Raw genomic sequence first — 60,965 nt, forward strand, 5'->3', positions numbered from 1 at the left:
AACTCCCTAACTCTTACCTTGCACTAACCCGCTGACATTTATCCCCTAACACTGTGTGTTCGCTTGTTACCGACGATCGAACACGTGGTGTGCGAGGACGAACAGCAAGCCTAGGATGATCCGCGAGCCGATCGTCGACGCCCGTCGACCACGCACGGTGTGCCGCTACTCGGCTGCCGCAGTGTGAGCATCTGCTCCTTCCCTTCCTTGCCCTCCTTCCCATTGTCGTCCCTTAGTGTTGTCGATCGCCTTCTCTCTGTTTTTCCATTCGCTTGTCGCTGTCCCGGCGCGGTGCCACCATCGTGCGCTCCGTCGCCACCTCCTTGCGTGGCCGACGCGTAGCCGGTCCGCGCACCGTCCCCCATCCGACGCGCCCGGCCGCGCCGTCGCCAGGCCGTCGCCTGCGCCTACACGCCCGGCCGCTGCCCCACCGACGTCTTGGCCTCGCCCAGGACGCCGCCGAGTGGCCGCGCTGTCAGCCGCGCCATACGCGCGGCATCATCGTCGCGCCCACCATTCACGAGTCCGGCCGACGCCGCCTCCGTAGCGCGCGCCGACCCCGACATCCTCCCGCCCCGCCGCCGAGCTTCTTCCTCGGTCTCCTCTCCATTACCCACCGCTGCCGCCCTCTCAACCATCCCCACCGCTGCCGGTCTCCATCTCCCCACCGCCGGCCTTCCCTCCCTCCCTCACCACCGGCCAACCGTGCCAGGCCGCCGCCGTCACCCAGCCGCCGGCCCCTCCTCCCCCACTGCGCTAGGCCGCCGCCACACGCCGCCTCTTGGCCGCCGGCCCTCCCCACTTCCCCGCCGCCCAGCCGCCATGTCGCCTTCCCTCCGGGCGCCGCCGGACACCGTCGCCCACGGCCGCGCCGCCCCGTCGCCTAGCGCCCTAGCCAGGCCGCCTCCCCATCGCCGCCCTCGCTCCCTCTCTCTCAGTCGCGCGTGAGGAGAAAACGAGAGGAGAGATCGAGAAGGAGAGAAGAGAAACGGATAAGAGAGAGACAAAAAGAAGGAATAAGGGGAGATGACACTTACATATGGGACCCATGCGGGCCCCACCTCATATAATCCCTCATGCACAGTAATGACACTCCTAATCCCTCTCAAATAATCCCAGTGACACGTGGACCCATCCCGGATTAATTCCTGTTAAACCATCTTTTAGAGATATGAGTCACTTACATGTGGACCCCATGTTCTAGATCTTTCATTCCTCCATATAAGTCTACATTAGATCCCTCTACTCCCTCGGCCAAACCCAGAGAACCCATGTACCACAGAAGTCTATAAATTATCCCCCAGAGCCCACCATCGGCCTACTCATACACTAAAGTCCATAAGACATCCCATGTGCAACCCAGAGCCCTCTCTGAAAGTCTATAACCCGTCCCCAACCCGAGGAGCAACTCCCCTTCGGTTTATAAACTCTTCCAACTTCGAAAACCCATATCTTTCCAACCGTAACTCCGATTGACTCCATTCAACTTCCATAATCTCTCTAAAATTGAGATCTATTTAATGGAACCATTAGTTGCATTGAATGTTGCTTTATTTTACTTCTTTTAGGATTGTGTGTGGTTTCTTTGGCCGTTTATCGAGCGTGATTATTCTGGGTATTCTTCGGTCGTGGATATTCTAATTATCTAACTGTTGCGGATATCTTGAAGTCATTAGAACCAATAGCAAGGCAAGTCACTACGCTCCCATCCTTGAACATATCGATCCTATGTTTACAAATGTGTTGTTTTACAAATAAATTGCATGCTATTTATAAATTGCGTACCTATGCTTGATTATGCCTACCCTTGATATTGATTACCTTTATACATGTTGTATGCCTTTGATTACCTGAGTCATTTATTTATATGCGGTCAATTATTGATGATGCTTAGTAATGCTATGGTAGACATACGTACACTCCATATTTATGCTAGATGATTATGGATGTGAGATCACTCGATGTGAGTGATTGATGATTTGTGGGTGGAGACATGAGCACCACCCGCCATACACAAACCTTCTGCGAAAACCAAAACTTAATACAACAAAACTATTTCAACTGGGACGACACGAATAGAATATGGGTGGTTCTGGGAACGGTAAGCCGCTGACCCCGGTCAGTTAAGGACCAAGTCAAGAAGCTAAGCAGGAAACGAACCGAGTACGACCACACTTCTTGAGTGGGGTTAGACCCGGTGGACTAGGTTATTCTCGTGGGGTGGCACCCCAGACATGGTAGGTTCTGGACATTGGTATGGAAATGTGGAAGTATGTGGTTTAATGACGTCAAAACTATATATATGTATAATGTAATCTCTGATCTCGGGAGCGCCAGGACTCCCCTCACAACCGGCTCGAGGTAGGAATGTGGCACCGGGGGTGCAATGGGGATTCATAGTCCTTGGAGCGGGTGCCGCCATGCAAGGGTAACTGAAAAACCGGGCCGTGACAAGTCTCATGTGTTGGGTGCGTCACGGAGTGTGGGATTAAAAGCGTACATCCACTGCAGTGTGAGTAAATTAAACTATTCGAAAAGCCGTGCTCGTGGTTAATGAGCGCTAGGACCTGTACTACCCTTGACTAGACTCATAGATTTTAATACTACTTAGAGTAGATATGAGAGACATGAGAAACTTGCCCAAAGAGTGGGAAGGTTAGTATAGTAGAGTTGGTATAGGATGAAATGTGAGGGTAAACCGAACCAAGCGGGGCTTGGAGAGGTGGATGAACCCTGGATAATTACAACTTCAACAATAATGTTGTTTTTCAGTTAAAACTGCTAGGTCAATAGGTTTGTGAAATGAATTGTGAAAACTAGCTTTATGCAAATAAACCAAGCCATACTTGAACCTCTGTGTGCATTAGATTCATTTTGTAGTAGTGGCTTGCTGAGTACGTATGTACTCACCCTTGCTTAATTAAATCTTTTAGAAAGGAGTTGGAGTCGATTATATTCATGCCATGCTACTATCAAGTGCGTGTCGAAGATGATGGATTAGGGACCATAGGTTCACCAGTCGTTGCTTGTGGAGTTCGATGGACCACCGCTGCTTCGCTTCCGCTGTTCTATCTAGTACTTTGGTATTTTGTATTGTAAGTGACCATGTTTGGTCTATTTCGGGACCCAATGAGGTTACCCTTGTATTATTATTGTAGAAACACCTGTAAACGATGTCAGTTGTGATATTATACTATGCTATGTGTGTACCATCTACTGATACAAGGAGTGGTACTATATAACACATGGGATTACCGGTGTATATAACCGTACACGCGTACAAAGTACACGCGTACAGAAGTATACTGACGAGGAACAGGACGAAAGGCGAAGCGACAATGTGAATCTTCTCGAGGAACATCGTGAACGAGTTGCCATTCGAGCAGCCGCATACCAACAGGCCCTACGCCGATATCATGAGAAACGCATTAGAGCTCGCACACTCACCATCGGCGATTACGTCCTCCGACGAGTTCAAAACCAGGCAGGACGCAACAAACTCTTGCCTAAGTGGGAAGGACCATACACGGTGGTACAAGTACTGCGACCAGGCGCGTTCAAAATTGTAGATGGCGATGGCCGCGAGTTATCCAACTCCTGGAACATTGATCAGTTACGTAAATTCTATGTATAAAATCAATGTATCCCAAATATGTGCAAATCCATTACCCAAAGGTATTTTGATTTTCTCATGAAATATAGCAGTGCCTTACCCAGAGATCCCTTACCACGATAACACCTACTCTTGAAATCGAACCTACTGACCCTTTACGCCGTTTCGACAAGCCTCCGAGAAACCTACGGGAATTTTGGCTGGGGACGCCCAGAGCAGATAAGGTCTTGTCGGATTTGAAGAGCCGAACGACCATGTAAGACCTGGTCATGTAAGAGTGCTCAAAAGGTGTATTAGCTAAGCCGTGTAATCGGAAATTGGTTTTTCCAACTTCACAGCTAGGGCCTAGGCAAAATCGCAATTTTAGATAGGCAAGTTACGAGTCATCGAGCCTTCCCCTCCGAGAGCAGACCTCACCGAGGACAAGGCTAGGGGCTAGGGAGAGTACCTTACTCAATAATGGGCAAAAGGCAGCCTATAAAAAGAGTAGTACTCGTTCACAGCATAACCTGTTTAAGCATTTTCACTAGATAGGTTTCTGCTTTAATTACAAAACCTTAATAAAGATAACAGTATATTACAAATTCTTGCTAGATGTTTCTTTTACAGGGACTAAAGCCTACCACGACGGCTATTGCCAGTTGATGGAAGCAAAAACCTCCTCGGCTAGAGGAGCAAGGGATCGTGCCAGTCGGTCGACCTCGTCCGCCGATAACCGCGAACGGCGAAAACCCCCACGCAGGAACCCGAGATCCATCTGCGAGCGGCGATCTTGAATACAGGTGAGGACATGACCTCCAGCGTAACGGCTGGCGCGACGACATTCCTCTTAGAGGCTGATGTCGATCTGCTGTCCTATGCCCTCAAGCTGAGCACATGCCCCCCTCATCCAGGACAAGTAGCCCGCCGTACTCTCCTCGGGCTCCGCGCGATTAACCTTTAGCTGACGACAAACGTCGGCCATGGCACTGTAGCAGCTCTTAAGGTACGAGTTCAGCCAAACCTCGCAGCCTCGGAGAGCCTCCACGGCCTGGTCCTTCTTCACGACCACGAGCGACCGCTCGAGTTCGGCGACCTCGAACTTCGTCCTCCAGTACGCGATACGCCTATCTCGTTCAGCGAGGACGTCGTCGAGATCTACAAAGGGGAGAGGATGTAAGGGATGCTGCCTTTTAAACAAAACAACAAGTTTAAAAGATGAACTTCTCTATGACATCGCACCCGAGTTCTCGCGAGGGAATGCGACCACACCCGGGTTAGACGGGCCAGAGGTCATACCCACCTCCCCATCGTTAACAATGGCAGGGGCAGGCGCATCGCTCGAGGAAGGTAGGTCGATCCTCGCGACATCAGGACATCCGCCTTGCTGGACGTCCTCAGAATCTACGCAGCTACGAAAGACAAAGAAACGCGGCAAATCAACAAATGGTGCGAAGTAAAGGAAGTCGCTCTGCCCATAAGACAACAAAAGTGTTTGTACAAAAATCACAATACAAGACGGAGAAAGTTTACTCCTTGTAAAGGGGAGGATGCTTTCCCCGAGATCCGACACGCTGGACATCACGTTCTCCCGCGTGGCATCGACAGCCCCCTTCGACAAGATCTCCTTGAGGTCGACGCCAGGGAGAGCTAGCTTCACGCACGCGAGGACGTAACATGCCCCCGTGTGGATTCCATTGGAGATCTCCTCCGCAACATGGGCAGCGTGCCGCGATGGGATGGCCTCCATCTCGCCCGCCAGCTCCGACAACGCCGATGTCAGGGACGTCTCGTCGGGATGTGTCGGGATGGAGGACTCCATGCCGCACGACAACGCCAGTTGATGCAGGCTGGTGAAGCTCCTGCGGAGGGAGTCACGGAGGGAGAAGAGGATGTCATGTGTATCGTTCATCTTCTTCTCTAGGCCCTGGCGTTGCATCTCGTTGCCGGCCACGATTTCCTTCATCTTCTGAAGATCTTCATGGGCAACCTCGAGTTGCGCCTCCAGTTGAACCACCCTTCCGTCCGCTGCCGTCCCGCGGGCCACCACATGGTCCATCTGGGCTCCCACCGCCCGAGAAGTGCTCTCGAGAAGGCGGTGGCATTCGGCCACTATATCGGACCAATTGGCCACTCCGGGCGGCGACGCGGCCACAGGAGCGGTGGTAGGCCCCACGGACTCAACGACAACAGGGGCGACCTCCACGCGGGGAATGATAGCGGCTGGAGATCCACTCATCGCCGTCTCACTCCCGCTTTGCACGGAGACCGCCAATGCTTTCCTGTCAATGGAGTGGGTCAAGAGGATATAATCAGCAAAGATCAACAATGCGACAATGGAGTGGGTCAAGAGTTTCACTTACTTGCCGGCGGGCAGCTTTAACACCCTCCTCTTCAGAGGAGGAGCGAGGCTGCCCAAGTCCTGCGTAAGATGGCGAACTATGACCTCATTCTAGCATATCAAGAAAAAAGGGCGACAACGGTGCGCTTTACCTCGGAGCCGGCAAACTTCTGCCGAGAACTAGAAGGAGCGCTCGACCTCGCCCAGGGCTTTCGCTTGGTCCCGCTGCCTCCTGCGACGGCGGGAACAGAGGAAATGTTGGCAACCTCGTCGGCGACCTTGTCCTTGAGCGAGGCGAAGGCCTGGTGGTCAACAAGAAGACCGACAACATCCGTCAATGGCAAGGCCTACAGGAGTTGAAGTTACTTTGGCTCTTAAAAAGAATAAAAACACAAGGTCCCCCGGTTCTCGCTTACATTGATAGCGGCCGCCTTCTCGGCTGCCAACTTGTCGCAGAGCGGGGCCGGCGGTTCGTCGGCCGTGGAGGCAGCGCTGATCAAGACCTCCTTCACCCGCTGCATCACGAGAAAGACCTGAAATAAATATACAAGAGGATGAGTTAGGCTTCGGCCTCAAAGTCATCATCAAAAACAGGAGGAAGATCACAATATAAAGACGAATACCCCGCGAAGAGATTCGAGTTATATCCTCCGCTCCCGTGTAGTCGAATGCGGGGTGAGCACGGGCCTGCAGAGGCTAGATCCGACGGCTAACGAAATCTTTAACGACTTCGTAGCCGGTTAGCCCTTGTTCCCGAAGGTCACTCACGGCATCGACAAAGGCTTGGAGGGAGGGTGTAATTGGGGGTTTCGAGGTCCAGTCCTCGGAACGCTCCGGTTGGACCTCGGGCACGACAAGAACTGGGTCGAGTTCTTTTATCTCGAGGTAGAACCATCTCGATCTCCATTGGCTCCGAGATGAGTGGCATTGGAGAGGGATGTACTTCGCCTTCATGCCATCACGAAGGCGGAATCCGCAACATCCCGAAACCCGATTGGGCTCCATCCACCGGAGTTCATAGAAAAGCGGAAAAGGTCTAAGAAAGGCACTACCCCGATGTAGGCCTCGCAAAGATGAACGAATATGCTCAAGAAAGCGATGGAATTGGGGTTCAGGTGCAAGAAAGAAAGGCCGTAGAAGTTCAAGACCAACAAAAGAAATTCGGAAGGAGGAGGCAGAAAACCGCATCGGATGAAATCTTTTACAGCTACCATACGACCTAAGACAGGAGAAGGATTGGTACCTCCTGCCTCCCTCGCCATGATCTGTTTCGGAGGGACGGCCTCCTCGGTGTGCAGCTTCTTCAATGCAGCAGCGTCGGAGGAAGACTGGTAAAGGTCTGCCATTGGAAGAAGATCACCGGAAGAGGATCGCCGGTGAAGGGTGTTGAGGATTGGGGAAACGTAGAGTCTGAGGAAGCCGGGGAATAGTAAGGGTTTTCTGGCAAGCGGACTTGAAATGGATCTCAAAATTCCATTAAATAGGAGCACTACCTGGCGGTTCGTATTTCGAGGAAAGGGGAGAGATTGCCGCTGAAAATTCCTAAGGCCCGTTGGAGACCGTTGTTCAGACTTCAATTTAAATTCAAAATCCGCATCGATGGGTTCCCTGTAAGTGTTGTCGATAGCTCCGTGTCTCTACGGTTAAACAACCGAGATTGACCTAGCGAGTACGACAACGCACTATCGGGAGAAGTCGCATGCGATAACATGAATTCATTTAAGTTGAAGTCGGGGGCCACTGTCAAGGTTATGGATAAGGCATACCCTCTATCCTACAACTTATGAAATATACCGATAAGGTATACCTTCACGTATACGGATCGTTTCCATATACGCCGTTAGGAACTCGTCTCAAGTTATGGAAAATATCTCTATGAGTTAAGAAATTGCCGAAGTTCTACTCGGAAAGGGTAAAATCTTTGGTATATCATGTCGGTTTACATATCCCTAAGTCTTACTTGAGGGTCAAGGTATTACACGGTATAAAAGGGACCCCTAGGGGGAGGCGAAGGGCATCGCATCTCATCGACCACACACCCACCAAAGTTTACAAAGCCGGAATGCATGGAGCCAAGTCGTCGGGAGATCTTGTCGAATCCCTTGACTACGATCTCGTTGGTACCATCTGTTTCAAATACTCTCTTTGTAATATGTTCTTATCGTCATCAATCTCATATAAACTGGACTAGGGCTATTACCTGACAAGGGGCCTGAAGCAGTATAATCCGTATCTTTTGTTTGCTTGATGTCGTACTACGTAGACCCTCGTTCCAACGTACTTCAATACTTAACTCATCCGGTCCGCGAGTATCCATCGTCAACAATGCTAGGTTGCAATGGGAGAAGCATAGAAAGTCATAATTCATTGGTGTATGATAGGAATTATGCCAAAATGCTCGATACCTTTATATCATAATATAACTAGCATGGTGGCCCGCACAGATTGCGCGGCTAGCATCGTTATGTTTTTTCTCATATAACAGCTTAAATATTTTTCATATTTTTTTTATTAAAATATATTTAAAATAGCAACATAATTTTGAATTTTGTACTGTATTGACAGTGATTAATTATTTTCTAATTTCGAATTTTACTTATTTCTAAATTATATTCCTATATGGACTCTAGACTCTTCTCCTAATCATGCTTATTTTTAAAATTTTGAATTTTAGTTATTTATAAATTGTATTTATATATGGACTCTAAACTCTACTTTTATTATTTTTCTTAATTTTGACTTTCAATTTGTTCTAAATTCCTATATAAACTCTAGACTCATCTTTCAATATTCCTATTTTTTAATTCTGAATTTCCGTTGTTTTTAATTATATTTCTATATGGACTCTAAATTCATCTTTTAATATTCTTTATGTTTTAATTCCTAATTTCAATTTTTCTAAATTATAACCTGTATGGGGTATAGAATCTTCTTTCAATATTGCTTTTTTTTAATTCCAATTTTAGTTATTTTTAAATTGTATTTCTATAGGGACTCTGACTTCTAGGTTTAGTTTTCTTATTTTTTTTAATTCCAAATTTTAATTAGTTCTAAATTGTATACCGGTATGGACTTTAGTCTCCTTTTCCTATATTCCTTATTTATAATTCCGAATTTCATTTGTTTTAAAATTGTATTCCTATATGAACTCTATTTTTTTTCTTTTTTCCCGATTAATATGAGAATTTCTAGTAAGGTAGCCCGCGCAGATTGCGTGGCTTAGCATCTTTTTTATTTTCTTATTTTATTTTTAAAATATAGTAAAATGGGAACATGATTTAAAATTATGGTCTAACTTGACCAAACTAACCAATGTGTAATATTTTTATTGTGTTATATATACATGAAAATTATTAATCATTTTTTTAGTTTTATAGTTATTTGTAAATTATATTTTTATATGTACTCTATACTCGTCGTGTAATATTCGTTATTTTTTAAATTCCGAATTTACATTTTATGTTTTTTTACTTCTACATGGTTTCGAAAGAGAATTGTTAGGAACAGTTTTTAAATTAAAAAGAGATTCTTTTGATGATAGAAATGGTTGTCAGTTGTCACTGGCTTTTGCAGCCGATGTGTTTTAGGCCATTTTACATCTCGTCACCTCGAACGCTTGAACACCTGTATGAATTACTAAATATAGGTTAAAAAAATAACTAATTGTACATATTGCAACTAATCATCTCGTCACCTCGAACGCTTGAACACATGTATGAAGTATTAAATATAGGCTAAAAAAATAACTAATTGCACAGATTGCAACTAATTTGCGAGACGAATCTTTTAAGCCTAATTGCTCTATGATTCGATAATGTGGTGCTACAGTAAACATTTGTTAATGACGTATTAATTAGACTTATAAAAAAAGTCTGTGTCATTTGCTACAGTAAAAAGAAAAAAAAAACATCACAGCCACGCACCACACAATAAAAATCATGGGCATTTCATGGTTGTGTCGACTGTCGAGAGAGTCTCGAGACACAGAGACAGCGGAAAAAAAAAAAAGAGAAGGATGCGTAGCTACTCTGCCATAACCACTTGCTGCTCCTCACCCAGGTCGTCGGTCGCTGCTCTCCTCCCTCAGCTCGCCTCTCGTTGCTCGTGCTTGCCCCGCTCGTCTCTTGCTGGTCTTTGTTCGTGCTTGCCTCAGCTCGTGTCCATGGCGGCCCCCAGATCGGAGGATGGTGGGTGGAGAGAAAGAAGAGGAAGGATGGAGAGGAAGAAGAGGAAGATTGAGCACGTGGCCACGCCGTCAAATCGAAAATATCCTCTCTTTCTCCATCTAGCTCCCAGATCCGGCCGGCGTGGTGGGGGAAGGGAAGGAGGCCGGCGGCACGGTGGAAGATGGGGAGGAGGCCTCACCTTCGTCCGGCATGCCAGTGGCGAGGAGAGCGCCTCTCGTCACCGTCCGCCTCTCGTCGCCGTCCGCCTCTCGTTGCCGGGAGCCGGATCCGCCCCGCCCCGCCTCGGCGCCGTCCGGGCCAGGTGCGCCGAGGACCGCGGTGGCCGTGAGATTGTATAGTATGATTAGGGGTTTTTTTTTTTTTTTACCGATTGTCCGATTCCGTTTCCAGTGTATAGTATGATTAGGTTTTCCTTTTTTTTTTTACCGATTGTCTCATTTCGAGTTTCTTAATGCTTTTTTTCTTTCTTCAGTTTTTAACTAATCCTAATCTAGTTCTATTTTTTTTATTTTTTTAGATTAATGTGAGAATTTCTAGACCGTGAGAGCGAATGTGGATGCTCATTTTTCTAGGGAGTAACTATATTTATGGCGCCATATTTTTCACCAAAATATAGTCAGCATGTATTTACATTGCAAGTCTCTAAATTACATATATAATTTTAGTGTATTTGTAATGTAAGTTCTAAAATTACATGTGTAAGTCTATAAATTTCATATGTAATTTTAGTATATTTACAATGTAAGTCCTAAATTACATATGTAAGTCTTTAAATTACATATGTAATTTTTTCATGAAAACACATGCTGACGTGATGAGAAATTTAAATTTAATTGTTTGGCTTCACGCTGCAACACACAAAGACGTTCAATGCACTGGTATTTCAATCGTAGCACGAATCTCAAGGGAGATCAATTGGACAGAAATTCGACTGTGATTAGCTGGAAAATGTGTCGACATAATTATAGCAACACCGTTTTTCTATTACTTTATAATAGATTTTGTTTCGACTCTAGCCGATCAATTGCACGGGTCATCTTGTGCTAGATAGATGGAACAAAAGCCTCATGTACATATGCAATAAGCCCCTCAGCTTATTAAAAAAAAATGCATCATATCATGCTTTATTTACATTGAAGCAACTCAGATTTTATACAAGGAAGTCAATACAAAAGCACACGAAAATAACACATGCTCACACTCACACGCGGGGCCAAATCAATCAAACAAGCACTGTACCATGCATGCAATCCCCCATTACACACTTGGCCTTATTGCCCAGAGTTTTAGAGAGATACCGATCGATGCAGCAGCTGCAGATATATATATATACGTTGATCATTACTAGACATTGCTGTCGTCGACGGTGAGCTCGGCCGCCTGCTCGGAAGGCTGGCGCGTGATCCCGGCGTGCGTGCACAGCGTCCAGAGGCAGGTGAGGAGGTCGCCGCTGCCCCAGGAGGCCAGCGCCTTGGCGTGGCCCTGCACGTCGTTGGACGGCGCGAGGTAGACGACGAGGTGCACCCAGAAGCGCGCCAGCTCGTCCCACGCCTTGTCGAACGCCGGGCCCCGCCGCCGGAGCCGGTGGAACAGCCTGGCGCCGCGCCGCGCCGCCGGGTCGTCGTCGAACAGCTCCTCCCACCGGCTCGATCGGACGGCCACGGCTATCGCCTTCTTCCTCCTCCGGCTCGTCGGGCAGACGACCCGCCTGGACGCGAGGTGCAGGGCGCTCGCCGTGTCGCCGTACCTGTCGGACACCCACGTCTCGTCGTCGGGGAGCAGCTCCGGGATCTGCGCCACCAGGAACATGCAGTACCTCGACAACACCGACGCGATCTTGCGGTCGTCTTCTTTCTTCTCCTTCTTCTTCTTCTGCTGCTGCTGGTCGTCGTCGTTTTCGTCGGCGGCGGGGGGAGGGTGGTCGTCGTGTTCGTTGTCGAGAAGCTCCGTGGCGAGGTGGCACGCCAGGATGATCTCGGTGGTGGTCATGGTGCGGAAGTCGAGGCCATCGATGTCGGGGAGGCTGACGATCCCGGTGGTGCGGCTGACGACGGCGTCAGAACGCAAGGCGTCGATGATCCGTCCGGTGGCGATCGCCGGCAGCGCGACGTCGGCCGCCCTCACAGTTGCGTAGAGTTTTTGGAGTGGAGAGGCGGCGTCGAAGATGGACATCTGGTAGATGACCATCTCCGATTTGCCCACAGAAAACGTGAGGAACCTTACCCTGATGACAAGGAAGCAGAGCCACCGTAGCCACGGGCGATGGGCAGCACGGTGATAGGTGCAGACCATGCGAACAATGTTCCAGCTGGAGAACACATGCACGGTCCAGAACTCGTGGGTTTCAATGGCGATGACCGTGAGCACGAGCAGCACGGTTATGTAGAAGTAGACGTTGGAGATGGGGCCGTTTCCGGTGGTCGTCCAGACGATGATTTGGCAATACACCGGCTCACCTTGACTTGAGATGAAAAGTATGTAGACGACGGTGCCGAGCAGTAGACACAGGAGGAAGAGGGAGGAGACGAAGTTGACGACGAAAAGGATAGGTTGGGACATTACCACTGGGGCAGCCGCCTGCTGGTAGTAGTGCACCAAGAGATCAAGCTCAAGCTGGAGCACCTGGAAACCCCTCTGGATTTGACCTTGTACTCGGTTCAGCGTGAACTTGCTGCAGAGTTTCTGGGCTTTGCCCACAGGCTCACATCCCTCGAGCTTGAGGACGCCGTCGAGCATGACGCCGCGAGCCATGGCGGAGCCGACCTCCACCATCGGGTAGTGCTCGAAGCGGCGCCGGAACATCTTGAAGAGGGAGAAGGAGATGCACAGGTCCTCGAGGAGCTGACGCCTCCTGCCTTTGAACAGGTTGGCGTGCTGCTCGTGCATGTTCATCACGTCTTCCACGGTGATCAGCCGCCCCTTCTCCACGCAGTCGTGCTCCGTCAGGCGGAGATACTCGTCGGGGTCGGTGAGGAGGAGATGCACATGCTTGTGCTCGTTCTGGTCGCCGCCGACGCGCCTTGCCACGCCGTAGCCGTATCCATGGATCGTGACCGGCTCGAGCACCCCATTATCCCTCCTCCTCATTCTCCTCTTCCTCTTGTTGTTGTTGTTGTCGTCATCGTTGTTCACCTTGTTGTAGTGGAGGACAAGTCGATCCTCGCCCATGACAACGAATTTGCAGGTGGACAAGGTGATGGCGGGGGGGCTTGTGGCCGTCTGCTTCTCCATGAGTTTCTGCATGTAAGCTGCAACGACAAGAGGGTTCCTCGCCGTGTGCAAGGAGCAGCTCGCGAGCCTCCTGTTCAACAGGCTCAGCACCAGCTTCGCCAAGCACAGCGACCAGAGCACAGTGAAGATGTAGATCAACGTCAACCCTAACAAATAGTATCGGAATTCTAACGTCTCCGTCCTCGTCTGCCTCGCCAAGTTTGCGAAGATGAGGTAGCCGACCCACACCAGGTGGCTCACCTCGTAGGAGACATCCATGAGCGTGAGCCTCCCGATGCCCCTCGAGAAGGAGGAGCCGTCGGTCGGCAGCAGCATCCCCTGGACCTTCTTGCGGATGAGCTCCACGAGGATCAACCACAGGAGCGCCGCCAGGAGCTCCGATTCGTTCCGGAGGACGCCGTCGTTGTTGCCGCCGCTGTTGGCCTGGCTCTGGGAGATGGTCGCCGAGACGAGAGGGACAAACTGGAAGAAGGCGAAGTTGAGCAGGAAGCGCGCGATGATGGAGAGGCTGTACTTCTGGAACCCGATCTGGCGCACCCACGGGAAGAAGACCTGCACGAAGCCGTTGATGTAGAGCGTGCAGCCCACGATCGCCATGAGCACCACCATGAACAGCAGCTTCATATTCTCCGTCCCCGTCCCCGGTCGTGGGACGTTGCCGCCGCCGCTCACATCGTATAGACGATTACTGCACCATTTTCAGTGGCGAACCAGAAATAAAAAATATTTACTGCACCGTTTCTAGTGACGAACCCAGAATAAAAATTATCAGGGATACAATAAATACTAATCATCTAATTATTAAGTGATATACTCCATCCGTTTCAAAATGTTTGTCACCGTTGACTTTTTAGTATACGTTTGATCATTCGTCTTATTCAAAAAATTTTATGAAATATGTAAAATTATATGACTACATAAAAATATATTTAACAATGAATCAAATAATAGGAAAAGAATTATTAATTACTTAAATTTTTTGAATAAGACGAACGGTCAAACATGTTTAAAAAAATCAACGGTGTCAAACATTTCGAAACGGAGGGAGTACTGATTAACATAGTTCTATCCTGTGACCCCGGCTAGGACTGTATAGGATCGCCACTCACCATGCAGAGAGGTTGAATGCCGGCTCAATCGAATGAATCGTCCCAAAAGGCAACGAGAACGACCCCATATTAATTATATGCTGGTGAACGAGCACTACTGCAAACTAATGTCAATAGCTAATTAATTGCTATCGCATTTCATCTGCATGCAAACAAATGATCACATGCATACCTATATGTAGACGGCCCCCGGCGATACAGTACATTATATTCATCAACAAGATATATATACATCAATTCTTTGCTTAGTTTAACGGTGCACTCAACGTATGTTCATGCTGCCAGGCATCGCATGCCAGCCTTCTCTCTTTTCTCCACTGGCCAGCCAGGCGCGTGTGTGATCGATGCTTTATAATCCTTCCTCCCAAGCACTGCAAAAATTATGCATCTTAATTAAGAGGCCACAAGTAGTACTCCATGATTCCATGTAGGTTTTTTTTATTAAGGCTCATTTAATTTCATTTCATTTAGCAACAAAAAACAAGAACTATACTCCCAATTTGATTTTATTAAGAACTATTTGGTAGAGCTCCTACTTCTAAATTTAGCTAAAATGAGTTGGGTCTAAAATAAAGTTCTAGAGCAACCTAAACACAGCTCCACCTTTCTAGTTCTTTTTGTGAGAGCGCTACATCCAGCTCCGCTTTCATTATAGATGAAACTGAAATTGTTTAGTTGAGTTCAAGCTAAAGAGATGAAGCTGGAGCTGTGCTAAACAGATCCCAAGGCTCAAAAGTAGTAGCAAGTATTCATACCTTCAATTAGACACACATATATACATATTCCTCCTACAGGAAAATCAAATTACAACACAAGTGCACGTGTATATCTTCAATTACTCTAACACTATGCTTTTTTTTTCTTAGGGCGTGTCTTGATTTCATGCACCTCGAATTTTCAAAAAATATCAGTTACTTTTCCCATCCAAAAATTACAAACGATGGATCTCATTACTCTAATACAGTATTACTTAGAAGTCCTTTCTTTCAATGATAAAATTGTTGAACAATAAATTAGTCTAACCTAAACAAGAATACACCTACAATTCATACAAATGTAAGAAATTACATGCAAAAATAAATTCAAACTTGCATAAAAGATAAATGTAAAATCATAGAAAACTACAAAATTGTAGTTAAATAAACTAACATTACACACATTGTGTGTATATATATACTGCAAACTTTATACTTAACAATACCAATTTTAGTGACATTGACATGAAATCTTGGGAAAAAAAGACCTTATCCTTAATTGACCTGCATATTAGCGTATATAAATGGGAAAAAAGTGCAGCGTTTACTCAATGTGTAGCAGCAAAGGAGGATACATCTAATTCAACCTCGGAGGCAGATGCTTGGGCATGCTTGTGCATATTAGAATTAAATAGTTGTCTATCATCGTAAGCAACGAAAACAAAGCTGGCGGTGAACAAAGAAAAAGCTAGCTCTACTGCTTTAATTAATATGCGGAAGAGTTACTTTCGCTACTTAAAAACGACTTTTCCTAGAATAACCCCTTTTATTTTTCAGGCGGGTAAAATAAAAAACGCTCGTGAAACTGTAACCGAAGATCTGCAAGCGGTTATCTTTACATAACTGTTTGTAAAAATAAGTCTATTTTTATCAGCGATTGTTTGAGAAGGTCACTTATAAAAATAGATTTTTACAAACGGTCATCCATAAAAAATACTGGAATGAGATGAAGAAACAAAATTATATTTTTTTCTTATCTTTATCTATCCAATACCCACTCTCCCACCACCCACCACATCATTCTCTCTTTCACACCCTATCTCTTCTAGATCCAGTGGCGGGGCAGCAAACCGGCGGCCGCCGCACAGGCGCGAGCGGGCTTCGACGAGAGCTCTGTCGGTCGGTGTTCACGCAGGCTTCGGCGAGGGCTCCAGCGTGGGCGGGCTCCGGCGGTGGATTCGACTGTCGGCAGTCGCCCGGGCTTCAGCTGTGGGCGGGCTCCAGCGGTGGATCCTCTTGTCCATGGCGCCAACAAGGGGAGCTCATGCATGGTGGTGGTAGATGGGGCGGTGGCGAGAGCGACCTCTACCAGATCTGGTGGAGGGGAGGCAGGCGACGTCTCCTCCCTCATGGCGGCAGAGGGTGTGATGGTGGCGTCCTCTCTCCCATCGTGGCCAGAGGTGCGCGTGTGTTAAATATGTGATCCGAATTTTGGACCCACAATATATTCGGATTAGTTTCCTAGTAGGAGTCCTATTAGGTGTCTTTCTATTATCCCCTATATATACTCTTGTAAGCCGTACGGGAAGGGGTGACGTTCCCATTGTGATTCCCCTACGTTTGTAATCATCTCCTCTATAGTGATCATTGCCGGTCGGCGCCCGTGGTTTTTTCCCGCAAGGGTTTTCCACGTAAAAATTCGTGTCTCCGTTGTGCATCTATTTTTATAACAAGTGGTATCAGATCATTGGAGATTCGATCAACAACTATCCCACCATCGTTCTGCAATTCGGCGAGATTATCCACCGGCGCACGTTCATCATCGGCGACGGCAGGCGCGTGTCGTCGCTCGTCTCGTCGATTCGTCTCGTCTTCGTCGTGCTGCCTACGCACGCGAGAAAAAACAGGAGGAGCAGCAGCCGGTCTCCACACCACACGTCGGGGGAGGAGAAAAAGCAGCAGAAACCAATCTAATTGCGCACAGATCCCAAAGTGAAGAAAAAGTAGGGCAAGTCAGTCAGAGCCATCATCGCCCTGTTCTGTGAATTCAATTTCACGTTGAGAATTGCTACGGCCACCTAAGCTTGTGTACCAGGAGATTCCCTGATCTACGCTACGTGCACACAGAAAGTGCACCCAGAGGTTCGCGATTTTGCTAGGTTTACCCTAATTTCTTACTAGCAAATTTCAGGATTAATTCCTATGGCGAGTTTGAAGTATGATCTACCGCTCCTGGACCGAGACACAAGATTCTCACTTTGGCAAGTGAAGATGCGAGCCGTTCTTGCACAGCAAGACCTCGATGATGCGCTTTCTGGATTTGACAAGAGGACTCAGGATTGGTCCAACGATGAGAAGAAAAAGGATCGTAAGGCTATGTCATATATTCATCTTCATCTATCTAACAATATTTTGCAGGAGGTGCTTAAGGAGGAGACAGCCGCTGGGCTGTGGTTGAAGCTGGAACAGATATGCATGACTAAGGATCTAACCAGTAAGATGCACCTGAAGCAAAAGTTATTTTTGCATAAGTTGCAAGATGATGGGTCTGTAATGGACCATCTCTCCACTTTCAAGGAAATTGTTGCTGACCTTGAGTCTATAGAGGTAAAGTATGATGAAGAGGATTTAGGCCTTATTCTATTGTGTTCATTGCCTAGCTCATATGCAAACTTCAGGGATACTATACTTTATAGTCATGATACTCTAATTTTGAAAGAAGTTTATGATGCTTTGCATGCCAAAGAAAAGATGAAGAAGATGGTACCCTCTGAAGGTTCAAATTCACAAGCAGAAGGCTTGGTTGTTCGGGGCAGGCAACAGGAGAAGAACACAAAGAACCAATCAAGAGATAAAAGCTCAAGTAGCTACCGTGGGAGATCAAAGTCTAGAGGCAGGTATAAGTCATGCAAATACTGCAAGAGAGATGGACATGATATCTCTGAGTGTTGGAAGCTACAGGACAAAGACAAGAGAACTGGAAAGTATATACCAAAAGGTAAGAAAGAAGAGGAAGGTAAAGCCGCAGTTGTTACTGATGAGAAGTCTGATACAGAATTGCTTGTTGCTTATGCTGGTTGTGCACAAACTAGTGACCAGTGGATTCTTGATACTGCATGGACCTATCACATGTGCCCTAATAGGGATTGGTTTGCCACCTATGAAGCTTTGCAAGGTGGTACTGTTTTGATGGGTGATGATACACCATGCGAGGTTGCAGGTATTGGAACAGTTCAGATCAAGATGTTTGATGGCTATATCAGAACATTGTCAGATGTGCGGCATATTCCAAATTTGAAGAGAAGTCTCATCTCTTTATGTACTCTTGATCGCAAAGGGTACAAATATTCCGGTGGAGACGGAATTTTGAAGGTAACTAAAGGCTCTCTTGTTGTGATGAAAGCTGATATTAAATCTGCCAACCTGTACCATCTGCGAGGTACAACTATATTAGGTAATGTTGCAGCAGTTTCTGATTCATTATCTAATTCCGATGCTACTAATCTTTGGCATATGCGTCTTGGGCATATGAGTGAAATTGGTTTGGCAGAATTGAGCAAGCGAGAATTGCTAGATGGACAAAGCATCGGGAAGCTCAAATTTTGTGAGCATTGCATCTTTGGCAAGCATAAGAGGGTGAAGTTCAACACATCTACACATACCACTGAAGGTATTCTTGATTATGTGCATTCTGATTTATGGGGGCCTGCTTGTAAGACATCTTTTGGAGGTGCTCGTTACATGATGACTATCGTTGATGATTATTCGCGAAAAGTTTGGCCTTATTTCTTGAAGCACAAATATCAAGCTTTTGATGTGTTTAAAGAGTGGAAAACTATGGTTGAAAGACAAACTGAAAAAAAGGTGAAAATCCTTCGTACTGACAATGGGATGGAGTTCTGTTCTAAGATATTTAAATCATATTGCAAGTCTGAAGGCATTGTGCATCACTACACCGTTCCTCACACACCTCAACAAAACGGCGTAGCTGAGCGTATGAACATGGCAATTATATCAAAGGCCCGTTGTATGTTGTCTAATGCAGATTTGCCTAAACAGTTTTGGGCGGAAGCCGTTTCCACTACTTGTTATCTTATCAATCGATCACCTAGTTATGCCACTGATAAGAAGACTCCAATTGAGGTATGGTCTGGTTCCCCAGCTAATTATTCAGACTTAAGAGTATTTGGTTGTACTGCTTATGCTCATGTTGATAATGGTAAATTAGAGCCTAGAGCTATTAAGTGCATTTTTCTTGGTTATCCGTCTGGTGTGAAAGGCTATAAGTTATGGTGTCCTGAAACTAAAAAGGTTGTGATTAGTAGAAACGTTGTCTTCCATGAATCAGTTATTTTACATGACAAACCTTCTACTAATGTTCCTGTTGAGAGTCAGGAGAAAGCAAGTGTGCAGGTGGAGCACTTGATCAGTTCAGGGCATGCACCAGAAAAAGAAAATGTTGCTATTAACCAAGATGCACCTGTTATTGAAGATTCAGATTCTTCTATTGTTCAGCAGTCTTCAAAACGTTCTATTGCAAAAGATAAGCCCAAAAGAAATATTAAACCTCCTCGAAGATATATTGAAGAAGCGAACATAGTTGCTTATGCTTTGAGTGTGGCAGAAGAAATTGAAGGTAATGCAGAACCTTCTACATATTCTGAGGCTATTGTTTCTGATGATTGCAATAGATGGATAACTGCTATGCATGATGAGATGGAGTCACTTAAAAAGAATCATACTTGGGAATTTGTGAAGTTGCCAAAGGAGAAGAAACCTATCCGTTGCAAGTGGATCTTCAAAAGAAAGGAAGGTATGTCTCCAAGTGATGAGGCAAGATACAAAGCAAGGTTAGTTGCTAAAGGTTATAGCCAGATTCCAGGTATTGATTTCAATGATGTCTTTTCCCCTATTATGAAGCATAGTTCAATTCGCACTTTACTCGGTATTGTTGCAATGCATGATTATGAACTAGAGCAAATGGATGTTAAGACTGCATTTTTACATGGGGAGTTAGAAGAGGACATTTATATGGAGCAACCTGAAGGTTTTGTTGTTCTTGGAAAAGAGAACCTAGTCTGTAGGTTGAAGAAATCTCTTTATGGGTTGAAGCAGTCACCTAGACAGTGGTATAAGAGATTTGACTCTTTCATGCTTTCTCAGAAGTTTAGAAGATCCAATTATGATAGTTGTGTTTATCTCAAAGTTGTTGATGGTTCAGCTATATATTTGCTTCTTTATGTTGATGATATGTTGATTGCTGCAAAAGACAAATCAGAGATAGCAAAGTTGAAGGCACAATTGAGTAGTGAATTTGGGATGAAGGATTTGGGTGCAGCGAAGAAAATTCTCGGTATGGAAATTACTAGAGAAAGACATTCTGGCAAGTTATATCTTAGTCAGAAAGGTTATATTAAAAAAGTTCTTCGTCGTTTCAATATGCATGATGTAAAACCAGTGAGTACTCCTTTAGCTGCACATTTCAGATTATCTTCAGATTATCTTCAGATTATGTCCACAGTCAGATTATGATATTGAGTACATGTCTAGAGTTCCATATTCAAGTGCAGTTGGTTCACTTATGTATGCCATGGTATGTTCTCATCCTGACTTATCACATGCATTGAGTGTTGTCAGTAGATACATGGCTAATCCTGGCAAAGAGCATTGGAAAGCTGTTCAATGGATTTTCAGATACCTACGTGGTACATCTAGTGCTTGTTTGCAGTTTGGGAGATCTAGAGATGGATTTGTTGGTTATGTGGATTCAGATTTTGCTGGAGATTTGGATAGGCGAAGATCGCTCACAGGTTATGTTTTCACTATAGGAGGATGTGATGTTAGTTGGAAGGCAAGTTTGCAAGCAACGGTTGCCTTATCTACTACTGAAGCAGAGTATATGGCTATTTCTGAAGCTTGTAAAGAAGCTATTTGGCTTAGAGGTTTGTACACTGAGCTTTGTGGAGTTACGTCTTGCATTAATATATTTTGTGATAGTCAAAGTGCAATATGCCTTACAAAAGATCAGATGTTCCATGAGAGAACAAAGCACATTGATGTGAGATATCACATTATTCGAGGTGTGATTGTTGAAGGTGATGTCAAGGTATGCAAGATAAGTACTCATGATAACCCAGCTGATATGATGACAAAGCCAGTTTCTGCTACTAAGTTTGAGCTTTGCTCAAGCTTGGTGGGTGTTACAGTATAGTCCTAGAGACTATTTGGCGCGCGATAATTTTACCTACATGAGGTATCTTTGGTGATTGATGTTTTTATGCTACAAGAGGAAATTCGTCTCAAGGTGGAAATTGTTAAATATGTGATCCGAATTTTGGGCCCACAATATATTCGGATTAGTTTCCTAGTAGGAGTCCTATTAGGTGTCTTTCTATTATCCCCTATATATACTCTTGTAAGCCGTACTGGAAGGGGTGACGTTCCCATTGTGATTCCCCTACGTTTGTAATCATCTCCTTTATAGTGATCATTGCCGGTCGGCGCCCGTGCTTTTTTTCCCGTAAGGGTTTTCCACGTAAAAATTCGTGTCTCTGTTGTGCATCTATTTTCATAACAGCGTGCGGCATTGTGGGCGGAGGATTCGGCTGCTGGAGGTGTGCGGGTGGCAGATTCGGCCGTCGGAGGTGCGCAGGCGGCATGAGGCGTCGTGGGCAGAGGATCCGGCCACCGGAGGTGCGCGGGTGGCTAGAGGCGTCGTGGGCCGTGGATCCGGCCATCGGAGGTGCACGGGCAGCAGGCGGCAGCGACCAATGATGGCGAGAGGAGCTTCGGGCGGGAGGCAGCCATTAAGTGCGGCGAGTTGGGGCCACACTCCCGCTAGTTCCCAAAGAAGGAGACAGTGTACCAGTCGGAGCAGGCCTTCCTCTTGCGGCTCCACCACAAGCACCTCGATGAGTTTGATGAGTAGCTGCTCGTCTAAGAGTATACGAAGAACGGCGCGCTCTACGGCCACATCCACAATGGCAGTTCGACGACGGTAACTCAGCTCCCTCCCACGCCGACAGCAACCAGTGATGCCTACGTTGATTTGGACAATGATTTAGGATTTTGATTGGGGATTTGGAACAATGATTTGGGATTTGGGGACAATGATTTGTAATTTGTGAAACTATTTTGGGCCTGGATTTTCAAAATTCTTTTTGCTCCAAAAAAGATTTCGCTTGAGGGTCTCTTAATATTGCCGCCAGCGAAAACCGATTTTCATGTCTAAATTCGATCTACACATGAAGAAAAAATAATAAATTATATTTGCTCTTTACAAGTATTATTCATTGTCTGATTTTATTATTTTGGTTTCGTTAGTTGTAAAGACTTATATAATCTCAATTAATGTTTTCAATAATCTCAATTAATGTTTTCATTTTTTATAATAACTATTTAAGTCGCATATAAATAATGGGTGCCATGACATCTAAATGTAAAAAATCATTGTGTTTTACTCATGGACTCCACATGGGGTAAAATGGACATCTCGTCCCCGCGTTCCACATTAGCACATCAATGTGTTACGCCACGTAGTTAAAAGGGTCAAAGTGGTAAAATACAAGGACAAAAATCTGAAATATAGTGACATTTGAAGAGTACAAGTCATCTCCTATAGTGGCAATTTGTTAAATCCCCCTGATGACTGCAGGAACGGCGGCAGCATGTCGTACACGTCGGCCGCCGCCACCTGCTGCACCGCGCCTGCGCTGCTAGCACCGGCGTTGGCGCCGCCGGCGCCGCTCCTGATGCTGATCTTGGGCTGGATGCCGCTCATCGCGCTGGCGTTGACGCGCGCGACCTCCTCGTACACGCCGCCGTCGATCATGAGGCTGTCCCGGAGCGCGCCGTGGTCGCCGCCGAGCTCCTGGAGCATGGACGCCACGAGCTCCGCCTTGGCCCTGCCCACCCCGGCCAGCGCCTCCGCCTCCCGCTGCCTCGCGTACAGCCTCGCGTCCTCGGCCAGCTTCTGCTCGAAGAACTTGGCGCCGGCCTGCGCCTTGCGCGCCTCCGCCGACTTCACCTGCTCGAACAGCGTCGCGTCCGCTGCCATCTGCCTGTCGTACAGCGCCGCGTTTGAATCTTGCACCTACGTACGCCAGCAGATAGAATAAGTAAAACTTCTCTTAATTAGATGATTTGACATGAGCAAACTCGATCCAAGTTTGAATCATGTTTGTGTGGCTGTGTGTATGTAACCATATAAATAGGGAGATGGACTTTTATCCCTTGGAGAACATCCCTTGTTTTATTCATGTTGTTTAAAAAGTCACTAAAAGTAAAAAAATATTGATAAAATAAATTAATATATGATTTGTCATTTTACAAACATATAAGTTCAAATTCAACCTATACAATTAAAAAAAATAAATAAATTCGACTATGCGAATTACACCGTTCTATTTTTGTTATTTTTGTTTTTACTTGTATAAATTAAATTTGAACCTACATATTTGTAAAGTGATATATTAATTTTTTTACTATTTCTTTAGGAAAATTATGGTTTTTTTAGTGATATGAAAAAACAAGAGAACATCTTCTTGAGAAATAAATAAAGTTTCCCTATAAATACCTGTGTCTCGTACTGGACGGTGGCCTTGCTGAGCTTCTCGGCCTTGAGCTTCTCGGTGAGGCGCAGCGCGTTCTTGCGCTCCACCTCCAGCTGCAGCTCGGCCTCGCGAACGACGACGGCCTTGACCGCCTCGACCTCGGCAACCTTGGACTGCTTGTCCAGCCCGGCCTTCTTCACCGCTAGCGCCGCCCGCGCCGCCGCGATGTCCGCCTCCCTCTCGTTCTCGTACACCTCCACATCGGCCTTCACCTTGATCTCCTCCCTGCAGCCCACACCCTGCTGCCGCGCGGACAGCACCTTCGTCTCGGCATCCACCTTCGCCGCGTTCTGAAGCGTGAGCCCCTCCCTCTCCTTGGCGCCGATCTCCCCCTTCATCCGCGCCTCCGCCTCGGCCACCTTCGCCTTGCCCTCCACCTCCGCCTGCCTCTTCTGCCCCAGGAAGGAGAAGTAGTCGTTGCCGGGTGAATCCGGGTCATCGACGAGCTGCTTGACGTTGGCGCTGTAGATGTAGAGGCCAAGCTCGTTGAGGGCAAGCTGCACCTGGTCGAACACTTGTTGCTTGAACTTCTTTGTGCCCTGGAAGATCTCCTCCATGGTCATGGACGAGGCGAGCACGCGGGTCTCGCCCTCGATGACACCCTTCACGAGATCGATGACGTGGTTTGGTGATCTGATCTGGGAAGCAGCAATGAGTTTTGCGTACAGTAGTAGCTGCTTGTTCCAGGAGCACAAGTAGACAAAGAAGAAGAAGAAGAAGGGATTAGACTGCCAACTTGAGCAGAAAATTGTTCAAACGAAAGCTGGTTGCATATTTGAAACATCTTCAGCTTTTATAGTAGTGTAGATATATGCTAAAGCTGCAGTCGTATATCGTCATAGGTTTTATTAGGTTAGCCAATTTAGGTGACTGACAAGATTAGAACAAAATATATCGACTAACAAAGAGCAAAACTAGGACATATAATTTTTCATGCTTGATCCATGCATCGCTTTTTTTTCAATGTTATACAAATGTGAAAAAAGAGGAAATGGTTCAATTCGAACCACTCGGCAAAATTGTTAAGCTAGCTGACCAAGAATAAAGCCCAATGCAACTAGCCTAAAAAACTGATTTAGGTAGCAATTTATATATCTTCCTAGTAAAGGTATTCCCGGCACCTAATATTGCGTCATGTTGCTTGTGCAAATTTAATTGACTGACGGATAAGAGAGAAAATGACAACTAGCTAATAGCAAAACTAAGATACTTTAATACTTCTTGCCTCAATAATAGTTTTTTTTTCAATTTTTTTAGTTGGTGAGCTTAAAAAAGAAGGTATTCAATTATAATGAACATCAGAGTGATTTTACAGTTATTAAAGAAATACTGAGAGGTACAATATTTTCTAGTATAAAATTTGTTCTCTCTCAATGTCTGTACAATTTCTCTTAACATCAAGAACTCGGCGAGACATGGTGAGCGTAGGTAAAAGAAAAAAAATCATATATCTACATGAGCTACATATAATGTATGTTAGTAGAGTATTTGGAAGTATCAATTGTATCAAAGGGAACATACCATGTCCGCACATCATGCAAACTACTAACAAACAAATACCATCGAAAACTCTAAAAAAGTGTACATACATTTTTAATAGGATTATCACCTACATGTGATCAGCATCATCTTTAAATCCATAATATATAGATAGTAATAAAAAAAAGACAAGGTTCTGACATATTTATAGTCTCAGGCTTTTTATTTTTATTGTTTTGGCTAAAATAGAATATATATTTTAAAGTTGATACTTTACACATGCATATATAAACCTATCAAAAATACATGTGTATTTTTCTCTAGTTTTTCTATAATATTTGTTAATTAGTGTGCACTGAGTATATTATTTGAAGCACGTGTAGAGTTAATTTAAAGAAATAGTAGGGGGAGTAAAAATATCTGTGAATCATGCACGCATACCGCTTCCTCGTCGCAATCCTCCAGTCTCCGTTGTGTGTCGGCCGGCGGCGCCGGTCCGTCCACCACAGGGTTCCGTTTGATCTTGGGGCTGGGGCCGATGGTGTAGGCGGCGGGGAGCCTGAAGGGCAGCTTCTCGGAGCTCATGGCCTGCACGTCGATGTCGTAGCTCACCGGCGTGGCGTCGAACTTGAGGCACTTCTGCCCCGCGAACACCCACGCCTTCTTCGCCAGCTTCACGTCGTCGATCCCCCAGCCCGTGATGGCCAGGTACTCCGACGCGCCGGCCACCACGAAACGCGCCATCTCGATTTCTCGATCGATCGTGTCTCGCGGCGATTGAGTGAGTTCGTTGTTGGATCGGCGCGGCGCCGGCGAGGAAACCCCAAGTTTTTTTTTTTTTTTTGTAGCGGCGCACGCACGGACGCGCGGCGGCGATCGAGGAGAGAATTGAAGGGAGGAGGATATGATATCTGATGCGATCTACTGATCCGTACGTGACAAGGGCAATGAGGAAGGGAAGACGTTGTACGGTGGAGATGAGATCGAAATCGAATGAGATGTGTCGGACTCGACAACGCAAATCGAACCGATCGCGTCGTATCGGCTCAGGCCTCAGGGTCGCACGTGGCCTGCCTCCGAATCGTATGGGCTCGCCCAAGCTGCACGATGGCCCAAACGGTCTCGGTCTCGCTCACCGTCTCACCGATCGCATATGCGCATGTGGGGCGGCCTCCAAACCGTGTGGGCTCCTACCTGAGCCGTCTCCCACTTGGGCCGTCCAAACGAGGCCGCGTCTGAGCAAAACCTACAGACCTACAGTATGTCAGTGGGGGGTACGGCTAGGGGTGGAGAGGAAGCTCGTGGCTCGTGATAAGCTCGGCTTGGCTCGGCTCGTTTAAATTTCCTAACGAGCAGAGCTGGCTTTAAAGCTCGTTAGAGATAACGAGCCAGCTCGAGCTAGCTCTACTCGCGAGCCTTAACGAGCTTTTCATTAGCCAACAGCTCAACAACAGCAAGCCACAAAGCCCACTAAGCCAAGACCACAAAGCCCGTAGGCGCATAGGCCCATCAGATAAGGACATAAGGTAAAGACTAGTAAACCCTAGCTGACTGTTCGCTCCACTTCCCTCTTCCCTGTTCGCTCCGCCGCCACCATCGCGACTCGCGTCCCCTCTCCTCTTCTCTCCACTCCGCGCGGCGCCGCCAGCCCGCCACAGCGCCACCATCCCGTGCACTGCCGCCTCTCCAGATCTTCCTCTCCTCTTCACTCCGCCGCTTCACCGTCACCAATCCACCGTCGCTCCGCCGCCGCCAATCCACCTCCGCGCCAGGCTCCAGCACTCTAGCAGTGAGTGTCGTGCGCCCGCGCCGCCGCTCATCACCCACGATTCCACGACGCCGCCCCCACACCGTGCCAGTCATCATCCACGTCCGTGGTTCGCCGCTGGTTGTGTGGCCACGCCGCCGGCTGCCATGGAGGAGCTGCCTCAACCAGATCTCGGAGCAAATGCTTGATTTGTTGTTGTTGATCTCGTGTTTAGTACTTTAGTTCTTCAATTATCGGTTCAGCTTCAGCACCTCTCTGCACTTACCTGTGTATCCATTGCAAAAATTGTTGGGCCGGTGTTTTAGGTCATTAGCTCGCGAGCCAAACGAGCCAGCTCGAGCTTTGCAACGAGTCGAGCCGAGCTGGTTTTTTAGGTCGTTAGGATAACGAGCTAGACCGAGCCGAGCTGGCTCGCTACCCACCCCTAGGTACGGCACAGAATACTGATCGGTATAGAGGCTGCCTGATTCTTTCGACTACTCTGGAGTACAATCTTAATCCTTTCATCCCAGTTTGATCATTCCCTAAAGTTTGATCATTCCCTAAACGAATGGCACCAAGACCAAGGACACTATTATCTGCAACCGGTTGGATGAAGATGGGAGTCATTTCTTCTTCAGATGCAAGGAAGTAAAATACATTTGGAGAGACCTGAACCTTGAAGAGACTAGGGACAAGTTAGCTGGTATGCAATCAGCTTGGGCAGTCTTAAACTCCATTTTGGAGTTGGAGGAAGAAAAGAGATTGCTAGCCATTGTCCTAATGTATGGTTGGTGGAATGAGAGAAATCGGAGGAGAGAGGGGGAAGGAAGAAGAGTAGCTAGTGTGCTGGCCTTTTCGGTGCAGAAGCAAGTCGATGAACTCCTAAATTTGGCCCTGCAACAGCGAAGGGAGCATAAAAATAGAACAGTTAAGAAGTGGACACAACCTGCAGCTGAGGTGCTGAAGATCAATGTGGATGGAGCTTTCAAGCATCAACTGCTCCTAGGCGGTTGGGGTTATGTAATCCGGGACGTGGGAGCACATGTGATACAGGCGGGAGCAGGAAGTTCATCGAGGATGCAAGATGCTTTTCACGCCGAAGTTATGGCAGGAGTAAAGGGTTTACAGGCAGCGGCGAACCTGGGAATGGCCAATATCCAGCTGGAATCCGACTCCTTGACGCTTATCCAGGCTCTGAGGGAAGAAAACTTTCGCTATGCTCCTTTGGGCGGCCTGCTGCTTGAAGCGAAGAACATTATCACTTCGTCCTTTGTATCTTGTCAGTTCAGTTACTGTCCTCGCGAGTGTAATAAGGTAGCTGATGCAATCGCATCCATTGGTTGTAATAGTCCTCTAAACACTGATCTCGTCTGGGATGGTGTACCTCCGGGTGTTGAGGATCTGGTGGTCGGCGATTATGCCGCTTCCTTGGGTTAATGGAAACTAAAGTTTTCCTCTAAAAAAAAAGACCAAGGATACTAAAATATTTATCACTCTCAAATTAATCCTTATCGGTTAGGGTGTTTCATCATTTCATATCCCGTAGATTGCTGATGTTTTAAATATTGCATGCCATTGCACCAATAAAAATTAATCTTGGTTGGTTACATGCAACATATTCAATGATGCACATTTACTCTTTGCACAAATAAATAAAGAGACACTTGTTAGATGATGATCATTTTAGAAAAACCTCAAAAAGCTTAAAGGATGATCAAAATGGGATAGATGGAGTCCTGGTTTTAGGTTCCTTTCACTAAACCAGTAAACCTCCTTTGATCGATAGAAAAAACATACAAATTAATTTTGAAGTATTTCAATCAAAGAATTACATCATATCATATATATATCCTTTGAAATTTTTAGGAAATGGACAACCCTATAGGGATTTTGAAGAAGAGTTAGCAAGAGGTGCGGCCTGTTAGAAAATTTCAGTTCAATCTATATCTCTAATCCGAAATTTTTAGGAAATGGACAACCCTATAGGGATTTTGAAGAAGAGTTAGCAAGAGGTGCGGCCTCTTAGAAAATTTCAGTTCAATCTATATCTCTAATCCGATTCCTTTGTTTTTCCTGCACTCTATTCCAATGATCATTTCGGTGTTTTTCCTAAAATTTACATTCCTTTGTATTGCACTTAAATTCCTATCAAAATTCTACGTTTTTTTATTTATATATTCCTTCATTTTTTTCAATCCTACGTTTCAAATGAGCCTTAAGTTTTGAGTTATACTCTATCATAACATAGGAGTTTATTATCACTTTAATTTTCTTGCATGAGAAGGCCTGTCTATTGTTCCCAGATCGCAAAGAGGAAAAAAAACATCTACTTGATTATATAATTTTCACATTAATTTGCTACTGCCTCTATTTTTTATGTCTAAATTTGACTATTGTAATGTTTTTTTTCTTATTTGTATAAATAGAAAAACATACAAGCCACACAAAGTCTTTTTAATGGTAGATTTAGTGGTACTTTTTTCGCTTTACGTAATAACTAAGTAATTGAATAAATAGTGTCGGCCAAATTTGAGGGAAAATAACTGTATTATATATTATAAAAAAGAGGTAGTATAATTTACACATTATTTAAAGAGATTTTTTATGAATTACCATTGACGATTGTTTGGTTCTAAAAATTGCTATTGTTGAATACGAGTTTTGACTTTGGACGTTAATGTTTCCTTTTGCTTTTACAGTCGTCCATTAGTTTTCTACTCCCTCCATATATCAATATAATTGTAACCTAGTACATATGTGATATATCTTATAACTTTCTGTCTAGATTCGTAGTTCTAAGATATGTTAAATTTGTAGATTCGTAGTCCTAAGATATGTCAAATTTGTACTAGGTTGCACTTATATTAGTACGGAGGGAGTATTAAACTAGATGTTTATATGATACTAATAGAAGTAACATATAATAGAAATAGCTTGTAAGATAGCTACACTTTGTATTTTTTTTATCTCGAACCAACTATTAAAAAAGCTATAAATTAATTAAGATGATGTGGTTTATAACAATGTAAAGTATATGGATCGATTGATCGTCAAAAAACAAAATTAAAGTGATATGGCTCAGATCAATGAGAGAAGGAAAAGAAAGAAGGTATCGATGGTTGCACCTATATTGCTACGGAGGGAGTATTAAACTAGATGTATGTTTATATGATATTAATAGAAGTAGCATATAATCGAAATAACATGAAGATAGCTAGCTACACTTTGTATTTTTTTTATCTCTAATCGACTATTAAAAAGTTATAAATAATTAAAATGATGTGGTTTATAACAATTTAAAGTACTAGAAAAATGCCCGTGCGTTGCAACGGGTGAAGGCTATTTTAATCTTATTATTGTTCACTGTGAGAATTCGCTTGGATATATATTTTTCAAGAAAATCATGTTAGGTTAGTATGCAAGTTTTTCTTTTCAAGAGATTAAATCATGTTAAGTTAGCATACGAGTTTTTTTCAAGAGATTTCTTATACGACTCCTTATGTATTTTCAAAAGCGAACGAAATTAAAACCCGGCTCAAATATAGATCTGGATTTCTAAAAGCGAACGAACTGTATTTTTCAATACGGTTAAAAACCAACTCATACACGGATGACGTACCAGAGTACCGGTAAAATTATCTTCAATTTTTATAATAGTAGAAAAGTTTTAGTGATTTTGGTGTCAGCAATCTCTACTACTTCAAAAATTTCAAAACGTTTCCTTCGTCCGTCAAAATAAAAAAAAAAGAGCGAAAAAACAACAAAAAAAAAGTCCGACTCCCCTAAAAAGATGGAAAAAACCGCAGATCCGATTCCCCCTAAAAAAGGAAAAAATAGCGAAAAACAACTAAAAAAATCCGGTTCCACTAAGTGGCAAAAAAAAACCGTAGATCCGAACGTGAAAAAATCTGATTCCTATAAAGGTGAAAAAAAGTAAAAAAAAAGATCCAATTCCCATAAAAATAGAAAAAAGTCTGATTCGTATAAAAGGCGAAAATTAAAAAAATCTAAAAAAACATGTAAAAAAGTTCGTCCGATTTCCTAAGAAAGTGGCGAAAAATGGCAAGTATAAACTAAAAAAACACGCGTGAAAAAAAAAGAGCAGAAAAAAAAGCGTGGAAAAGAAGTCCGATTTCTATTCGTTTTAGTAGACAGTATATATCTCTTCTCCAACTCTAATCTAATATAACTACTTAAAAAGAGAAGTTTTCATTCTACAACTAAAAAAACATGAGAAAATAAAAACGATTAAAAAATGCGTGAGAAAAAAGTCAGAAAAAACGTTAAAATAATGTTTTGTCTTTTGTAAAAAAATAAAAAATGCATGAGAAAAAAGTATTTCCATCGTCCGTAAAAAAATTAAATAAAAACATGAAAAGATGTTCCAATTTTCTTATTGTCTTAGCTACAAACGATCCATACAAACATTGTTATTGACATGGTTACGAGTGAAAAACGTATATTATGATTAAATATTTTTTTCACCCGTTATAACACACGAGTTTTTTCGCTAGTAAAAAATAATAATTAAAGAAAACAACACTAAGTATATACGTGTATCTCAACCCACTGTAATTTTTCAGCGGAATTCAATTCAATGTCGTAGATTTCATTTTAGTACTCCATCCGTCTCAAAATAAGTGCAGTTTTGCACTATTCATACTTAACATTTGAACGTTCGTCTTATTTGAAAATTTTTTATGATTAGTATTTTTATTGCTATTAGATGTTAAAACATAAATAGTACTTTATGTGTGACTAAATATTTTCAATTTTTTCACAAAATTTTCAAATAAGACGGACAGTCAAACGTTGGGTACGAATATCTACGGCTGCACTTATTTTGGGACGGAGGTAGTATAAGAAAAACAGAAGCTGGTACAGTACTTTACTGAGAAAATATCGTGACTGTTTCTAGTCAAAGAACCTTATCTCTATCCACCCTCTCTCGTTTACTCTCTCTCTTTCCCCGTCTCTCTCCTGTCGCCAGCCACACATCCTCTCCTCTCCTCTCTAGTTCTCTACGCCTCCTCTCTCCCTCTACCCACGACCCGCCGTCCCGCGGCAATGATGCCTAGAGAGTAGAGAGCAGGAGCAGTGGTGCACAACGAGCTGGGGAGCAGCCCGGCAAGCTACTCCTCGGTGTCGGCGGCTCTCCTTCCGCGCAGCGACGCCTCTCCGTCCCTCGCCTCCTCTCCCTCGCCATGGGGCCGCGGGAGGGCTCGATGCTGATGGGTGGTGGCAGGTGGCGGCGCCCTCCCTTCCGGTGGGAGGGGAGGCGGCGGCGGTCCGACGTCCCAGATCCGTCCTCTTCCTGCACTCACCCTTCCTGGCAAGGGCACGGTGACTCGAGGCGGCGGCGACGGCGACTCGGTCTTCCGGACTCCTCCCGCCGCCGGCTACGGCATCAACCGGCGACGACCTCCATGGTAACGAGCTGACGGCGACAGCGGGCTGCAGGTGCGACAAATGCCCTTCTTCTCCTCTCTTTCTCCTCTACTTTCCTCTGGTGGCTTGGCCGATCCATTGGTGTTGGAGGTCGGAGATGGGCCGATCTGGGAGGTGCGATGGTGACGCCGCCCCCTCCTGTTCTTCCTCCCACACCAGAAGCAGAAGCAGTGACGATGGCGATGATAATGAATTACTCGTGTGATTTGTTCATGTTTATTCATGCTTTTTTTTATCTTGAGGATTTGTATGTGTTGTTCATCTGTTGAAATAAGGATATGGGGATTATTGTTTGTTGTTCGTATATTCATCTTCAATTTGGGGATGGGCATTGAAGTACTCAATGAAGAAAATTGGATCGATTTGAGCCGGTCGTGGGCTTTTTTTGTGCGATTTTTTTTGTGCGGTTTTTTTATTCTTCTTGTTTCATTTTCTTTTTCTCTAGATTCTATCTTCGATTGGATTTTGTATCGATATTTGAATTTGTGCAACATCCGCCTTATGTGGTAAGGGCGCTGTGGTGCGACACGAGGGGGAACGGGGAGGGAGTCGGACTGGAAAATAACACAGAAAAATCGCAAAAAAAAAAAGATCGCGGGGAGGGAATCGGACAACGTACGAAAAATTCTTGGCATAAACATCTTAAACTTTTATAATAGGTAAAGATATGCATCGATTGATTGTTCGAAAAACAAAACTTAAGTAATATGGTTCAATTAGAGAAGGAAAAGAAATAAGGTAATATGGATTATCTACTTATGGAACATTTCCCTCAACTTCTCTTTATAAAAGTTTTGAAAAAAAATACCGTTTAGGTGTAAAAAACGAAGAAGTAGAAGTTGAGAAGAGATAGTAGTATAGAACACCTCTTAAATAAATAATATAATCCAAAACTATTACACTCCAATGCCAACACGACGTACTCTGACACAAAACTGAAAATTATTATACTCTATAACTCTAGCACGATGTACTTTTGACACAAAACTCAGAATTATTACAATGTAATGCTATAATACGACGTACTTAATGACACAAAAGTGTTGGTGTGGCTATCTTAATTAGTTCATTAGTTGGCGCCGTCTTTTGGCAGGGAGCCCATCCACGCCGGCGGCTGCATGCCGGTCTGCTCGTGAACCGTCGACAGCAGCGGCGGCAGCATCTTGTACACGCCGGCCACCTGCTGCATCGCGCCGGCGCCGGCCTCGCCGGCGGCGCCGTCCGCGCCGCTCCAGATGCTGATCTTGGGCTGCATGCCGCTCACCGCGCTGGCGTTGACGCGCGCCATCTCCTGGTACATGCCGCCGTCGATCATGAGGTAGTCCCGGAGCGCGCCGTAGTCGCCGCCGAGCGCCTGGAGCATGGACGTGACGTACTCCACCTTGGCCTTGCCCACCATGGCCAGCGCCTCCGCCTCCTTCTGCTTCGCGTACAGCCTCGCGTCCTCCGCCAGCTTCTGCTCGAAGAACATGGCGTCCGCCTGCGCCTTGCGCGCCTCCGCCGACTTCACCTGCTCGTACAGCGTCGCGTCCGCCGCCTTCTGCCTGTTGTACAGCGCCGCGTTCGACTCTTGCACCTACACCCCCAAGTTAAATTTGGATGAAACTCGTTAAAATTAAGGCCCTGTTTAGATCCACCCAAAAATTTTACACCCTACTATCACATCGAACGTGTATGAAGTATTAAATATAGGTAAAAAATAACTAACAGATTGCGATTAATTTGTGAAACGAATCTTTTGATCCTAATTACTTCATGATTTGATAATATAGTGCTACAGTAAACATTTGCTAATGACAGATTAATTTGGTTTAATAAATTCATCTCGCGGTTTACTGACGAATTCTGTAATTAGTATTTTTATTAGTGCCCGAACATCCTATACAACACCCTATATAATGTCTGATGTGACACGCCAAAACGAACTTAGATTAAAAAGTGTATGAATATATACCTGTGTCTCGTACTGGACGGTGGCCTTGCTGAGCTGCTCGGCCTTGAGCTTCTCGGTGAGGCGCAGCGCGTTCTTGCGCTCCACCTCCATCTGGAGCTCGGCCTCGCGAATGGCGACGGCCTTGACGGCCTCCACCTGGGCAACCTTGGACTGCTTCTCCCACCCGGCCTTCTTCATCGCAAGGCCGGCCTGCGCCGCCGCGATCTCCGCCTCCCTCTCATTCTCATACACCTGCACCTCCGCCTTCACCTTGGCCTCCTCCCTGAGGCCGATGCCCTGCTGCCGGACAGACACCACCTTCGTCTCGGCGTCCACCTTCGCCGCGTTCTGCCGCGTGAGCCCCTCCCTCTCCTTGGCGCCAACCTCCCCCTTCATCCGCTCCTCCGCCACGTCCACCTTCGCCTTGTTCGCCGCCTCCTGCTGCGTCTTCTTCCCCAGGTAGGAGAAGTACTCGTGGCCGGGCTCGTCGACGAGCTGCTTCACGTTGGCATTGTAGATGTAGAGGCCAAACTTGTTGAGATCGAGCTGCACCTGGTCGAACACCTCTTGCTTGAACTTCTTGGTGCCCTGGAAGATCTCCTCCATGGTCATGGAGGCGGCCAGCACGCGGGTCTCACCCTCGATGACGCCCTTGACAAGCTGTTTGACATGGTTCGACGCATGGTCGTGCGGGGCGATGAGCTTGGCGTACAGTAGGAGCTGTTCATCATTCATTCAAGCAAAACAAAAAACAATCAGATTATTTATTTTTAGTACAAATTTCACATCAAGATTGATCAGCAATAACAAAAGGGCATCAAAATAATCATGTTTCATAACATATACCTTTTCCTCGCTCTCAGGCATGAGAACGCGCCGTTGATTCGAGGCGCCATCGACCTCAGGCGCCGGCGCCGGCGTGATCTTGGGGCCGATGGTGAAGACGGCGGGGAGATTGAAGGCCAGCTTCTCGGAGCTCATGGCCTCCACGTTGAACTCGTAGTTCACCGGCGAGATGTCGAACCTGCTGCACTTCTGGCCGGCGAACACCCACGCCTTCTTCGCCAGCTTCACGTCGTCGATTCCCCAGCCGGTGATGGCCAGGTACTCCGACGGGCCGGCCACCACGAAACGCGCCATCTCGACGACGATCTGATCTTCTTCCCTCCCTCGCTAGTCGCTACTGCTGATCTCGATCGGCGATTGAGTTCGACCAGCAAAACCCAGAAACCCTGATGAGATCTACGTCTATCTGATGACGAGACGAAGGCTATGGTAGGTAGTCTGGTAGCCGCGATCCTCCGTTATATAGGTGAGACGGTAGTATGATGGGTATCAATCTGTTTGATTTGTTTCTTAACCAACTCTGCATATGAATTTTGTGGGTATCTATTTCGGTTAATTGGCTTGTTAATTAAGTTTGGGCCGAATTGGAGTTGGGTTAACTAATTGTAATCTGATTAATTAATCCACTGCTATCGTACAGAGGCCCAACAGCATATAGTTAAATGGAATAAGTTCACTTGGTGACCCTTAAAAGTGATCGAAATCTAATCCGTGACCCTAAACCAGAAAACCGGATATATTGACCCCAAACTATTGAAACCAGTGCAATTTGACTCCCTCGACGGTTTTGGAAGGCGGTTTCACTAACGTGGCGGTATTGACCTAGTCTATGTGCCGACGTGGCGCTTAGGTGGCATTTCAATTAAAAAGTTATACGTGGGACCCGTTTGTCATTCACACACACAATTGTGGGGCCCACTAACATGTGGGCCCCACATGACATCTTCTCCCATTCTTCTTCCTCCCCTCCCTTCTCTCTTTCTTTCTCCCTCTCCCCTACGGCCATCCGTGGGGAGCAAGCGGCGGCGGCGGCGGCGGCGGCCGTGGGTGTTGACGTAAAAATCGAACACGGCGGCCTGGGAGATCTGCTTAGCTCCTGTGCAGGTCCAATTATGATGAGATGTGGGCGTGCCAGTCAGTAGATCCTGCAACTAACAAGATATGTAAACAGTAGATCAAACAGCTGATCGACTGACAAGCCGATGGAGTATTTCCAACCGATAGCCAATAATAGTTGATACTGATACCAGCCGATAGCAATAGGGTTTAAGCAATCGGCTATATGTCCAATGTAGATGATGATGTAAAGGCAATCGGCTGATGATGATGTAATAAAATCACAATATAATCCAGTATAGACCAATCGTCTAGCAATGATATGATAGAATAAGCACTGATCCGAAGGTTAAAGCATACATCGGTTAGGGGTCCGATGCCATAAAATCCACAGATTAGATTAAACAGTGAAACCTTTATTGCCATCGGCTAAATCCAACTTTTATATTTATATATATATATATATATATATATATATATATATATATATATATATATATATATATATATATATATATATATATATATATATATATATATATATATATATATATATACATATACATATATATATATATATATATATGTATATGTATATATATATATGTATGTATGTATGTATATGTAATCCGTATAAGCCGATGCAACGCCCAGATAACTTATCGGCTAGCACTCCAATAAAACATTAGCATGAACCTATCGGCTTCACAAGACTTATATTATCAGCAACAATCTAGTAGGTCGAACCTAACCGATGCAGCACGAGATTGTATATGATAATCTAATACTCGATGAGCCGATAGATCTGTCTAATATGATGGATATAACAAATCTATTTAGAACAGCATTATGATTGTAGAGATATATCGGCTAAGACAGGAGATCAGACCTAACCAAGACAGTCCCAGCTAAACCGATACGTCTCTAAACACAATGCAATTAGAAATAGAATTGAGATATCAGGTAGGCAAATATATCAACCAAACCAGAGCGATCCAAGAGATCGAAGTGATGCAGCCTTGAACGACGCCGATGTAAATGACAGATTCACCAGGGCCCGACGGAACGTAGGACTTACCCCTTCGCCGGAGATCGAACTGAACCGATGCAGCCCCGCGTTAGGTGCCCAAATTCCGCCGGAGGATAAGTAAAAACCTCGGGGAAGAGGGTGGCGATGCGCCGAGAGTAGTTGTATTGATCGTGATTGATAGATTACATAGACTCCGGGTGTACATATTTATACCCATGGGTTGATACAAGTCCTTGTAGGACAAGAAAGAAACTATCCTAAAGATAAAAGGAAGAGATAAAGTCCTTATCGGACACTAAACACACTTTCCTAAAGATAAAAGGAAACTAACAAACTATGCCTAATTAATAGATAAACTGCCATGCCGCATCCTCCTTGAACTCGAACTCTTCTAGATAAGCTTGCTTTGATTGATCCGACTCCACCAAGAACATGACAGCATAGAGACTTGGCGACTCCCATCGGCTGATTCCCCCAATCGGCTGATTCCAGCCGATATTAACTCTAAGCCGATGATGACTTCGGGCTTTACCAAATTTCACTGTTAACAGTGGGCTGGAGCTGAAGCGGCGGGCTGGAGTCCATGTCGCGCTGCTCGCCGTTCTTCTCGTACCACCACCACCCGCACCACTCGGCGGCTGGCATCGAGACGTCGGCGACGGCGGTGGTGGGCGACGGTGGGAGGGCGGGCGAGCGAGGGTGGCAGCGGCTCACGGCAGTGGGAAAGTCGTGGTCGCGGACGACGACGAAACTGCGCAGCCCCACGGCGAGGCGGAACCACTCGAGGAGAGGGAGGAGGGAGAGCACGCCGCCGAGGAGGTCGCCTCACGCCGTCACCCCTCCTACGCGGCCGTCCACCGAGCGGAGAAGCGCCATGATCCAATCGCCGCCGCCACTGCCACCGCTTCCCCTCGTCCTCCCTCTGCCACGAGCCACCGCCGCCCTCGCCCGCCCGCCCTCCCGCCGCCGCCGGCTCCCCACTGCCACAAGGCACCCACCGCTGCGGTGGAGCTCAGCCCGGGCGCCACCGCGGCACCTCTGCCGCTCGCTGCGGTCTCCGCCCGCCGCGAGACAGAGAGAGAGGGAGCGGCGAGGAAAGAGAAGAATTGAGGGAGGGGAGAGAGAAGGGACACGTGGGTCCCACAATCTATTTTTTTGTGTTAATGACAAATGGGTCCCGTACATATTTTTTAATTCTAAACACCACCTGAACGCCACGTCAACACCACGTGTAAAGGAAACCCGGTCAATACCGCCACGTCAGCGAAACCGTCCTCCAAAACCGCCAAGGGAGTCAAATTGCACCGGTTTTCATAGTTTGAGGGTCAAGATATCCGGTTTTGTGGTTTAAGGTCACAGATTAGATTTCAATCACTTTTGAGGGTCACCAAGTGAACTTATTCCTAGTTAAATCGAAACGGTAGTAATGGGGCCCAGAAATCTCGCATGTTAATCAGTGGGTTTGTCAATAATCCTGGCCATCCATTTAGGGCATGTACAAAGGTAGAGTCAGATATGAGCTCTACGTTATCTAGAGACTAGCATCCTACAACAGTTAGAGACAATATAGTCTCTAATCATTAATGTATCAAAATACTTTTTCTTGCTCTTCTTTCCTTTCTTTCACCACCATGAAACAAAATTTGATCTAATAAATGCTAAGAGTCGACTCTGAGCTGTTGTCATGCATAACAACCATACTCCTTTATCTTTCTTCCATGTCATCAAATTTACTTGCATGGCAATAGAGAGATACCACTAATAAAAACCGTTGTGCATGCCCTTAGGTGTGACCGAATTATAATTACTTCGATTAAAACAGAATCCACATCTGTTATATTGTGCTATCCGAATTGTATACTTCGATTAAAAAATAATCTCTACTAACCTAGGTGGAACTGAATTCTAATGTTTTCAGATTAAAGGGAAGTCCACATCCGAATTGTAATTAGTGCTAATTTTATTAAATCTAGAATTATAAAATCAATATTAGAGTCCAAGATGAATACAACGTTGATCCCTCCGCTTCATTGAATAAAAAATATATTCAATTATGTATTTTTAATATAATAAAACTAATAGGATATTGTAGATGGCATTATGTTTCTCTATAAATTTGTTTAAGCTTGAAAATGTTTGACTTATGACAAATTCAAAACATATTACATAATATAAAACAGAGGTAGGCTTTTTCCTCGATTCAAAAAATAATGACTGAGGCCAACTCTGGTTGGTTAATCCAATGGTTAGCAAGTATGATGGTTCTAATGATGATGCGGTACGTATTTCATGCGTATCTCACAGGTAAATTTAGAAAACCCCGCGAATTGGGTCATAGGTGTGGTTTTAGCTGTATTGACTGCATCGTTTAGTGTAACTGGTTATTGTGCAATACCAATCAAAATTGTGTAGGTGTACCTTACACGATTCCAGTAATAGGATTACCTTTAGTGGAGTTATTAAAATGGAAGTATTTATTAATTTCTAGTTTTAGCATTATTGTAGATCATGAAAACTATTTTAGCTCAATATGGGAATTTCATCGATCATCATTTTCGTCCACCGGATCAGAGTTTATGTACAGCGGAGGAAGAGAGATGCCAGGAGCGGGGTGAGGAAGGTGCATTCACGTCCAAGCTGCACTGGTGGTGGCAGGTTGGAAAGACTAGATTGGCCGTTTGATTTGAATACAAGATCAGTCGTATGAGATTTCGGTATAATTTGGTAGACAGAAAGAAGGAATAGTAAATGACTAATGCATTTTATCCTCACAAACATATTCCCTTTTTCATCTATGCTGTGAACCCACTTTGACATGCTTACAATACTATATACATCCTCAGACTCAAATCTTGCAACAAGCTCCACATGCTGATTGCCTCTATGCTCAATGCTCTTCTTTCCATTGACCATTTTGCCAATTAAACAGAAAGCACATGACAGCGGCTCTGAATGTATTATGCCATTACAACTACAACTACAAGTTCTCCTCAAACATTCAAGGACCAATCGTAGTTCAGATATGAGATGTTGATCGCCCCACCGTCGTTGAGGAGGTGTGTCAAGAGCCCAGCTTTGGTCGGGTCCAAATAGTTCAGGATCCACTTGAGGGTTTCCCTGTCCTGCCCGAAATCAACACTGTACCTGCACAAGGGGATGGTTATTCAGGAATTCTTCATGTTGCAAATACATTGACTGAACTCATGATCAAACTAGCTGTGATGAAATCTGAATTTCTGAATAAGTTGTTCTTCTCAGTGAAAATTGCACCAATTGGGGATGAAATGAGATTATGAGAATGAACTGACCATTTGATGATACTGGTGAGGTGAACCGTCCGGCTCTCGAGGTCGATTTCCACGCCGCCGTTGAGGAAGAACTTCCTCGCCGCGTGCCGGAGCTCCGGCTCCACCCCCTGCGTGGAGAAGAAGCGCACGATCGGGCTCGACCTCGTGGCGTCACAGAGGCCGAAATGGACCAGCGGGTTCACCTTCCCCTGCACCAACTGCACAAGCGAAAAAAATTTTCAGCTCCTCTCGCCATGGCAATCGGTGATTGATCACAGGCGTCTCTCATGCATGCGTGTGCTTAATTACCTCGAGCCTCTTGTCGGACGAGCCGAACGGCTTGGCGATGGTGTACGGCTGCCGGCGGTTGGACCGGAGGATGCCGTTCCTGATCGTCGCCAGCGAGTACGGGTGCCCGCCGACGACGTACTGGAAGTTGGAGGAGGACCGCCGGTCGATGGCCCCCGGCTGGCCGACCCTGACGACGGCGTGGATGGCCATCGCGTTGTGCAGGTTCAGGAAGAACGGCAGCCTCTCCTCGGCCGGGAGCGCCGACATGTCCACCCTCTGGAGTTCCTGCACCATGTTCGCGTATCTGCGTCGCAAGAACTCATCACGGTCACCGACATTGCCGGATTAACACTGCTTGTAGTTGTATCCAAGCAATGGAAGAAGCAGCTGTTACCTTCTGAACTCCTCGCTGGCGGCGATGCGGCTGTAGTCGAGGTGGCGGCGATCGTCGGAGGCGTAGGCCTCCAGGATGGCAACCATGATCTTGGTCATCCTCTGCCCGATGGCGGCGGCCAGCTTCGGCTCGCCGTCGTTGGTGGCTCCCCTGATGAAGTTGTAGTACTTTGGGATGGCAGGGTCGTGCTCCAAGAACCGGTACAGGTTCTGGCTGCCATCCTCGAAGTCGTTCTCTCTACACACACACACCATGACACCAATACATTTAGATTCAGTCATCCAATATTTTTTTTTTGCCAAAATTTGCTGCTCTAGATTCCTAAATGACAAATGCCAAATTACCAACTTTTGCTATTAGTGTTTAGATTTATTTGAAAAAAAGTACATCAAAACAGCAAAACTTTTATCATTTTGGAGAAACTAAACAGGGCCTCAGAATAGATCGTGTGTGCTGACCTGAAGACATGGTGGATGAAGTGCTTCCTTGCCAGTTCTCTTCCGATCTCCACAGCCTACAGACAGAGTTAACAGTTGCTTTGGATGTCAGTTGTTATACATGAATAACCGAATTTCCGAAACGGGGACAAGATAACCCAAATCCATGGCATTCCACGCAAGACTCCAATGAGCAGGACATAAGAGTCCGGGATGTATGGCGACTACTATGGATAAGGATACAACAGCGACAACAGAAGTCAAAAACTGGGTCAGGAATTCAGATAAACCCACTAATAAATCGCACAACTGCTAGTTGGGTCGGTGCTTAACCACCTAGGAGGAGGCTATGGCCAATGGACACGAGCTTCTTTCGGTTGTTCATTCACCTCAACCCCACTAATCACACTAGTCAGAGACGCCACAGCCCCACTAATCACTAGTCAAATGCGCCAGATTTTCCAGCAAGCTCCTCCAGATTTGCATCGACCTGACCGAAAATAATCCACTAACCACCTAGACCTGGTACAAGTACACCACGAAGTTCGCGTTGAGCCGAGCATTACTTCCGTGTGAGTTGGTGCAGCAACCGCCAACGTGGTCGGCACAAAATCTTGCTTGTAGCATAAGTACACTACATAAGCACGACCCAGTTCGATTAGGCAAGGTCAAAACATACACCGAAATGTGGGCCCCATTTATCCGCACATAGCTTTTGTACGACGACTAGTCTAGCCACGGCTCTTCCCCCGTAGCGATCAAACAAAAGTGAGACGAAATCATGTGGGGCCCGGATGGCAGTGACACGCTGTACGCGCCAAGGCGATGAACCTTCGGGTGTCGGAGGTGGGTCCCGGGAAGCAACCAACAACGAAACCGAACCCTGCATAACTAATGTGGGCCCGGGCACCTGGCCCGTTCCGTTACGTGCCGGGCCGCGCCCGCCCACCCGTTGCGGCGTGACGCGGGAAGTGAAAATGGCCGGAACCCCGGTGGGGCCCGTGCTCGCGGACCGGTTCGGCACGGCAGCACGTAACGCTCCCCCACACGCCCGGCTCACGTGATCCTAGGTGGTTTTGCATCTGGGCCCCTTGCTTTCAGTGTAAATATATTCTAGTAGTACTCTACTACTACTTCAACATTATCTATGGGGTCAGGAACTCAGGATATGGTGCCACAAGAAAGAGTGTTGCCACAGGCCAAACATGGCAGCATCTGATTTTTGCCGCCTTAATCCAGGTGGAATTTTGTTTGTTTCCTTAATTACGTGCGACTTAAATGTATTAAATGTATGACAAAAGTGTTCACTAGAGATTGGTACTACCAGTTCGTCTCAAGAATAGCAAGTTTAATAATTAATAAACATTTTTGAGGATATGTCAAAACAAGCACCACTGCACTCCAGGCCTCATCTTTTCACTTATACTTATACTTATCTGTCAAAATTTAAAATTTCAACTTCAAATTTGGAGCTGATTTTGGATTTTTTTTTCTTCATCGAAGTTTATTTTTCAGCCATTGCTTTTAGATCGCCAATAACATGTATATAAAAGTTCTATTCATAAATTACTTTTAAATTGCAAACATATTTTGCTTGAATTAAACCATCCATTTTAATCTTATAATAATCCCAATGAAAATGGTACTCTCCCCTAACATTCCGTAACTATTTACACCCAAGCCCTTTAGTCCAAAAACAACAAGAACTATTCATGCTTCATGCACAGTTCACCAAAGATAAACGAAGCGCCTAAGAAGTTGAGATTTAAAAAAACCCAAAGAGAACAAAAAGTCAAACGAAGAAGCATCGTACTAGTAAATGATCAAGTGGTACTGACCTTCTTCCTGCTGCATTCCAAATGGTTCACGATGCCGTCGACCATGTCGGCGCCGGAGAAGCAGTTCTTGACGAGCTTGAGCCTCACGATCCGGTCCTGTATCGGGAGCCTGTGCCGGAGCACCCTCACGATGCCCACCATGGCGTCCTCCCTGTCGCCGCCCTCCTTGCCGGGATCGTTGTCGAACCCGTACACGGGCACCCGCGGCGCGGTGTCGGGGCACCGTCTCCCGGCGAGGTCACGCACGCGCCGCTCGAACTCGCCGCTGTTGCGCAGGGAGTTGAGGACGACGAGGCCGCCGAGGAGCTTCTCGTTGAGGAAGATCTGGGGCACGCGCGCGGAGGCGCCCGCGCGGGAGGCGAACTCGGCCTCGCGCTCCGGGAAGACGTCGAGGTTGATCTCGACGTAGGGGAGGGCGGACTGGCGGAAGAAGGCGCGCACGGCGGCGCAGTCGCGGCAGCCCGAGCGGGAGAAGAAGCTGACACGGCCCTTGATGTGGCTGCCCGAGAACGAGTAGCCGTCGTCGCCGCCGCCGCCCACAGCATCGTCCTCCTCCGCGTCGGCTTCGATGGCGTCCTTGAGGCGGACGGTGACCTTCACGTTGGGAAGGTGGATCTCCTGCACGCCGTAGGTGTCCATCCCCACCGGAGGAGGAGGGGAGGAGGAGGCCTCCTTCAGCGAGGAGATTCGCCGGGTGATGGCCGACGAGAGCACGTCGCGGCGGTCGCGGAAGAACCGCCCGATGGAGGCCACGTCCACGACGACGGCGGACGCCGCGGAGTTCACGGAGGCGGACCTCTCGACGGGCCTCTGCTCTTCCTCCTCCTCGACGTACCCGTCAGGCGCCGGCGCGGAGAGCGCCCTGGTCAGCCCCGGCGGCGCCTCCGGCTGCGGCAGGTGCGGCGGCGGCCGGAGCACCACCCCCTGCAGCATCCTCCTCGCGTAGTACACGTCCTCACCCCCATCGACGACAAGGCCCTCCTCCCTCCTTGGCACGTCCGCCGCCGCCTCGACGACGTCGTCCACCGGGACCTCCTCTTCTCGCTGTTCCGTGAGTTCGGTCTCTGCGGGCGGCGGTGGCGGCGGGGGCGGCGCGGCGAGGTGCGGGAGCGCGGGGAGGTGGGCGTGGTGGTGGTGGTGATGCGGCGGCGCGAGCGGCATGGCCACGAGGGTCTCTTCCCCCATCTCTCTCTCTCTCTCGCGCGCCTCTGGGTTTACGAGGAACGGAACGGAACGGGGAGGCTTCGTAATAAAACGAGATTTGGGATTTGGGTTTCGATGGGCGAGGCGATCGAGGAAGAGAGGTGGGGGGGTTTATGAACCCGCCCGACCGAGCCACGGATCAGATCAGGCGCGGGCGCAACGGGAATAGATTAAAAAAAAAAGAAAAAAAGATCGGAAGCGGTCGCGGCGCCGAACCGAGCGCGCTGCGCGTGCGCGGTGCGTGCGCGGGCGCGACGGGGTCGTGTCGTGCGGCTCGGTGGCGATGCGGAGTACACCCTTCTCGGTTGGTTTCCATCGTTTTCCGCCGCGTTTTTTGAGGGGAGCCGCGCGAGCCGAGCCGCGCGTCACGGCGCGGCGCGGCACGACGCCCTGCCGCGCCGTGGCGCCGTCGTGCACGGCGGGAATAGACCATTTCTGACGGGACAAAACGCACGGTGCCGCCACCACCACCACCGCTTGACTCGACGGTTGACATCAGGTAGGCAGGCACGTTGGCACGGGCGCACGGCTTCAGATGGCGCATGCGGCGGTGAGATCGGTGGCGGTGCCATACCAGTAGCGACTAGCGAGCAGGTCCCTTATCGATTGGGCACAGTTACCGTACCCCCCGTAAGGTGATTACCGTGAAAACCACGAAACATACTGTAGATTTAAAAACTGAAAAAGTTACCGTGCATGATAACCCTGATAACCGTGTAGTAACCGCGAGAGAGTGAGCGCACGGGCAATGCAAGTGCAACGGGGTTGATACGCCGCTGGCTTGGCTCGATCGGATTGATTGGCCAACGGAGCCGGACGTGTACCGATGTACCGTATACACGGTGATGGATGGGGCGAAATGGGGATTTTTCTTTTTTCTTTTCTTCTTCGGCGGAGCATCCGAAATGTCAAGGTTTCCTGCCGCGGATGACGGGAGCCGGCCGTGTGAATCCCGGTCGTTTTCATCACGGAGAAGACGAGTCGCTAGCTACAAGACTTTCCTCTGCTTCCTGCATCGGTTTCGCCGGGGAGAAAATTGGACGAAGGCCCGAGAGCTCAGTCTGTGCGAAAAATATGCATATGTGCAATCCAAGATGGTTGGTGTATGCATTGAGTATTTTTGGCCTTCGGCCGTCAGTGGATGAGCAAATGGTTGGCCCATATGCATTTTAACTGTGCCATTTGGTTGCCATTTGAACTGCTTCCAGAATCCAGAGTATGTATCCATATTATATAATTGTCGCTCCATCTGTAAAGGTAGCCATACAAAAATAATGCATATCATCTGGTTATGATTTATGAATCGATGGTTCCAAGAATCAGCCACTCATGTAGCTTCTGAATGAAAAGAATCAGTATCTCTTATCTAACTCGCTTAACAATTAGCGATATGCTCCGGTCCAGTAAAAAGTACCTCTACCGGTACCTCACGATACCAATAGTTTCCGATCGTTGGATCTAGCTTAATAGGATGGGTATTGTTAGATCTAGCGATCGTAAATGATTTGGTACCGTGAGGTACCGGATACTTTTTGTTGTACCGGAAGTCTGGAACAAATATCTAACAATTAACATACTGTGAAAAAAAGTTAGATAAATAAGGAAGAACTTGTTGTAGAATAATTAAGAAGATAATGTGAGTGTGTTAGACCCTGTTTAAATGGGACTAAAACTTTTTAGTACCTATCACATCGGATGTTTGGACACTAATTATAAATATTAAACGTAGACTATTAATAAAACTCATTCTATAACCCTGGACTAATTCGCGAGACGAATCTATTGAGCCTAATTAATTCATGATTAGCCTATGTGATGCTACAGTAAACATGCGCTAATTATAGATTAATTAGGTTAAAAAATTGTCACGCGAATTAGCTCTCATTTATGTAATTAGTTTTATAAGTAGTCTATGTTTAATACTCCAAATTCATCCGATATGACATGGATTAAAGTTTAGTCCCTGGATCCAAACACCCCCTTAGAAGTTAAACACACGAGTCCTTTCGGTTGAAATCACATACTCCTACCACCGTGCTAGCAAGCACATCTCAAAGTTACCAGTACCAAGTCAAATACTAGTCAATTGCCAGATACTGAAACCTGGTACTCCATCATATGATCACAGGCTCGAAGAACCATCCTAAGCTTGTAAGGTAGAGTTGTTGAGACTTGGACGCGAATTCGAGACCATTTCAATCGTGACAGGGGAAACTTGTGTACGCACGCCTAGCCTGACTCACGGGCTTGCATGTAGTCTTCACAAGAACCGTTCAATTTGATTTCGTTTCAACATCAACACGTCAATAGGTGAAAATCACTACTATCCTCTTTTTTTTTATATGAACGCAGGTTTCGACGGTCACCAGATGTTGAGAGCTCTGTAATCTCTGAATTTAATTAGGAGGTTTTAATGTCCTGATGGTTTTCTTCTATTACTAAAACGAGAGCTGTTTTGATTTGGTTTCGTTATTAGATGGAAATTATGAATTATCTATGTCATACGGCGGCAAATATCCATACGGTGATATCACTTCAGTGCTGTGGTTTCTGAAGGAAAAGAAAATGGAGTCAAAGAAATGTGAATTTTAATTGAAGAACCATAAATATCATTCAGATAAACAAGTACTTGAGCTTCTGTTTGAAGATCTAGGACCAGTTGACGATGGGATAAATAAATCTGAGACACTTGGTTGTTCTTTAACACGGATTAGTTAACACTTCATATCAGTGTACTTGGTACCTCTGCTGAATCTCGAGAGCTTGTTGAAGGCGGCACGTGCAGATGATCCAGACACACCGATGTCTGATTTTATTTTTTGAGAAAAAACCTCAAATTTCAATGAATTCAATGGATTTCTTTTCATGTTTTGGGGCATGCTGGACACATATGCCAAATAAATAAACGCAGATAATTAGTAGCATATACTCAGTAGTATAGTACTATCCCCTTTAGCCAGGATTTGGTTTTGACTGTCAGATTAACCATAAAATATCATCCTCTGACTCAATGTTGCAACTATGATCCAGAAAACTTCTCGTTGACATGTTCGTAGAACGCATGCTCATGTTGCATTCACCGCACAAACGTAGCGATCTTTAATCATGTGGGGATGTGATTAGCAGGAACTTTTCAGATCAATGCACCTTTCTTTTTCAGCAAAATTTCAATTTGAGCACAAGGGTCTCTGTATCATGTGAAGGCAGCATATGCAGAGACAGTCTTCAGGACATGGCCCTGGCACACGCACAACATAGACAGATGATGATGCGTTCATTGCGTTGATACACCTGCCATTTTTTTTTTCAGAAAAATACTTCTGACAAAGACATGACGAGCAATCCGAACCCATAAGCCTTAGAAAATTCAGACCAAAAACATAAATAATCCTAGTATCCGCTTGAATGCAGATTTCTACGTGGGAGGTCATACGTTTGATAAATTTATTTACCGAATATGTCCGATATTTGATTCTGCTAGATCATAATTCATACGTGCTTGATATAGCTGGATGAAACTCCGTTTGCTACTAAAGAGGGATATTGTCCTGTTAAATAATAAAGAGATGCGAACCACGTTTCAACTCGGCCAAATGTCATGAAAGCACGGACGTCCAGTACACAAAGTAATCATACTGCCATCCTCATGAATAACTATCATGCAGCTGAAAGTACATCAGAAGGTAGCATATAGGACGTACAAATTTTTCATGCAACTGCCACAATTTCTGGACGGTGAGAAATTCGCAAGCCAACGGTAAAAGAGCACTTAAAAGTGAGAACATGCTGGTACCTCAACTTGATGAACCCTATATTCTAGGCTTCTACAGCCATACACGTAGTTATATTCTAAAGCATACACAGAGTCAGCACTGTGAAATCTCACGAATTCTGAAGTTAGAATTCTTTTACCAGCTACTTATATTCTACAGCCATACACAGTCAGCACTGTGAAATCTCACGATGCAACTTCTTTACCAGAATTATGTGAAATCTCACGAAGCAACTCTTTACCAGGTAGCAAGATTTAGTGACATTAGAATGCTGAAGCAACTTCTTTACCAGGTAGCAGGTAGCAAGATTTCAGTGACATTAGAATGCAAGAGCTGCTGTTCTAATAATGGTCATGGACCCTCTCGCGAATGGTCATGGACCCTCGCGAATTTTTAAGCAACATTATAACGCAAGAGCTCTACTGTTCTTATAATGGTTATAGTTATGGAAAAATTAAGGCTGGGGCAACCAAAAGAGGCATTTAATTGATGTAAAATTCCACCAACATACCGGACCAAATCCTCGTACATGACAAAACCGAGCACTGACACAAATAAGGTAGGTCAGAGGTTTTTAAGAGCGGAGGTCTCTAATGGCAATTCGCAACTTATAATCCTTCACAGGAGAAGACATGCAACAAAATCATGATTCCTTTTTCTCTTCTGCTGCCTCCTCAAATGTCTCACCAGGGACAAGCTCAGGAACATCATCATCGTCACCCTGAGCAGCTCCAGCACTGGCACCAGCCTCTTCACCAGAAGCACCAGGAGCCTGCTTTTGGAATTGCTCTGCAAGCCTCCGCAGATTATCCAAGTTGTCAGGACCTGAATAGGAGGAATAAACAAAGGTAAGCGAAGCTTCAACAGCTTTCAAAGATGAGGGTAAGTTATGGCCCAGTAAGTTGCTTCAACATTTCAGTAAATTTTAGTAAATAAACAGAGGCTGAAGCATCAAGACAACAATAGGTGAAATGTTGGTATTGCTTATTATAAACTTCTAATTGGATCATTATTCATGAAACATTGTAAATTGCAACGAGAGGCATACCAAGTTGGTTGATAATTGATGGCAGCAGATCCTGCAGCTCTGTACAAAAAAAGGGAAACATAAAATTATTGTTATGTAAACACAAGAAGTTAATAATACAACTTTATAGAGCTAATATTATATTAGCTTGAGCAAAAAAAGATCTCTGAGAAATGGAAAGTCCAAATTAGGTCTTTCATACATATACATACTATGGGTAGCTATTATCTACTCTACACAGGAAAATAGAACAAAATGACAGGCTGAAATGTTGTTTTAAGATTTATTGATAAAAGCTACATTAGAAATGAAGTACAGGGCATGGAGAACATACTCTTTGTTTGTGGAGTTCCACTGACAACCCATGTATTAGCACCAATTGAAGCTTGCACTGGAACAAAACCAAGAAATAAAATATAAGAAAGCAAGTAGATTACTAATCGTGTAGAACTTGCATTTTAGTATTCAAGTGATCTCACCTTTAGGATTCAGAAACTGAATAACCACATCATCCTTGAAAATGTTAACCTCTTCAATGCCAGGGATGGTGTTTACTCCTACTCTTTTCAGAGTGCTCTGAAGTCTTTTGTCATCTGTGGTTGTAGTCTTATGGACTGCCTTCTTCTTTCTGTCACCAACACAAAACTTATCATATCATAATTAGAATCCTAACAGCACTAGTATGAAACATCATGACTAGTGAGTAGTGAGTAATATACATCCTTTCTGACAATGCATGCTTAGATGACAATTATCCCGCAAGATTATTATCGGTAAACCATTAGTAGTGGTCATATGTTATCTAACAGTGTTTCTTATCTTTAACCCATAGATAATTACCAAGTTAAATAGCCTCAAGTCCCCTCATATTTAATATAGAGTGAAATTATAGCGAGCAAATGAATTTATGGAAGGAAATAGCAAGCATATAGAATTGGATATATATTTATTAATGTTCGTCTTATCGTAATACAAAAAGAATATAGTGCTACCATGCATATCACTACACATGCATCAAAATGCACAACAAAAGCATTAAACATATACACCACTAGCCCAACATAAAGAAAAATGAATCAAACACAATGGGCAGCCACATGTAACCATCAATATGCCGTATGCTGGTTGCAAATATAATAATAATACACACCTGCGCACGCTACCCTTCCCCCCGGTGCGCACAGCACCTGCCATCTTCTTGAGCTTGTCAACATTCATCTGCATAAGACAATAGATCAGTTCTTTCAGTAAAGTACGAGACAAGCCAAACTTAACTAGCTACAATCCTACAAAAAGTATATCAACAGAATAAGTAACAGAAAAGGAAAAAAAAGTAAAGAACTTCTGACCACAAAACAAGACAACCCATCATATGCACCATAAAAGGCCAACAACAGCAGGTTCAACAAAGCAAACACATAGCATAATGAATAATTTGCCAATACAAAAGGTAGCTGACATGGATGGAACAGAAACACCGCAAGTTACTAAACGCTCATGTCTGCAGCAACACCGGTCAAAGATACTAGCACATTATCACTGATCTTACTACCTGGCTAAAGCTACTTGTTCATTCCATTCTGTAAAACTACCGACTTGCCATTAAGCAGATTACTCATTGCGACCACTCCATTACATTCTGTAAAACTATCCATTTCGCATTAAACAGCTTCCACGTTGCGCTCACTCATTTCGTCTAAGAACTCCACTACAACCCAGTAAATCTCCATATTAGTTCCTCAATATCTCACCATCACCAAACCACTCAACGACCAAACTAGGCACCACGCCACCCTAGGCCACGGCACCCAAATCTAGCAAAAACCATCAACACTATCCACCAAACAGCCACAGCGCAATCGACTCATTCCTACCTTCTATAGCGATTCCCCTCACGAAAACCACCTCGAACGATTGCCGGAGACGCGTCGCCCCAGGCCAAATCTTGCAGAGGCTCGCCTACCTAAACCAGCCGAAAAGGCACAGATCCAACCACTCACTCTCCTAACCCCAAACAAAATCGCAAGAAGAAAAACATACTTGATACTACTTGACGGGAGAGCTAGTGACGCCGGAGTAGCTCACCTTGGCTGTGGGGAGGAGGGGGAGCCGCGGCGGCGGCGGCGGAGGCGGCGGCGCGGTGGGAGGAGAGGATAGGGGGAGTGGACGAAGAAGACTCGGGGAGAGGAAAAGGATAGGGCTCTAGGGGTAAGGCTGCCTGCGAGCCCTTTGGTTTTAGGGTTTTAACCCTTGGCGAATCCTGGCCGTCCGATCCGTCATGGGCGGGTGCGTGGAGGGTTTGTGGCTTTGTGCTGTGTCTCAGGTGCATATTCGTTCATCTATGTTGCCGTGTTGGCTACCTGATTCTCGCAGGCTGAAATTACACGGGTACTTAAGGGCTGTTTTGGTTTGATAAAAAATATGCCCTACCAATTTATAGGCAAATTGGATAGTATATGTGTGTAGTTTGGATTGAGCCAAATATTTGATAGTGCCCCAATTCTATTTGGTCATATTCTAGAAGTTTCTTCCTTATACAATAAGAATTTGGCTTTATATTGGTAACAATTCAAATGATTGCTAAATTATTTTTACCCTACCAATATTTTGGTAGTGCCAAAGTTTGCCTAGACGTTGGCACTACCAATGAATTGGTAGGGTAAAAAACCAAACAAACCCTAAGATTTCTTACTGTTCTTTTTACCAACCAATCTTACGTAACTATTCCATTTGTAATATATTCTTTTTACCAACCAATCTTACATAACTATTCCATTTGTAATATAGAAAAGACAAAGTGTTCAGGTAGTGTTTTTTTTAAAAAGAAAATGCATACCATCACTCCCACAATCCCAAAAATAGTGTTAGTAGTATCCACTTCATTAGATCAAAGGCAGAAAATTCTTGATGTTTCCACTTCAGCTCTTTTTAGATCCCATAATAAAACTTTACCATATCATATTGAACACACGTGCATTAAATATTAAATATAACTAATTGTACAAATTACGACTAATTTGCGAGACGGATCTTTTAAGCCTAATTGCTCCATGATTTGACAATGTGATACTATAGTAAACATTTGCTAATGACGGATTAATTAGGCTTAATAAATTCGTCTCACGGTTTACTAACAGATTATGTAATTAGTTTTTTTTATTAGTGCCCGAACATCGTATGCAACATTCTATATAATACCCAATGTGACACGCCAAAACTTTAAAACTTTACACCCCTGTATCTAAACACCCCTTCATTTCATTAGACAGCAAGCATGCCTCGGTATTCACAAATGTTGCTCCGAGATACAACAAGACAGCTAAAAATTCACTTCGGCCGTCCAGAAGAAAACCATCCATTTCAAGACAGGGAAACAAGTGCAATTTGACAGAAGCGGCGGCCTTATTACATCATCAATAAACCACCTCATTATATGTGAGGCCAAAGCATATAGTTACATGTAAGCTAAAACGCTGTGGGATAGATATATTTACAGGTGATGTACACTCCTGAAACCAGCTAACTCACCAAAAGAAAAAGAAAAGGCCACTATAAACATAATCCTAGTAAATGGATTTGTACTCTACTGCCTAAACACTCGATTTGCTCTACTCAAAAAAACAAGCCCACCTTATCTTTCAAGCTGCTCTTCTTTTTCGTCACAAGTTCCCCCTGTCTTTGAACATCACAGCTCAGGTCTTTCTTCTCTGTTGCATGCTCCTACTGCCTTTGAACATCACAGCTCAGGTGTTTCTTCTCTGTTGCATGTTCCCCCTGCCTTTGAACATCACAGCTCAGGTCTTTCTTCTCTGTTGCATGATTTGCATCCTGGACAACCTCTGGTTTCTTTTCATACCCTGAACATTTACTCAACAGAGGACCGAAAAATATGTTTAACATATCCTGAGCAACATCACATGTTGCGGTGAAACTTGGCGTACATTGCTGTACTTGTTGTTTGTTGATCTCATATCTGCTAGGCTCACTTGGAGCTGTATTTGTTTCAGCTGTGTCTGGCAATCCCTTCATTGATTGAGCATTCATCGTTGTGTCTGGCAATCCCTTCATTGATCTAGCATTCCTAGTTGTGTCTGGCAATCCCATCATTGATCGAGCATTTATTATTGATCCTCCTATATCTGCCTCGGTGGAAATTGAAGGACTGCAACGATTCTCATTGTATCTGGCTGTCTTTGTTGTTTTCACTTCATGCTGCTTCAATCTATCAGCTTTTACATACTGCAAAATGCAAATATATCAGCATATCTTCACAGAACCCCAGCTTGTTTTTAAAACAAAAAAAAACCTTCCATAAAGGTTACACATTACTGCTGTTTGCAACAAAAAAAAATAAAATAATCAGTAAATGGAAAATATGGGCTTGTTTGGATTGAAGCCAATTTTCACCCTCCAAAATTTTTGGCAACTACAATAGTATCACAAAGATGTTTGATTTGCTACCAATTTTTGCCCACACTAGTACAAATTCTATACTACTACTACTATCAAATTTGGTAATGGCACAACTACCAAAATATGGTAGGGCAAAATTTGGGTCTAAACCAAACAAGAGCTACAAGAATAGGCGGGACTATTCAACACAACATTCAATTGCACCCAAAAAAAAAACATATAAATGGTCTAAAATCCCATATAGAAGCTGTCATTAAAAAACAAGAAAAGATGATTCTAAGAATAACATTTTGGCTGCAGCAGAGTTAGAAATACCATATTATTCTTAGCCATGGCTCCAAACTCTAGACTATGTTGAAGAAGATAGGTTTATCTATAGTTTCACGTTTTCTGTCTTCAAAACTTACATCCACAAATTTGACAAGATGCAAGCCTAACAACATATCACCTCCTCTAGTCAAATTACAACTATTAAAGCAATACACAACGATAGAACCATAAGGCTCATATATTTATCCACTTCTTTTACAAATCGGATCTTCACTGTAGTTGTTCCATGCACATAAGCACAACAATAAAACCTTGATCTTCCACATTTGACATGGCAAATTAAGCTAGAAAGAAGGGTATACTAAATGTCAAGTGCAAACAATTTAGGTAGTTTAAAATTAACATGACTTTAACTGGAGTTGAATCAATGATTTAATATTCACACAATATAAGCAAGCTAAATAGCAGCACCTGGGGGCAAAAAAGAAAGTAAAAATTGGAACACTGATAAAATATAATATAGTTTACCTCTTCAGCTATGCTCAAAAGATCTTCCACAGTAAGCTCTATATCATCATCAATTGATTCTGACGATGATACTTCTGGCTCAACATTGTCCAGTTTCCGTTTACCGCTGTTCTTTGGAGCAGATCTCCTGCTTACTTTCCTTGCATTCTTATTAGTTATTTTTGCATTTTCTCCATTATTATCATCTTTGACAGCATCCAAGCGCTTTCTCCTCACCTTTTTCCAACCCTGACACGGCTGCAAAGCTCCCAGTTCATCCGCATCCTCTTCATCCACAATTTTAACCTGCTCTCCCCTTTTCCTTTTGGCTGGCTTGATCTGATCCAAATCAGCTGGTTGTTTATTGGATTCCAACACCGGCTCACTCCGATATCGAGTCTTTGACACTTCATCGTTTGAGCATGGCTTCAGCATCCATGCGGGGAGGCAGCGCCTACCATTATCTTGTGAAACCGTACATGCTTCAGCCATCTTCTAACCAGGGGCGGACCTAACTTCGGGCCTGGGGATTCATCTGAAGCCTCAAATTTCTTGGAGAAAAAAAAAGTTATTAGTTCTAGGTTAAGACAAAAGAGAAAAGCTTCCAGATCTGTGGAAGAGAAGAAATGTGGGTAGAACGAGAGGGGTGAGAAAGAAAGAGGATGCGCGTCCGCGCGGGTGCTCACCGGAGGCGGAAGCAGCAGGGCGCCGGCACCGGTGCTCGGGATCGGCGCAGCCGCGCAGGCGGCAGGCGAACTCGATCGCGAAGGAGACCTCTCCGGGAGGCGAGGCCGAGGGGGACAGGGAGATTGGCTTGGGCGGCGCAAGGAGTCAGAGGCGGGTGTGCGCGGCGGCCTGAAGCAGCAGGACGCCGGTCACCGCTGCTCGCCGTGATGGGGGAGATCGGCGCGACGGCGGAGGCGGCGGACGGAGGAGATGGTTGGGACGGGGTCCTACGTTCCCCGGCCGACGTTGTTGAGAGTATGGGCTTTCCGTAGTCTGTTCCCGGCCCGAGGCCCGGCTGAAACGGGCCGAACAGGATTAGAAAAGGTTCATTTGAACTCCCTCAACTATAGATAGGATCTGATTTCCCTCAACCACAAAATCGTGTACATTGCATCCCCAAATATTAAAACCACATATATGATTTAAGGGTGATTTTGTTCTGCATAGCATAATAAACTTAGTCTTTAGGGTTAATTTGATTAGATTCGTCCAAAATATCCACCTCCTCCAACTAAACTGAGATTAAAATGCTCAAATATCCTAATTAAACTCCCATAGTCCCATTCCCTCTCTCAAATTTCCCCCCGCCAAACAAGCTATTTCGGTTCGCTGCACACGTCCTGGCCCAACCCAGTTTACCGTAACGGCTTGTTTGGCAACTCGAGGGTAGAGGATTGAGAATTTATACGAGGGTATTGATGGTGAGATTAAGATGAGAATTTAATTTTTAATCCCAATACATGTTTGGTAGATGTGGTGGAAATTGATAGGGATTTTAGTTGGAGATTAGTTCATTAATGAAAATGGATGGTTGAGATTTGTTTAGGCAAATTAAAGGAGGAATTCCCTCTCAATTACCTCCCCCTACCCAAGTATTGAAAAAGAGGGAGTTTCTTCCTCAATTCCTCATCCCCATCCCACTAATATTCCCATGCCTCCTAACCAAAACAAAGCAGTTAATAGCCTCGTCCCTCCAAACTCCTAATCCCTTGTAGAAACTCCCTCCAACCAAACGGGCCGTGAAATTCCCATCACTGAATCTTGCCACCACGCCTTTTCACGTCCAGATGACGGCTATGGCGAGTTCTCATGTCCACTGCTATACTCCAGTCCTATATGCTCAGTCGCTCATGGAAAGGAACTTCGATCGGCTCCGTGCGCAACATCTGTCCATACAAAACTCAAAGCAGCTCTTCTACCTCAAGCACACAAACACAATCTCTCTCCACTGCCTCGTTAATATTACCTCCGTTTTTTAATATATGACCATTCCTTTTATTAAAAAATACATAATTATAATTTATTTTATTATGAGTTGTTTTATTACTCAAAGTACTTTAAGTATGAATTAAATAAGACGGATGATCAAACATATAGTTAAAAGTCAATGGCGTCATCTATTAGAATACGAAGGAGTATTCATTCTGCTCTGCACAACGAAGAGCTCAGCCTACCACTTGACCATGGGTGGAGCAGCGCGACAGGTTGCTGGCATGCTATTGAAGTCAGGCTCTAGCTTGTTTCCTTCCCGACGGTGAGGCCTGGTAATTGATGAATTGTCCCTGCACTGCCATGGTGAAACCTAGCCACGCCCATTAGAGCAGCATTGGTTCCTAGCCAGGGGGAGAGGTTGGTGTTGTTGCCAGGACCGGGGAGCTGGACCAATGCAAGTTGGCTAGTTTGTGGGGGCATCGACGGCAGGATGATATGCGAGTACCGCGGCAGACAGAATGACAGCAGTGGCGTCAGGTCCTTTCGGCCGGGCTAAGAGGAGGCATCGCAGGCGTCAGCCTCCTCGCTCTACAGGGTCAGGTCTCACAAGCCCTAGGCACGAGCTCGATAGGGTTGTCATCGTTGGCCTACAGGTCCAGGACGGTGATTGTGACGTCGTCGTTGGAACCATTAACCATCCCCCTGACTGCAATTGCCGTCATTGCCAACCTCAAGTCTTTGCTAACCTGAGGATACTGATCTAATCAGGATGAGGCCTTCGGGCTAGGTTTGGATGTGATCTATTAATGGAAAAACATATTATGAGAGCCGTACACAACGACCTTATTAATTAATCGTCCATGCGGGGACAGAGGGCGCCGCTTGATTGGACAAGTGCTTTGATAGACGCAAAAAAAATTGATCTGGCGATCAGCACGCGGACGATCGCAAGAAAATAGACTTTGTGCTTTGGTCGACGACCAACAATAGAATCTGATGCACGAGGCACGACGACGTACACAAATTTATCATATGTAAATTTATCGGAAACCTTGCGTATTTTTTTTAAATAGATACATATGTGAAAAGTTTGCCTTACCGACATCTTTGAAATTAAGTTCATATTGACTTCAAAACCAATCAAACATTCAAACCTTATTCTTCCGATTCCATAATACTGAGGAGAGTCCAAATGCGGCATTTCTGGAAGCTTTTGCAGTTAGCCGCCGTCAGTCAACTGGAAACTTACAGTAAACTGAAAAGAACCCGACGGATATTAGATGAAGTTCAGCAAGTATATATAAGTATATATACGCACTCTTTTGTCAAAGAAAATGACTTTCTACTATGGATATTCTCTCCTACTGTTTCATCTCGCCAAGGCTATTTTGACTTCCGTTCAGGTCATCCTCGGCCCATTCGTGGAGTGGGCGACCTGGCGATTTGCGTGGCGTGACGTGACATGTTGACCTTCTCCATGCTGGAAGCCTGGAACAATAGAATTTTTTTCATTTTAAAATTTTTGTTTTTTAATATTTACAGAAATATTGTACATGCAAAAATATTTACAAAAGTAGACCCACCCTCCCTGGCAGGTTGACGTGAGGGACAGACAAGATGAAAAAGAAACTAGAAAAATACATTTTTGATAGAGTGAAAATTGCATTTACCCCCTTGCAGCCCTTGTAGAGGGCGGCAAGAGACCTCAGTGCACAATACGTAAACCTTGCCACCCTCCACTTGGGCGGCATGGGCTATTTCTGTAAATATTTTGGTTGGTATAATATTTCTATAAATATTAAAAAATAAAATTTTTAAAAAGAAAATAGTTCTGGAACAATATGTCCCCATGCCCACTTGTTCAGGATGTGAGCCCGCAACTTCGGCAGGGGCTATTTGTTTGGTGGCCATGTTTAGGGCCTGTTTAGTTCGCGAAAAGAAAATTTTGGGTGTCACATCGGACGTTTGACCGGATGTCGGAAGGGGTTTTCGGACACGAATAAAAAAACTAATTTCATAACTCACCTAGAAACAGCGAGACGAATCTTTTTAGCCTAATTAATTCGTCATTAGCACATGTGGATTACTGTAGCACTTATGGCTATTCATGGACTAATTAGGCTCAGCAGATTCATCTCGCGATTTCCCTCCTAACTGTGCAATTAGTTTTTTTAAAAATCTATATTTAATGCTCCATGCATGTGTCCAAATATTCGGTGTGATGTTTTTGGGAAAAAATTTTTAGGAACTAAACAAGCCCTTACCATGTTAAATCTTTAGACGCGCCACAATTTTTATTTAGTGTTTAATTGGTTGAGTGTCACAGTTAAGTCTAGCCACAATTTATTAGCATATTGGCCCACGCATCATATTCTTATTTTCTAGGCAAAACTTGTCATTGACTCATAATTGTGACCAACAAATTGTTGGACACACTTTGTGTGGCTTGCTATAATTATAATAAAGTTAGCATCCATCCAAACAGTAAAAAAAACTCAACCTATTAAGAAAATAACACTTAACACTTTAATATGTACGATAGTTCAGCTATAAATCTTATCCATACTTTATTTAACAAATATCTCAACCATTTGATTTGGTTTTGTTGGAAGTTACAAAGATCGAGATTCGATCACACTGTGGCACTTCAGTGTTTGTAAGACGTTATTACAATGAATTTAGTACATGTATATTTTCATTCAAGTGGTTGAGTTGAAAAATTGCACTCTTCTGTAGTTTTGCCATACCACACCTTTCACTAGAGTGAATTAAGATTCTTCTTCCACATATTTATTTGCTCTCTTTAACTTTAACTCTAAGGTATGGTGTCAGTCCACAAAATCATAAGTTCCCTATGGATCATGGTAACGAGACACCGCATATTATCTCATTGATATTTTTAGATGAATCATACTCATATCATGTTCGATTGTGTAGCTTGATAACCCTCAATTAACCTGAGATCTAATACACCGAGTAAGCCAAAGAGAGTATAGTTCAACCCCATCTCTCTTCTGCGGTAAGTCCACGACTCGTTTTCTTAGTCACGGTCTAATTCAACCCATTTTTTATTAGGAATTCACGAGTCATTTTTCTTAGCCGCCTATATTCGTTTGTCAAAAATATAGAACATTTTGAAAGGGATGTATACCATTGCAACATCTGTTTACTTGAAAACGACCCATCATTTGGAACACTTGATTTCTCAAAACTCAAAAATAAGTACAGTACATGTTGACTACTGTTGAGTTTTGGCATCCAATAATTAAGGCATAAGCGAGTCAATGCCCGCAAGCTTAGCAGCCACAAGGTAAATTCACGAGTTATTGAAAGGAAAAAAAATGACACGCAATCGGCGTGGTCTACACGATCAAGTCTCATATGCTACACGGTTCATCTATAAACTTCAAAAAATAGCTGTCAGTTTATCTATAAACTTTAAAATGGTATACCGTCAACATGTAGTGGGTCTATTTTTGCAAAAATGATTGCGTATTCACACACAAATGCGTGGGTTATTATAGTCCAAACTGCAGAATTCTGTTTAATCGTATCTTTTAGGATGGATATGATCATCCAATATTATCTTTATAAAACCATACATATCAGATTTTCTTGTATTATGTGTGGTTATTTGGATATCATATAGGAGTATATTTTCTTTCAACGATAAGAGGTTCTCTTAAATTAATGCAAGTATTCACACAAACTAGTTCATTTTATATAAATAATTTCTTAATTTGTTTCGTAGAAGGCCAGCTATAAATAAATGTCTATTTTGATTTAAAATATTAAGCGGGTTATTGTCGTGGATTATCTGCTTGAGTATAAGAATAAACTAATTACTCTAAGAAATAGACTTAACAAATATAACTTAAAATAATTGCAATGTAGTAGAAAATAATTTCTGAGTAAACCTACTATTTTCTCAAAGGATGTAGCAAATAATTCTTTCAATATTCAAGTGAATAAGTTAAAATGAAATTTTATCAAAACCGTCTAACCCGGACTCTTCCCATACCAAGAGTGTTTGGTTGAGAACTAATATTGCCACATTTTTTTTTTACTAAAGTGACCAAGCTTAGTCTTGCCACACATTTATGGCAAACAGAATAATAAACTAGACAAAGTTAGAAAAAAAGTGTATGACATATGAGCCAGGTGATTAAGACTTAGACAAAATAGAGTTGTAAAGAAAAATCAAACACTAGTATTTACTAAAATTATAATATGCCTAAGATTAAATACAATAAATTTAGTTGAGCATATGCCAATGTC

General features: G+C 44.8%; 6 protein-coding genes and 1 long non-coding RNA gene across 7 annotated transcripts in view; all 7 read right to left on the minus strand.

Moving 5' to 3' along the window:
- Nucleotides 1–557, minus strand: part of LOC107278989 (uncharacterized) — a 1,453-nt gene extending 896 nt beyond the window's left edge. The window contains exon 1 of the long non-coding RNA XR_001540308.3: nt 1–557. This exon is cut by the window's left edge and continues 379 nt beyond it. This is a non-coding gene — a long non-coding RNA (uncharacterized lncRNA).
- Nucleotides 558–11,214: 10,657 nt separating this feature from the next.
- Nucleotides 11,215–14,587, minus strand: LOC112936609 (uncharacterized). Its single transcript, XM_026020740.2, has 2 exons — nt 14,461–14,587; nt 11,215–14,039 (listed from the first exon to the last, which is right to left on the minus strand). Exons 1-2 carry the CDS (start codon nt 14,526–14,528, stop codon nt 11,465–11,467), a joined length of 2,643 nt encoding a protein of 880 aa, XP_025876525.1. The 5' UTR covers nt 14,529–14,587; the 3' UTR covers nt 11,215–11,464.
- Nucleotides 14,588–22,594: 8,007 nt separating this feature from the next.
- Nucleotides 22,595–26,120, minus strand: LOC107275623 (flotillin-like protein 3). Its single transcript, XM_066304703.1, has 3 exons — nt 25,688–26,120; nt 23,731–24,441; nt 22,595–23,247 (listed from the first exon to the last, which is right to left on the minus strand). Exons 1-3 carry the CDS (start codon nt 25,988–25,990, stop codon nt 22,771–22,773), a joined length of 1,491 nt encoding a protein of 496 aa, XP_066160800.1. The 5' UTR covers nt 25,991–26,120; the 3' UTR covers nt 22,595–22,770.
- Nucleotides 26,121–32,044: 5,924 nt separating this feature from the next.
- LOC107275600 (flotillin-like protein 2) lies at nt 32,045–35,648 on the minus strand. The gene is made up of 3 exons (XM_026020974.2): nt 35,224–35,648; nt 34,399–35,097; nt 32,045–34,020 (listed from the first exon to the last, which is right to left on the minus strand). The coding sequence occupies exons 1-3, from the start codon at nt 35,515–35,517 to the stop codon at nt 33,514–33,516; spliced, it is 1,500 nt and encodes a 499-aa protein (XP_025876759.1). The 5' UTR covers nt 35,518–35,648; the 3' UTR covers nt 32,045–33,513.
- Nucleotides 35,649–40,048: 4,400 nt separating this feature from the next.
- LOC4348928 (uncharacterized) lies at nt 40,049–44,774 on the minus strand. The gene is made up of 6 exons (XM_015759507.3): nt 43,557–44,774; nt 41,740–41,795; nt 41,282–41,518; nt 40,906–41,191; nt 40,618–40,814; nt 40,049–40,453 (listed from the first exon to the last, which is right to left on the minus strand). The coding sequence occupies exons 1-6, from the start codon at nt 44,739–44,741 to the stop codon at nt 40,300–40,302; spliced, it is 2,115 nt and encodes a 704-aa protein (XP_015614993.1). The 5' UTR covers nt 44,742–44,774; the 3' UTR covers nt 40,049–40,299.
- Nucleotides 44,775–48,993: 4,219 nt separating this feature from the next.
- On the minus strand, nt 48,994–51,775 carry LOC4348929 (basic transcription factor 3). The gene is made up of 6 exons (XM_015757387.2): nt 51,645–51,775; nt 50,710–50,777; nt 50,039–50,187; nt 49,894–49,950; nt 49,581–49,619; nt 48,994–49,357 (listed from the first exon to the last, which is right to left on the minus strand). Exons 2-6 carry the CDS (start codon nt 50,775–50,777, stop codon nt 49,176–49,178), a joined length of 495 nt encoding a protein of 164 aa, XP_015612873.1. The 5' UTR covers nt 51,645–51,775; the 3' UTR covers nt 48,994–49,175.
- Nucleotides 51,776–52,890: 1,115 nt separating this feature from the next.
- LOC4348930 (uncharacterized) lies at nt 52,891–55,696 on the minus strand. The gene is made up of 3 exons (XM_015757602.3): nt 55,436–55,696; nt 54,771–55,300; nt 52,891–53,798 (listed from the first exon to the last, which is right to left on the minus strand). The coding sequence occupies exons 2-3, from the start codon at nt 55,239–55,241 to the stop codon at nt 53,280–53,282; spliced, it is 990 nt and encodes a 329-aa protein (XP_015613088.1). The 5' UTR covers nt 55,242–55,300; nt 55,436–55,696; the 3' UTR covers nt 52,891–53,279.
- Nucleotides 55,697–60,965: the final 5,269 nt, after the last annotated feature.

The sequence above is a fragment of the Oryza sativa genome, chromosome 10, assembly GCF_034140825.1.
Source record: "Oryza sativa Japonica Group chromosome 10, ASM3414082v1".
NCBI lineage: Eukaryota > Viridiplantae > Streptophyta > Magnoliopsida > Poales > Poaceae > Oryza > Oryza sativa.

Excerpts from the sequence above, each read along its gene's own strand:
- LOC112936609 (XM_026020740.2), bottom strand. The coding sequence starts at position 14,528 with ATGGGGTCGTTCTCGTTGCCTTTTGGGACGATTCATTCGATTGAGCCG. Across the intron at positions 14,040-14,460 it reads GCATTCAACCTCTCTGCATG|TAATCGTCTATACGATGTGA; the intron begins GTGAGTGGCGAT and ends AAAATGGTGCAG.
- LOC107275623 (XM_066304703.1), bottom strand. The coding sequence starts at position 25,990 with ATGGCGCGTTTCGTGGTGGCCGGCGCGTCGGAGTACCTGGCCATCACG. Across the intron at positions 24,442-25,687 it reads AGGATTGCGACGAGGAAGCG|CTACTACTGTACGCAAAACT; the intron begins GTATGCGTGCAT and ends TGGAACAAGCAG. Across the intron at positions 23,248-23,730 it reads CCGTCCAGTACGAGACACAG|GTGCAAGATTCAAACGCGGC; the intron begins GTATTTATAGGG and ends TGGCGTACGTAG.
- LOC107275600 (XM_026020974.2), bottom strand. The coding sequence starts at position 35,517 with ATGGCGCGTTTCGTGGTGGCCGGCCCGTCGGAGTACCTGGCCATCACC. Across the intron at positions 35,098-35,223 it reads TGCCTGAGAGCGAGGAAAAG|CTCCTACTGTACGCCAAGCT; the intron begins GTATATGTTATG and ends AATGATGAACAG. Across the intron at positions 34,021-34,398 it reads CCGTCCAGTACGAGACACAG|GTGCAAGAGTCGAACGCGGC; the intron begins GTATATATTCAT and ends TTGGGGGTGTAG.
- LOC4348928 (XM_015759507.3), bottom strand. The coding sequence starts at position 44,741 with ATGGGGGAAGAGACCCTCGTGGCCATGCCGCTCGCGCCGCCGCATCAC. Across the intron at positions 41,192-41,281 it reads GCCAGCGAGGAGTTCAGAAG|ATACGCGAACATGGTGCAGG; the intron begins GTAACAGCTGCT and ends CTTGCGACGCAG. Across the intron at positions 40,454-40,617 it reads CTCACCAGTATCATCAAATG|GTACAGTGTTGATTTCGGGC; the intron begins GTCAGTTCATTC and ends CCCCTTGTGCAG.
- LOC4348929 (XM_015757387.2), bottom strand. The coding sequence starts at position 50,777 with ATGAATGTTGACAAGCTCAAGAAGATGGCAGGTGCTGTGCGCACCGGG. Across the intron at positions 49,951-50,038 it reads TCAGTTTCTGAATCCTAAAG|TGCAAGCTTCAATTGGTGCT; the intron begins GTGAGATCACTT and ends GTTTTGTTCCAG. Across the intron at positions 49,620-49,893 it reads TGGAACTCCACAAACAAAGA|AGCTGCAGGATCTGCTGCCA; the intron begins GTATGTTCTCCA and ends TTTTTTGTACAG.
- LOC4348930 (XM_015757602.3), bottom strand. The coding sequence starts at position 55,241 with ATGGCTGAAGCATGTACGGTTTCACAAGATAATGGTAGGCGCTGCCTC. Across the intron at positions 53,799-54,770 it reads TTTTGAGCATAGCTGAAGAG|TATGTAAAAGCTGATAGATT; the intron begins GTAAACTATATT and ends TGCATTTTGCAG.